At 43.4% G+C, this 71,034-nt stretch overlaps 3 protein-coding genes across 7 annotated transcripts; 2 read left to right on the top strand and 1 right to left on the bottom strand.

The window, feature by feature from the left end:
* Positions 1-14,281: 14,281 nt before the first annotated feature.
* TMEM220 (transmembrane protein 220) lies at positions 14,282-28,706 on the top strand (the record flags this gene model as incomplete). Of its 3 annotated transcripts, none has more annotated exons than XR_014326966.1 (6): positions 14,282-14,406; positions 15,101-15,130; positions 18,611-18,671; positions 20,553-20,676; positions 21,992-24,470; positions 28,571-28,669. XR_014326966.1 is itself a non-coding variant. In XM_082861036.1 (6 exons), exons 1-6 carry the CDS (start codon positions 14,314-14,316, stop codon positions 28,704-28,706), a joined length of 504 nt encoding a protein of 167 aa, XP_082717162.1. In that variant the 5' UTR covers positions 14,282-14,313. The 3 variants fall into 3 exon arrangements, 2 of the variants coding, with proteins under 2 accessions (XP_082717162.1, XP_082717163.1); XM_082861036.1 differs by having other exon boundaries at positions 21,992-22,051; positions 28,571-28,706; XM_082861037.1 differs by lacking the exons at positions 21,992-24,470; positions 28,571-28,669 and adding an exon at positions 21,614-21,963.
* A 3,833-nt stretch (positions 28,707-32,539) lies between these two features.
* Positions 32,540-44,313, bottom strand: ADPRM (ADP-ribose/CDP-alcohol diphosphatase, manganese dependent). Of its 2 annotated transcripts, XM_082861034.1 has the most exons (4): positions 44,252-44,313; positions 36,816-37,433; positions 35,913-36,029; positions 32,540-32,855 (listed from the first exon to the last, which is right to left on the bottom strand). In XM_082861034.1, the coding sequence occupies exons 2-4, from the start codon at positions 37,414-37,416 to the stop codon at positions 32,545-32,547; spliced, it is 1,029 nt and encodes a 342-aa protein (XP_082717160.1). In that variant the 5' UTR covers positions 37,417-37,433; positions 44,252-44,313; the 3' UTR covers positions 32,540-32,544. The 2 variants fall into 2 exon arrangements, with proteins under 2 accessions (XP_082717160.1, XP_082717159.1); XM_082861033.1 differs by lacking the exon at positions 44,252-44,313 and having other exon boundaries at positions 36,816-37,510.
* Positions 44,296-59,791, top strand: SCO1 (synthesis of cytochrome C oxidase 1). Of its 2 annotated transcripts, XR_014326965.1 has the most exons (7): positions 44,296-44,697; positions 45,765-45,855; positions 48,888-49,085; positions 49,854-49,946; positions 53,768-53,883; positions 57,977-58,146; positions 58,906-59,014. XR_014326965.1 is itself a non-coding variant. In XM_082861035.1 (6 exons), the coding sequence occupies exons 1-6, from the start codon at positions 44,413-44,415 to the stop codon at positions 59,038-59,040; spliced, it is 918 nt and encodes a 305-aa protein (XP_082717161.1). In that variant the 5' UTR covers positions 44,302-44,412; the 3' UTR covers positions 59,041-59,791. The 2 variants fall into 2 exon arrangements, 1 of the variants encoding a protein (XP_082717161.1); XM_082861035.1 differs by lacking the exon at positions 57,977-58,146 and having other exon boundaries at positions 44,302-44,697; positions 58,906-59,791.
* Positions 59,792-71,034: the final 11,243 nt, after the last annotated feature.

The following is a 71,034-nucleotide window of genomic DNA, read 5'->3' as shown; positions in this document are numbered from 1 at the left end:
AAAACCTGAGAGTCCTCTTCCGGGTGCTGGGAAACGTCTGTTTCCCTCCCTGAGGAGCAAAATGGGTTGCAAACCCCTGAGGTAAAGTGGCCCCTACTCAGAACAGAGGGAACCCCTCATTCCTCTCACAGGGGTGCCGAACACCGTAGCGCTGAGGACAGGACAGAACACAAAGGAATATCTTTGCAAATGATCCCACCACCAGGAACTTGATAACTATTAGTTCTTTCAATCCTCACAACAAACTATGGTGTGGGCGTTATCATTCCCATTTTAAAGATGAGGAAACTGAGGCTGAAAGCATGGAGGGGACTTGTCACAGGTTAGGTTCCCGGGAAGCAGACTTGGAGACAAGTTCTGTGTGCAGGACAGGAACAGGACTGGGCAGCGGACGAAGCTGAGCTGCTCTGCAGTCACCCCTGTGGGGACTTTAGGACCTGAGCTGGCGCTCTGGCGTCGTCCCAAGTTTCACAGAAGGAGCCAGGCCTTTGCACCCTGCTTTGATCTGTCACTGACCTCAGACTGCCCCTGGAAGGAGCTGTGACCTTGGGCAAGGCTTTTCTGTTCAAGTGAGGCAATCCACCTCTGCAGCACACCCCACGGCTGGAGGGAAGTTTTCCTCATCCCTAAAGAGGGGCTTGGGTGCACGTCAGCGCCCACCCCAGTCACCTTGCCCATGAAGGGCAGATCTGGAACCATGCCCACACCCTTTCCCCTGCCACCAAGTCTACCTTCACTCCCTGATTACATGGGGGCTGAGGCGCCCCAGGAGAAGGACTCATGGAGCCTCCCTGATTGTAGGGCTAGTGCATCCTGGCACGCCCAGGAACTGCAGGGTGAGGGTGGACAGAGGAACCCAGGTGTGGGCAGGGTGCAGGCCCGGGATGGAGGACTCTGTCCTGGTCACAACAGGGGCTCCCCCTTCACACTCTCAGACCCTGAGGCCCCACTGGCCTCACCGAACACCCTCACCCTGCAATCCCTGCAGACCCCCGCAGGCCTCATCTCACCCCTGCAAGGCCCAGAGCCTAGAACTTACAGAATCATGGGATTTCAGCACTGCACAGAACCTCAGCAGCCTCCCATGTGCTCTGCTGAGGCGCTGAGACCCAGAGAGACCCCAGTGCACACAGTGGGTCCCAACGAAGTGTGAGTAACTCACATGGGGACACAAAGGGAGTGGAGGCAGAGGTGGGACTAGAGCCTGGGGGTCTCCCGTCAGGCACCCCGCCCACCACAGGAGCAGCCCTGCACCAGCTGGTGCCACCTCTGCACTTTGCTCCGTGTCCAGCCTCCCGTGCTTCTCGAATGGTACCAATTCTTTCCTCTGCCTGCAAGGCTCTTCCTCCTCTTAGCTCGGTGAGTTCCTGTTCATTCTTCAGATCTCTCTTCCCCAGGAAGCTTTTCTGGACCTCCCACCCCCCCACCAAGCCAGGTCAGCCCACACCTCGCCCCCTTTCATTCTCTCATGGCACCCTGTACTCATGCGTCACACAAATCACTGCTGTAGCTAAATCAGTCGATGTGCAATTGCTGATTCAAGGTCTGTCTCGTTAGAACATAAGCTCCACAACAGCGGAGACCAGAGCTGTCTTGTTCACAGTGAATAAATGAGCAAGGGGTACATTTGATACTGTGCTGCGCTCTTCCCCAGTTCATTCATTTCTTAGCACAGCTGTTTTGAGTCCTTGGACAAATGCCTAACGCCTCAAAGGCACTTAGTGAGGCTTAATAAGCACCATCCCCTCCCCCACCTCGTTCCCATCCCCTCCCCAACCCCTCGGCACCCGGTCCGAAGTCAGGCACAGAGTGGATGAGCAACAGCAGTCTGCTGATTGACGATGCCTGCCTGCCAGGAAAAGGAGTGAAGGATGCTCATGCTTCCGCAGAGACTGAGGGCAGGAGCCGTGACAGCTCTGGACTGGGCCCCCAGGCAGCAAGGAGGGAATTAGCACAAATCACATTAACATGGTTCTCAGGAAGCGCTGCTGAATTCGACGTTATAGTCACAGCAGCTGCCTCTTTTTAAGAGGACGCTAATGCTCATTCTGAGCAATTACTCTATTTGCAATGGTTTCTTAATGTTCAGCTTCTGGAGCCCTGAGAGGAAAGGGCCTTGTGTTTCCAGTAACCAGCCCTACACTGGCAACGCAGAAGGATGAGCTGCGGAAACGCCCTTCCCGGCCTAACCACGGACCTGCTCCAGAGAGCCTAGGGAAAGGGCCGGCAGCTGGCTCCCCTGACCGGGGGCCATGCAGGGGGTGAGCCCGTACAGGCCGCGGCAGGAAGGTCTCCCTGAGCTTCCTCTACTGCTCCCTGCACAGCTTCCCAGCTTCTCAAAGCAGGTCCCTACTAAGCTCTCTAATAGCATCCAGTCCTTCTCCCGGCATAGCACTTACCATGCTTATCGTTTTGACTTTAATAGCATTTCCCCCTTTTGATTATTAGAACAATGAAAGTCCATTGCAAAAACAAAGCAAAACGTAAAAGAAAAAAGCAGACCGCATTGCACAGCGCCCAGAGATCAGAGCATGCTATCATATTTTGTTCTAAGCACAGGCGCATAAAGATCCATAAATATCATTTTTAAAAAACAGGGCCGATCATACCATCCACGCTGCTTTTTAACAATAGGATGAACATGCTTTATTGTTGTCGCTTACGCAATTGTCTGCCTTTCTCAGTAAGTTTTCGCCTCCCTGTGAGCGGCACCCAACTTCACCAGGTTCACTGTGCCTCTGGACAGAGACCCCAGCACATGGCCGTGACCCCATAAACGTCAGCTGGAGAGATGGCATGTCCCTCAGGATACTCTGGGGTTGCAAGTCACCCAATTAAGTACCCAATTAAAACTGGCTAAAGCAAAAAGTCTGTATTAGCTTAAAAAAAATCTGGGATGTTCAGAAATAGTTCTAGCTTCAAATGAGACTTGACCCAGTAACTCAAACCATGGCATCCAGGACCTAATCAATCTCTGCTCCATGCCTCTGTCTCTGCCTCTGTCTCTCTCATCTTGTGTGGTGTTAGTGGCACCCTTAGGCTCCTCCTGGTGGCCCAGATCCTCCAGGTACACTAGACCTCATGTCCTCACACCACATGGTCCAGGAGAAGAGAGCAGATCACTTTCAGTAACTGCAGCGTACATTCCAGGGGGCGGGGGTGGGGTGGGAAGGAGAGGTCACTCTCTCTTTAGCCTAAATTGGGGTACATGCCTTTCTCTGAACCCATCCCCGTGGCCAAGGGGATGCTAGAGCTGGGGTGGGGTCAACCCCAGCCAAGCCCCAAGAGTGAGAATAGAGAATAGATGAATTCACAGAGGAAACTGGGATTGTATTGAAAGGGAGAGGAAAACACAAATGCCCACTAGAAATGAATGACCACAGATGGATGGACACACAGGCAGGTGGAAGAATGAATCAGCTATTGAGGAAGGTAGGCAAATTATCTTCTGCTGAGATAGTTTAGGATCTAATAAAGGAAAATAAAAGGAAGGAAGGAGCAAGCCTCACTTTGCCCCAAGCTCCCAGCTCACCAACAAGGTGCAGAAGCAAAATCCAGTGACACCCACATCAGTCACACATCCCTGGGATTACACTCTTCAAATACGAAGCGTTTCTCCTCTCTCTCTCTCTCCCCCTCCCTCCCTCCCTCCCTCTCTCCTCCCTCCCCTTCTCTCTCTGCATGCAAGTGTGTTTTTCTCCATCTCCTCTCTTTGCCTTGCTGCTTTCTATTAGGTATTTGAACTTTATCAAACGCAGCTACTATATTATCAACCAAGTAGGCACTCAATATTTGTTGCATGATTGTAGAACTTAAAATCTCCTTTCTGATAAATGAATCCTGCTTCTTTCCATAGACTACAATGTCTTAAAACACACTTGGAATGTAATTCAATTTTTAAAAGAGCCATAACGCAGGTCTCCTCACAGAGATCAAAGGCCCCACTTCCTGCAGGTGGTACACGGGGCTGTATCTGTTTGTTGGCAGAGATAAGAAGGGCCAGTATCTAAGCTGAACTAATTTCAGAGCACGCCCAGCAGACTTCTGGTAAGTCTTTTAACAGACTCTGTTAAAATGTGTTATAGCACAGTCTTGCAGCCACCGGAAAGCTCTGTGCTCTGGGTGGTGGTAGGTTAGGGTCATTTCAAAGAAATGCTCCCCAGGCAGAAACAGGGAATCGGGAGCCAAGTGAGGAAGGGGCTTTAGGCAGGAGGACATACTATTGACCAGGAAGCAGGGGCAGTCATTTCTGGGTCATGTGACACTCTAGTTCCAGGTCACCAAAGCAACGTCTGACCCATACCCGTAAGGAACCTGCCCAAGGGATTACGGATTTTTTTTAGCTTCCAACTTTGGGACCAGAATCGGGACCTTCCCCACAAATTGTCCTTTTTCTCCATAAAGGACCATCATTATGGCAACGAAAATCATTCTGTGGGTGAAACAGACTCACAGACTTAGAGAACAAAATTATGGTTACCAGGGGGGAAGGGTGGGGGGGAGGGATAGTTAGGGAGTTTAGGATTGACATGTACACACTGCTATATTTTAAATGGATAACCAACAAGGACCACCTGTATAGCACAGAGAACTCTGCTCAGTGTTATGTGACAGCCTGGATGGGAGGGAAGTCTGGGGGAGAATGGATATGTATGGCCGAGTTGCTTTGCTGTGCACCTGAAACCATCACAACATTGTTAATCGACTATACTCCAATATAAAATAAAAGGTTAAAAATAGAAAGAAAGAAAATCATTCTGTGGGTGCATTTTCCAGGCCAGCACAGAGCTGGGCGTCTCTTCACTTGTTCATTCATCCTACAGTTCTTTATTGGCAAACTACTGTGTGCCAGGCTCTGTTTGAGGCGTTGGGGATACAGTGATGGGTAAAATACATAAAGCCTATGTTCTCACTGGGCTCACATTCAAGTAGGAAGAGACAGGTCATTTTAAAATGAGTAAATAAATACAGAATATCAAGCAATGAGAAGTGCTTAGAAGAAAAAGAAAGCAGAGTAAAGGGATAGAAAGTGAAGAAGGATGCCATTTCTGATAGAGTAGTACAATCTTTAGGATAGGATGCAATTTGAGAGAACCATAAAGGCAGTGAAAGATCAATCCATAGGAGAGGGAAGGACAGTCCAAGTGGAGGAAATAGCATCAAGAAAGGTGACAGCTGATTGATTTGTTGGAGGAACAGCTGGGAAGTCAGTAGGCATGGTGCAGAATGAGCAAAGGGGAAAGGGTAAAACACGAGACCAGGGAGGTCAAGGGCCATGTAGGAAGGATGCAGACATGGGCCTTTATTCTGGTATCATCGAAGAGTTTTGAGATGGGGAGAATCTTGATATTTTTTTAAAGAATGGTTCTAGCTACTGTGGGGAAAATAGAGTTTAGGACAAGAGTGGAAGCTGAGGCATCAGTGAGGCTGCAAATGCAATCATCTGGGTGAGAGACATTAGTGATGACCCCAAGGGTGGAGAGGAGGATGGATTTCAGAAGCGGAAGCAATAGGATTTGTTGCTGAATTAAGTACAGGAGAGAACAATAAGTCGAGGACGACTCCAAGGAGTCTGGCTTGAACAACTGGGAGAGCTGGTGGTGCCACTTCCAAATGGAAGACTCAAGGCAGGAGCCCGTGGGGAGGGATGGAGGATTTGGCTTCACCCGGGTTATCGCACGTCGGGGCTGGGTGCAGAGAGAGCAGAGAGGGCTGAAGACTGAGCCGGGGGTAGTTCGATGTGTGATGGGAAGATGACGATCAGGCAGAGGAGGCTGAGAAAGAGTGGCCAGGAAGGCTGAGAGGGACCTAAGAGAGACAGGTGGCCCCTGCCCGCGGGAAATGAGTATTTCAAGAAGGGCCTGATCAGCCATGTCCAAAGCTGCTGGTAAATGGAGCAACGGAAAACCGGGGATAGACTTTGGAACTGACAAGACAGGCCAGGAGAGGCTGAGTAATGCGCCCAGGGCCACGTAATCAGTGAGTGGTGGGGACAGGATTGGCACGCGGAGGTATCCGTTCTACCATCAAAGTCATCACACCGCAGCCACCCAGGCTCCTCAATCCGCAGCCCCTGAGAAGGCAGCCTTGAATTTACTGCAAATGGGGTAGTGTCAGCGTGCTGTCCTTCTAGAAAGTAGCTTGATCCGGTTCAAAACATGAGCCTGGCATTTCATTTCCATTGTTTTTACTCCTAAAACTTACTAGACTTTCTCTCAGCTTAGCTTTAAGATGACATCTTAAAAATGTCATTGTTCCTAACTGGACCATAGGTGAGCAAGTGTTGAGGGCTAACTCTGCCACCCTGGATGACCAGGGGAGGAGGTGGCTGCTGTCTATACTACAGTCTCAATTCTATAGCCACTCTAGCCTGAGGAGAGTCCCACCCGCAGGCTCCTCTCCCAGGTCCTGCCAAAATTCGGTCCCGCCTGGTCCCAACTTTCCCCGCCCCTTCTCTGTGCCTCCTTGCTTATCATTCCCTTGAAACTGATGCAAAACGACAATGATTAATTTTCTATTCCTGCATCTTTGGATTGTCTTATCGATTCCAGCAAACATTAGCTACTTTTGAAATACATTTTTTCAGCTTATGTTATTTTTTTTGACAGCTCATTATGAAAATTTTCAAACACAGATCAAAGTTGAAAGTATTGTGCAGTGACCACCCATATACCACCACCTACAGTCTACATTTAACATTTTTTCTACTTGCTTTATCCCACATCTATCCATCTATTCATCCCTCTGTCCATTATCAATCGATCTTATTTTCTGACACATTTTGGAGTAAGAGGCAGATGTTAGTACACTCCATCTCTAAACACTTTGGTGTGTATATCATTAACTAGAGTTCAATATTTGCTTGAGTTTTTTTTTTTTTTTAGATAAAGTTTGCAAACAGAGAAGTTAACACATCTTATGCATACATATGCTGAATTTGGACAAATGCATACACACCTGGGTAAGTGAAACCTATACTGAGATACAAACATCATCATCACCCCAGAAAGTTCCCTCACGCCCTTTCCCAGTCGGTTCCCACCCCCACCCCAGAGGCAACCGCTGATCTGATGTTTTTCACCATAGATGACTTTGACTTTTCCAGAATTTCACATAAATAGAATCCTAGAGCGTGTACTCGCCGTGTCTGGCTTGTTTAGCTCAGCATAACGTTTTTGCAATTCGTCAATGCAATAGCGTGTTATTGGTAATCCTCTTCCCTTTCTTGCTACTCGTATTCCATTGTTTATCCATCCTCCTGCTGACTGCAATGATTATTTTAATAAAGGAAATTATCCTTTAATGAATTTCTAGTTAGGATGTTAAGAATCCACTCATCATCTGAAGCAGACTGGGTCTGAGTCATGGCCGTGAAGAGCCTTGTCTGTGAAATCAGAAAGCTCTGGTTTCCAAGTTCACCTCCAGCTGTTCTAACTGGGAGCCCTCAGGTCAGTTACCGAGCCACACTGTGCCCTACTTCTCACATCTGAACACTGGAAATAGAAATATCTAAAGGAAGTGAGATGCTTACTAGGATTAGAGCCGTGTGTTCACTCCTGTGCTCACTCATGTACAGCAGTAGTTAACAAGTGCCTGCTATCGTGACTTCGCTAAACGCGGGGAAAACAACAGGAAACAAAAACAGGCCCAGACCTCATAGTGCTTTCAGTCTGGTGGGCAACACAGACACCAAACAAATAACTGCATAATTAATTGTTTAACTGCATTGTTATCGGTGCTGCAAGGGGAGCTGTGACAGTTGCTGAGGGCACGTGACAGGGTCGCTGAAGGCGCTGAGAGTGATGTAGGAGCCAGAGAGAGGCGGGCAGAGGGGAGCCTTCCAGGCGGGAACTGCCTACTGGAGGAGCCGAGGAAGGCTGTGTGCAGGAGGTGCTGCGCGTGGCAGGGGTGGGGAAGGAGGAGGACAGGGCATGCATAGAGGCGACAGGCTGGGCTTCCTGGACCGTGTTCCAAATGCAGGGCTTTACCCTCAGAGCCATCGGCAGCCAGGGCGGCGGGGCTGTCAGCGTCACACAAGATTGTTTACTGTTCCATCCCTCATGCTCAGAACTGCCTGCATCAATTTGAGGAAGGGACAGGGAGGCGGGTCTGCAAGCAGAAGTTTGAGATGTGTCTTATGCGGAGCCCGAGTGCGAGGAAGCTCAGAGCCTGCTGGGGCTGCTCGGGGGCTGAAGTAGCAGAAACGCATCTTCTCGCAGTCCTGGAGATGGGAGTGCCACCAGGGTTGGTCTCTGGGAGGTCTCTCTTTCTGGCTCGTAGACGGCAGCTTTCCGCCCTGTCCTCACATGGCCACTGTGACCACTGTGCGTGCACAGAGACAGCAAGATCTCTGACATCTCTTCCTCTTCTTAAAGGGACCCAGTCCCATCAGATTAGGGCCCCACCCTTATGACTCTATTTATGACCTCATTTAACCGTAACTATCTCCTTAAAGACACTTTCTCCCAAGGCAGTCATATTGGGGGTTAGAGCTTCAATACATGAAGCGGGGGGGCAATTCAGTCCACAGCAGGGTGGGTGCCGGGAAACCAGTCAGGAGGTTAGGGAGGAAATGCCATCGGCCTGGACTAGCTGTTGGCAATGAAGGTGAAGGGACCCTGGACAGAAGAGTCTACCAGAACCAGTGGTGGACCAAATGAGGAGGGAGGGGAAGGAAGGTGTCAAGGGTAACTCCTAGGTTCCTGTGGGTGCAGTGAGCTGAATGGTGGCCCCCAAAAAGGCCCGTCCACGTTCCACCCCCTGGAGTCTGTGGATGTGACTTTTTAGAAAAAGGGTCCTGCAGATATAACTGAAGATCTCGAGATGAGATGATCCTGCGTTCCCCAGGTGAGCCCAAGTCCAAGGACAAGTCTCCTTATAAGAGACAGAGGGGAGAAGACAGACACCGAGAAGGCAAGGTAAAGGGGCAGAGCCTGGAGTAAAGTGGCCACAAGGGGCCCCCAAAGCTGGAAGAGGCAAGAAATGACACACTCCCTGCTGACACCTCGATTTTGAACTTCTGATCTCCAGAACTGTGAGAGAATAAATGTCTGTGGTGTTAAGCCACCAGTTTGGTGATCATTTGCTAAGGCAGCCGTATGCAAGAAACGCAAAGAGTCACTGAAAAGGGGACAATGCCACTCGTGGAGGGAGGGAAGCCTGAGGGGTGGGCCCTGTGGGATAGAGGAAGAGGACGAGTTTAGGGTCAGAAATGCACAATTTGTGGTGACTGTAAGATGTTGAAAGGGCAGCAGCCGGGCTCACGGTAAATACTCAATAATTGATAGCTATTGTCATTATTATTTACTTTTGGAACGCTCCGATATTAGAAGTGATGGCTCTCTTTAAGCATATCTGATTTTCCTGGAATCCTGGGATGGCAAACAGTTTGAAGCTCTGCCAGGACACCGCAAAGCTCAGCTCCAGGTCAGCAACACCCCTGCTGGGACCCACGTTATTTCCTGGTACAAAGTTCTGTTTGTACCTCTTCACCTCAGGCTGATACCAACATCATACCCACCCAGAAAGGCTACATCACAGCCATGCAGGCGGAGCCGAGGGGAGCACGGCCGGCCCACTGTGCCCTCCTCCCGGCAGAGTTGTTGGAAGCAGAAGCCCGCCACCTTGTGGACACCCACAGTTCTCAGCCCGGTCCAAACTCAGAGAGTCAGGATTGGAGAAGAAGGGGGCTGCAAAAACACTCACCTTTTCCTACCTCCGAATACAGCTTCATCTAATCAGCCTCTAAGAGTCAAGGTTTGGGTGGAAAATCCCTCTGGTCTTGAAAATAGCTAAGAGATAAGCAAGCTGGCATCAAAGCAGGCCCTGAAGGACTGCCCCTCCAGCCTGTGTCTATGGATGACCCCTCAAAGCCTCCCTCTCCCAGCTCTGGTTAGGAGCAACTACTCAGTGAAATGCTTCTCCCTCACGGGTGGGAGAGCTTTGGGGCCTACCTTGCTCGCTGCTTCCATGAACCCATAGAACCCAATTCTGACTGGCAGGTCAGAGAGCTGGGGTCTTTCTCAACCAGTGTATTTAAAAGCTAGTCTATGCCTCAGTTTCTTCATCCATTCAATGGGGGTAATAATAGTATCTACCTAATTGACCTGTTATGGACATGAAATGAGTTAATCTAGACAAAGCGCTTAGACTATTGCCTAACCCAGCAGGCCCAATACCTGTTAACTAGTACACACTCCCCGCTCCCCTCAAACCCAACTTTCAGCAATATTCTTACAATGCCTCAAGGCATCCCCACTCACTGTTGGATACCATTGGTATCCACGTATGCCAGGTACTGTGGGAGGGGAATAAAAGTAGGTAAGTTATAGTCCTTTTCTCCTGCCATTTGTGGGACAGTCCAGGAGTGTGGACAACACACGTAACAATCAGTGCAAGGTAAAAACTAAGAAGTGCTATAAAAGCAACAAAAGCTAAGTGTAAAAAGAAGCAGGAGAGGAGGGCTCTCATCCCCACATGGGGAGATAAACTGCTAACAAGCCCTGACCTTCCAGGGAAACCGCACGGAGCCAGGGAAACAGGGAGGAGGGGTCCCTACATGGGCAGGTGCCAAGGTGAGTCCACCTCCTCCTGCAGCCAGTCCTCAGCCATGAGGCCCAAACTCTTAACTATGTCCCCGCACACAGCCCTGTGGTTCTACGCCATCGAGGTGGCTCATCCGTGCTGCATGGCGTCTTTCCTGGTCTCCTGCAGGGACCTCAGAGCCAAGCCCCCTGCTGCTCTGGGCTCTCCCAACACTAGGGATAAGCCAACCTCCCGAGGCGGCACCTCTCCAGCCTCCTCTGTGTCCACACATGCCCATGCCAGCCCTGGAGAGCTCAGGGCCAGTATCACCGCATTCACCCCTTCATCTTTCAGGCCACGCCCAAAAGTCACCTCCCCAGGCAGTTTCTCGAAGCCCCTGATAGAGGTCCGATTCCCCTCGTTGACACATCTCCCCGAGCGGCCCTGGCTTTTCCTTCACAGCTCGAACTGCTGGGACCACCTGACTGTTTGGGTGATTCCTGTGAGGTCTGTAAGCTCTACAGAGCAAGGCCTGTATCTCTTCTGTTCACGGTCACGTAATCAGTTATCAGCTCAGTGCCTGAACGTAGTTAAGGCCTGTATAAATGTTCAGTGAACAGATGAAATAAATGACTCAATGAGTGCTTCACTCATTGAGGGACACAGTGATGAAGGGAAACACATGGAGGGTGCCTTGAACCAGTACACATTCTCCTACTGGAGGTATAAGGGGACGGCCAGGATTTCGAGGAACGTTGTTTGAGCCAGGTGTCTTTCAGTGTCAATTGATATGAGTAAACTTAGTGCTTTCATGATATGGTCTACGTTTTGCTAACAGGAGAAACCTGAGTCCTTCACGGAGACCAGATGGGTTTGGCAGAAGCAAATCAATCCCTGCCCTGTTGAGGTGCGTGTCTGAGTTCAGAGACCTTAGGAGCAGCCGGTACAGCCCAGGCAGAGTCCCTCTGCTGTCCTATTCCAAACCCCTCCCCACCCCAGCTCCTCCCCAACACAGAACCAGCAGACTATGCGAGGGGGAACCTTGCTGAGCCGGGTGGTGGACAGAGGGAGGTGGACGGGCAACATCGGGCACGGGGCATGACTCTTATTCCAGCATCCCTGCCCCCAAACACATCATCTGGTGGCCATCACCAACACCCACGCTCAAGCAAGCACCTCTAGTTCCAAGTCCTCAGAGGACAGACGTCCGCATGCCACCCAGGCACTGTCGGGTTCTGGTGGGGAAGCGAGTCCCCCTTGCCTGGCGCCAGTGGCTCTGACTGCTCTCATGACGCTGCCACTGACCTGGCAGCCCGGGAGCAGCCTGGCAGGATGAAGGTCCCGCGTGCCGCCCTTTCGGCAGGGGGAGGCCGCGTTGACAGGCCCCGGTCCCTTCCAAACCTCCTCATCCCCGCAGCATGTGACACCGCAGTTAAAAAGGGAAATGGAGTGAGCTCCCAAGCAGAGCTCTCTGGGATACCGGATTCACTTAAACTTATTTCTCACGACTTTTCAGGCTGAGCCTATGTTCGCAAAATCCGGACAAACATGCAGCGGGAGGTTTAGAGGATTTCAAGCAACGGCCTCACTACTGAATCGTGATTTTGCAAGTCATCATTCTATGTCGTGAGTGACAAAAAGCTGACTCACACAGGCGTGTGTGTGAGGAAGGGGCTGAGATGGCTCACAAAGCCGCTGAAGGGTGGTGAGGCCGTGCCCAGCGGTCGGCGGGGCTGGACCCAGAGCCTCGCTCACGCCATGTTACCAGGTTCCTGCCTTCCTTCCCTCTGAGCTCTGCTTCCTCTACCTGAGCTCACCCTCCGAAAAGCCTTCTCCTGGCAGCTCCAGCTTACATGCTACCAGTTCAACACCCTCAGCAAAAAGAAAGCTTCTCTTTAATGGTCCAGCTAGGGTTACCGGATTTAGCAAATCTTTAGGACACACTTATACTAAAAAATTATTCCTTGTTGATCTGAAGTTCAAATGTAACTAGGCTTCCTGTATTTTATCTGGCAACCCTCCCTCCAGCACAGGACTGAATCTGGGCAACCTGCATCACATATCATCCCAGACCCAATCGCTGTGGTCAGGAGGATGGGCTACGCCAACCGGCAGGCCACGGTCACCTGCCCATCTCTGGAAAGGCGCCAGCACGCCAGCCCTCCTGGTATACATGCCCTGACAGTGGGAGCTGGGTCCTTCCCCAGTAACTGGGATGCTGATCCTATAAGAAGGGGAATGAACCCTGCGCCAGCAAAAACAACACATGTCCACACAGTGACCATGAATGCCCCAGACAACACTGAAAAATATAAACTGCAGGGGAGTTGCACAGCACACAAGTTTACAAAGCATTTTCATACCACTCTCTCCTTGCCACCCACACCTCCGTTTGGTTGGCAATGATCACTTCCTGAATTACTTTGCTAGGACTGCCATAGCAAAGTACCACAGACTGGGGGACTGAAGCAACAAACACCTATTTTCTGACCATAATTCTGGAGGATGGGAGGGCAAGATCAGGGCGTCAGCAGGGTTGGTGTCTCCTGAGGCCTCTCTCCTTGGCTTGCAGACGGTGGTCTTCTCGCTGTGTCCTCACGTGGTCTTTCCTCTGTGTACGTCTGTGTGTAAATCTCTTCTCGGACACCAGTCATATTGGATAAGGGCCCACCCATATGACCCCATTTTAACTTAATTATCTCTTTAAAGACCCCATTTCCAAACTATCCCGGAGAGCGTACAGCAAGTCCCTTTCATGGTCCCTGCACCAAGCACGGGGCCAGGCATCCGGCAGACAATGTTCTTGAAATAAGCATTATTTGAAAGGAATGAAACAGAGAAAGAAAAAAAAAATTCCTAAAGAGTTTTAGGAGATTTAGCGAAAAGGAGTGGAGCACAGGAGAACAGGCTCATGATTTGAAATGATAAAGACTCTTTAGAACAGCAAAAATGATGAGGCCTATGGATGTGTAAATGAGCCCCGGGAAGAAGTAATCAGAAGGGTAAATTACAAAACAGAAAAAGACCATAAAACAAGTGAGGAGAGAAAAGTGAATATTTCAAGTGTCTTTGGTTCATAAGAAATTCATGAGCAACGCGTGTGGAGAATTTGTTGGTTTTGGTGGTGGGAAAGAATTGTAAATATGTATAATATGTAAATACCTCTGATAATAAAAGCCCATGAAGATAAACTAGGCTGTCTTAAGAAAAGCTGTGAGCTGTATGAGATGCTAATGTAACTGTCGTCACTCTAAGAGATTACCATAATGCTTACAGGGCTTTGAAAGTTTCTGAGCTTTGGAAAGAAATGCATAAACACTTACCAGAAAGCGCGTACGCATACACACGCATACACACACACACACACACACACACACACACACACACGCCTCTATTTTTCTCTTTCCTTCTTTCCTCCCTCCTTCCCTCCCCTTTAATTTCCTCTAATTTTTTTTAAATGTGAAGAAGGCAGCTTTAGTGAAAACTGGCATTGGAGTTGCACCTTTTTGGGTTCAAATGCGACTTCCTGCCCCCAAGGACGAGCTGTGCGACGCTGAACCAGCCTCCCCGGCGCTCTGTCACTCACTCTCCGAGTCTGAGAAATGGGCAGATACCTACGCCTCTCTACGTTTGACGAGGAGCGAATGCGGGCCCACAGGAAGGCCCGACCGGCGCCCCTCCCACCCGGGCGCGCGCCGGCCAGTGGCCCCGGGACCGGACGACCGAGGGCCTTCCGGGGATCGGGCCGGGCGGAAGGAGGGGCCGCGGCGTGGAGCGCGCCGCCCGACAATGGCGCCTGCGGCCGGGCGTGGGGCGCCGGGTCTGTGGCGCGCCTGCAACTGGCTCATGGGCGCCTTCTTCGCGCTGGCGGCCTTCGTGCAGGTCAGCGCCCCGGGCCGGGCGGCGGGCGGCGGGACCCCGGGCTCCGAGCTCCGCCCCAGGCCCCGTGCGGTGTAGACCGAGCGGCCGGCGGAGTCGCAGGAGCCGGCCCTGTACGGGGAGGGCTGGAGCCAGGGTTGGTGATCCCGGAACCCGCACTCCGGCTCCAGCTGAGACAGGTGTGATCATATGGTCGCATTTGCTCACATGCTGGAAGGAACTGGTTCGGCGCGTGTCCCTTTGCAGGGACCTGAGCAGAAGCGGCCCTGGCACCTTTCTAAAAAGGCAGCCTGGGGGCGAGGCTGAACTCACGGCCTAGGAGAGGAAGCAGAGCAAAAACCCTTTGCAGCTAATTATCCTTCCAAGCCTGCTTTGGGGCCCCTTTGTGATAGCTTTCCTCATTCCTTGAGACTGGAGGGCGCTTAAGACACCCATTCTGGGCTTGGCTCGCCCTTTGTGGACCCCCTGTGCCCTTCTTTACAAATAGGTAGGTGTGGCTGTGTGTTCAAACCAGGTGCTGAGTTCAGCCAGAAGCCCCTTCCCCGTCACCATCGGCTACACGCTATGTCATACTCCTCCTTGTATCCTCGGTCCCTACTGCAGCGTTTAGAAAATGACTGAACTGAATAAAGAGCAGACCAAATGCTGGAATGGAACATGACAGCATGTCGCTAATGCTGACGTTTTGGCATTCCAGGTAAATGATCCAGATGCAGAAGTGTGGATGGTGAGTAGGAGCTGCCTTCCCACACCTGAAAGAATTGTGGGGCTGCGTGAAACACGCAGGTTTATCTATTTCCTCCCTGCTTCGTCTACTTAAAAACTTAGAAATCAAATCCTTAGTAAGTGCTTTTTCCTAAAATATTAGGAGAAGGATCAGATTGAGAAGTCAGAATTTTCCAGATATAGAGGTGCCTTTCAGCAGTATTCCCTTTGAATAAAATGGGCCAACTGAGGACACTTTTCTGAAGACACAGAACAGACCTCTCAAGGTTAAGTGAACCAATCCTCATGAATTTCTATCCAGAAACTCCAACAAACATTTGATGAGAAAATGGCAGGCTTGAGTTATGTGGTTCTGCTAATTCAGTGAGTTACATTCATAAAAAGTAATTAAAGCCCATAAAACCTACAGTATACATTGAACCAATGCTCTGATTGAAACATTTAGAGGAGGGGGAGTTCATTCCACACATTTTTGGAAATATCTAAATTTCGGTTCTTTCAATACAGATATACAATACTGTACAATATCACTGATGAGATGATTTTAGGCTTTGGAATAATGTTGACTGTGTATAGAGTAACAACAAGTGAAAGCATTTGGAATTATATATAATGTAATATATATTATATATATATGGTTATAAATATAACCACATTCTGATATTCTTACTCTCCAGATTCACATGCCCCTGCCTCTTCCTTAGCACTATGATCCATGTCCTTAGTTCCAAATGTTATTTCTCCTGCAGTTCCAAATATCCAGCTTAATGCCGAAGTTCCGAACGACTGCTACATCTGTCCACCTGTACGTTACAGTGGCTCCTCAGATACACACAAGGTCCTACCCAGCATCTTTCCCTCCAATGCCCACTCTTCCTTCTGACTCACCATTTCTGTTATCAGCAGTCATTCTGAGTCATCCTTGCTCAAAACCTCAGCCATCTCTAACATCTCTGTTTCCTACCACTGTCTTTGAGATCCCCTCAGAAAACAAAGAACAAAGCAATTCAACAAAAAACAATGTAGGTCTAATAGCTTATCTGTACGGTATCGGCACATTTTACCCTTCACCTCATGCTTGGATGATGTAATATGAATAATAATAAACACCAGGCCCCCAAAGACATCCTCCCTCACCCCCAGTTTAGCCCTCCATTCCTCCCACATGGACCCTTGTGGGTCCTTCCTAACTCTTCGAGCTGCCTCTAATATCTTCCATTCCTATAATACTCCCCATATATTGCTTCCTGCTTCAAAAACTTTTGTCATTTCCCAAAATGTCTAAGTTGAAACTCCCAACTTGGCATTCCAGGCCCACCACAATACGGCCCTAACCCACCTTTCCAACTTGGTCTGGGAAGCCCAGTCCACTTCTTGCCTTGCCCTGAGAATTCCTGTATGTCAGACTCTACTCAAGCTTCCAGGTCTATCTCAAATGCTGTCTCACCTGCAAAATCTCTCTGCCTCTTTCCCATAAGTTCCAACCATCCTTCCTTTGAACCTTTACTGTACCACTAACTCATTCTGCTTTGCATTAGAGTTGGCTCTGTATATGCCAGCTCCCAGGGGTCAGAGGCCAGTTCCCTCTTCTTGCTGGTCCTTAGGCAACCTAGCATAGAACCTTTCTATGGCAGTTCTTCCCATACTGATTCTTGAGTGAACAAAACAATAAAGGCACAGATGAATCAATTATATGTTACCGGGCATTGGGGGCTGTACTGTACCTGACTGATTTCCATGTTCCCTATCACATCTTGCTTATGGAGGATACTTGTATCAGGATGCATACAGGAGCAAAAAATAGAAAATCTGACTAGCATCAGGTTATAAAAATACAGACCATCTCACAAGAAGTCTAGAGGCAGGTGCTTAATGGTCAACAGTGTCATCAAGGACCTGGGCTTTCTGTCTTGCTTCTCTGCCAGTCCTCAATGGGTAGGTGATAAATCCTCTCATGTTTACAGAATGGCTGCTGCAGCTCCAAACATCTCATGCCCAGACAAGAGCATCCCAAGTAGGAAGAAACAAGGCAGGAGGCAAAATCAGTTTTCCTCCTGTGCTTTTCTCCCTTTCATCAGGGAGGAAATGTTTCCCAAGAAGCCCCTAACATGGCTTATGGTCTGGGATCCATTCTGCTTGGTGAGCACTCATACATAAGTGCTCAGACCCCTTAATCTATTAATCACAGATATCTGATACATTTGAATGCACATTTAAAAATCTCTGCCAAACATTTCTTATGGAGAGCACAATTAAATACTGCATGATGTGTATGTGTTTAACTTCTGTCTGTCTCGATGTCTCTGTTTCTCTCTCCCTCAGTAGCTAAGTCATGTAGTTCTTCACTAGGGGGAAACTAACCCCTTACTGCTCTAAAAGTGGCCCTTGGAACAACAGCCCCAGTATCCCCTGGGTGCTTGTTAGAAAAGCAGAATCTAGGGCCCTACCCCAGACCTCTGGGATCAGATCTGCATTTTAGTAAGATCTTCAGGTAATTCATATGCACACTAAAGTTTGGTCTAACCCTCGGCAGCGTGACTGTCCTTGCAAATGCTGATACTGGCTGATATTCTAGTCATCATTTGGGATGGAGTAGGAAGGATGAACATGGTCTGTAATCCAGATGCTTTCTCTCCCCAGGGTCAAGACAGACATGTTTTCATAGTGACAGCAAATCACTTAAAATGTTCAGCTCTGACAACTTCCTTATAAACTAAAGGTTTCTAACTAAGCATCACAGTTGATGTTAAGCAGCTACATCTCTGGGGAGGCCCCACGCTTCTTATAAACCTCCTACCCCCTACTTGCCCTCTGCCCACACCACACAAGCAATAGGTTTTTCCAGAATCTGCCTGCTTGCTGTGAACGAGGCTTGAAAATAGGGCCTCTTCGGGGCCAGCCTTCCCAACGCCAAACCAACCTACAACAGTTTCCAAAATGAAGGGCCTGATCTTACTGGGCACATCTGATCTGTACACTGTCATAACCTTTATGTGGTCTCACTCGCAGAGATGGAATATGGGGCTGGATGGTCCATGGAGCTAGACCCAGCAGGGCCATGTGGCTAATTATGGCTGCCCCTGCCCTGCCTTTCTAAGAGCATTTTTTGAAAAGTAGGGAAAGGCCATTTAGGCATGGATGTTGCTTGGGAGAGATTAGGAGGTCACTGTGTCTTGAGACCAAAACTCTGCTCAATGCTAGAGCTTGAAGATGGAGAAGTCTTTCCTGGAATAGCCTACAGTCTAGGAGGAAGGCAGATAGAATTACAGCCTGACACGGTAAATGCCATAAGGCAGAGGTCACCACTTCCTCAGCTGCTACTGAAAGCTAGAGGTAAGTCACGGAGTGTGGTGGCCACTGCTGTCATCTTTCTTTACTCCCTACACATCTCTGAACACCTCCTATACTGGGCATCCTTTTTTTTTTTCTCTTTTTGGGCATCCTTCTTAACCCATATAATTTCCTCTTTTTCCGCTAACAGGTTGTGTATACAGTTCCTGCCGGTCTGACCCTGCTTGTTGGACTTAACCCTCTTGTCACAGGTATGAACCTTGGATTCTGAATGGAGATACAGCAAATCTGATTTCCTTTCAATGACGAGAGTCTATCTGCCAACGCCCAGGAGAAAACTGGAGCTCTCCACGTCTCTCTTCTCCCTTCTGATCATAAGAGGAGGCGAATTCCAATCTAGATCGTCCTCACCCATCTTCAGGAAAATTTGATAAGGCCGTGCCATACTAAGACAGTCTTTATCAATTTGGAGCCCAGGATCTCATACTGATGTGGTTATGCCGCTTAGCCCCTGAGAGAGAAGGGCTTCAGTCACCGCGTTGACTTCTTAAGCCACCAAGCTAATGGAAGATGGGCAACAATCAAACTGCTAACCTTGTCTCCATACTTAGTGGTGCATCACTGTCTATTATGCATTTACTCTACACAGTTCTTCTCCCAGTACCACTCCCATTAGTCATTTTCTGATTTTGAATTCATTTAACGCCTATGGATCTGAACTGCTACTTTTGTAGAGAAACTGTCTATAATGTCTATAACTAATCGTTAGATTTTTCACTGATACATGTTGCTCTCTCTAATCTCCTTATGTACCATCACAGTAACTCCAGCAATTTCTTGCACACTTTTATATATGTTTCCTCCATCTAGGCTGTAAGCCCCTTGAAAGGATCATGTCTAACCCATCTTTGCCCAAGTCTAGCTTAAACATGGCCAGGAATATGGCAGGTACCTAATGTTTGTTGAGTCAGTGAATGGCTCTAACACAGAGGCTTTATCATATGTTTGTTTTGTAACCTGCTCCTTGGATTCCTTACATGTATATCCCAGGTGAGTATACACATAAAAAATTCACTTAAAATAGCGGTTTGTATTGCCCACAGGCCACCTACCTCAGTTAGGGGCAAAATGTAGCTGCTTCACCTTTTATGGCCCTAAAAACTCAGTAAACCTTAGTTGGACAGTTTCATTCTATGAAACAGCGTCTTAGAGCAGAAAAAAAAATTTTTTTACATTGTTTACTAACATTCTCTTATTAATGGGGAATGTTAGTCCGGCAGGTTATTTGTCACTTTCTTTAAATCAGCTTCTACTAGTGGGGCTTGAAAATTCTCAGGGCCTTAGAATAAAGACTAATGATTCCCACCTGGGTGGGGAAAACTCCCATCCCCCAGATGCTCGGGCTCCTTGTACAAGGCCCCTAGATCTCTGTTTACATCTTCAAGGTGTATCAGTTAGGACTCCATTAGTTGCAAGCAAGGAAAAAACAACTCAAATGGCCTATAAGATGAAGGGAGATGTACTGGGATCCTTTACTGAAAAGGCTGGGATGGTGCTGGCTTCAGGCACTGGTGGCAGCTCAGAACTTAAATTTGTCTGCAGTCTTAGTTCCACATCTACTGCACTTCAGCCCTGGGCTCCACGTGGTAGCCCTGCCACACAAAGGTCACAGCCTCACCATGCTGGGTCCAACAGAATCTAGAAGCCACTTCCCTGATAGCTCCACAAAAGCTCAGAATGGAGTTGTTGGCCCTGATTCGTTATCTGTTCATCCTGAGACAAAGCACTGTCACTGAGGGGATGGAAAACATTGATTGACCTCACTAAGGTCCAGTTGTCTGGGACACATAGACCAGGAGTGTGGGAAGGGTGGATCCCCAGAAAAAATAAGGGTCGTCATCATAGGAAGGGGAGATGCTGGACAATCAAAATAATAGATGTCCACTTAAGTTTATAAATACTGTTTTAACCTCTGTTTTAACCTTTTGATTTGAGGGCAAATCGAAACAAAAAAACCCCAGCCTTTTCTGAATGCTTTACTTGAAGGCAGATTATGGCAAAACAATACAAAGAGACCATTTTTCTCTGGGATGTGATTCCACGATTAACAGCACCAGGATATCTGTTTTTAGGTAACTTTATTTGGAAGAGTGTCTCTGCAATACACATATTCTTCTGTATCGTGTGGGCTGTTGGCTTGGCGTACAACCTCTTGCTTCATACAAAACAGAACATCTTGCATGAGGAAGAAGGCAGGTGAGCAGTGATTTTTTGCTCTTTGGAAGGGGTGGGGAAGAACTGAGAAATCTGTTCCTTTACGACACCTTATCTGTGCATGATGATGATTTAATTCCCCCAACACCATAAGGAGCAGGGAAGATATTATCTCCTTTATAAGCTGAAGAAACTGAGGAAATGATAGAGCCAGGATTCAAAGCCAGCACTGCCTACCAAACCTGTGATCACTGCTACACGTTGCATTATATTATCGTCGGGCAGTTGGACCCTGACCCCCTTGTAATGAGCAAGGATCGCGTACAGTAACATTCAGTCCAGTCTAATGAGGTGAAAACTCCATCAGCCTTTGGATTCAGTCCTGGTTCAAGCCAGAATCTTATTTACACGTGTGATCAGCCCCATCAGAGGTCAGCCTCTGCCAGCCTTGCCCTTATATATCTCATGTCCTCTCCTCCTTTTGTCACCACCATTGGCTCTTGTTTTATCACCTCCTCCTTTGCTTCCTCCCACCCTTGACTCCCTGGTCTCATGAATAGCCCCCCTCCTTTCCTTTCTATCCCACTGGTAACATCTGCCAACACCAAAATTGAGAGACCTGCAGCTTAAGTCCCACTGGTGAGGTGCTGCTACATTATAGGCCCTAATCTTTGGAAAACTACATCAGGTTGGGTCAGTTGATGGGAATGTGGACCAAATGGTTTCAATCACCTCCACCAACCTGAAGCCCATGAGGCACAGTGAAATCCAAGTGGGGGCTTCTGGTGGTATTTGGCCAAATACTATTATTTTCTACGCTATGTAAAAGATACAACCTTTTAACACATATTTCTAGAAGCATATACCCACCCCAAAATCATTAGACTCACACTACAAGTCATTCCACTCCACTAAGACGTGACCCAGTCTCCTGCAATCTGTGCTTAAATTACTGATTTGAGCTCAACCTGCCTAACAGTGACCCCTCTAACACAATGTGAAAAGAGTGCCTGATCAAATCTGGGAGTGTCTTCTTGGTTGTGGTATTCCTCCCCGTGACATGAAGTAAGTGATTTATATATGTTTTTGTTTGTTTTTTGTTGTTGTTTCTCTGTTCACCTATAAAGTGGGGAACAGTCATGAAGTTCTTATCTGCCTCATAAGATGAAATTTATTTTCATATAGGGCTTTAAAAGGTGTGAAAAAAGTAATTTATGAGTCATGGTTAGACGTGAAAATATTTTGTAGATGCTATATATCTTGGAGGAAGTCATCAGACAGTCAGCAGAATCAAGTGTCAGGGAGAAAACGACACTTCGCAGCCACTTCAAAATATGAAATCTATGCTATTTTATAGGGAGCTCTTTGGTCTGGTGATTATCACAGCATGGCTGAGCCTGTGCCACAGCTCATCAAAGTAAGTTTTCAACTCAACTGTTAAAATCAGATGTGTTTAAGGTTGGTCAGATCAAGTAGGTAAGTGAGAATATTGACACAACTGGAAACAGGAATCTTTTGAGAGAAATCTTTCCTTTTCGCAAGGGAAGCTAACAAGAGTCGGTTCAGTGTTTCATGATCATTCATACTTTTATGAATACCACAGTTTCCTGTGTCATCACAGGTAGTTGCCAGTCTATTCTCCAGAGAGAAGGAAAGTGATCTCAAAAGGATGCTTGGATATTTAGGGAAAAGTGAATAACAAACAAAATATAAAACTGTGGGTACATGTAAGTGAATATTAACTTTATAAAACAATAATAGAAAAATAAAAAATACATGACAACCGTAGCATATAAGCTGGAAGGGTATAAATGGGGCTAAAGTGTTCTAAGGTCCTTGAATTATCTGGGAAGGGTAAAAGTATCAATTTATATTAGATTTTGATAAGTCAAGGATTCATGTGGTAATCCTTAGGGTAACCACTGAAAGAAAAGGAGTACAGAAGGCAGGAAAGGAGAAGAGAAAAAGAACAGATGGGGAAAATAAGAAGCAGATGTTAAGACAGAGAATTAAACTCAAATATATGAGAAACTACATTAAATGTAATTGTTCCAAATATTCCAATAAAGATTCTCAAAATGGATAAAAGATTAAAAACTAAACACTGCTTACAAAAGAGAACACAAATATACAGAAACAGAAACACTGAAAGTCAAAAGATAGAAAAAACATACTACACAAGCACCAATAAAACAGAAGCCAGTATAGATAGTTTAATTTTAAAAAGTAGATTTTAAGGTCAGCATTAGAAAAAAGGAGGACTTTTTGGCAATTAAAAAAATTCTGCTTTAATTTTTTATTTTGAAATAGTCAAACATTCAAAAGCAGAGAGACTAATATAATGAATCAGATGTATTCATCACCCAGCTCCAACAACTATCATTATATATCCAATCTTGTATCATCTATCACTGTCCTGATTATTCTGAAATAAATCTCAAACAACATGTTGTTTTATGTTTTATATATTTCAGTATGTATCTCTAAAAGATAAGCACTTAAAAAATAACCACTCTACCATCATCACACACAAAAAGTAAAACAGTAATTCCTCAGTATTATGAGTTTTCCAGCCAATGTTTATATTTTCACAATTGTATTATAAATGCTTGTTCCTCTGTGCTTCATGTTTCCTATAAATTGGTGGTAAGATCTAGAAACTTGGCCAGATTCTGGTCGTCTTCTTCTTCTCCTCCTTCTCCTTCTTACCATCAACATCACTAAGCAAGACCACTTCATGGGTGGTGGTATGTACTTCCATCATAATGTGCATAACACCTAGCTGTTTCTCTTTAATGTTAATATAAAATCTTTGATGATCACTGCCTAAATCCACTAATTCATTTGAGTTGCAAAATGGTCATAATCTAAGTATACCATTCCTTGATTATTATCTGGAAAACTTCCACTTATCAATTCTTGGACTACTCAGACACAGATCATAAGAGGAAAAGGAGTTGACTCTCTTAATTCACCAGTTTTCAGAATAATGAGTTTTTCTTGCCTGGGCACCTTCCAAAAGTGACCAATAGTTTTGTTTATTTAATAATACCATTATAAAGTCATGGATTTCAAGATATTTGATGTTTCTCAGTCCATGGCAGTTGCTGAAACTGTCTCATCTTTGACCAGGGGCACTTATGCAGGTTGGCACCAGAACTCTGTTTGACACGACCCTAGTAAACGTTGATTGCTTCCTTGCTTTCTGGTATGACAAAATGTTCCAAGCTAAGATTATACATTTTATGCCCCAGACCTGGAATCAACCATTTTTCCAAAAAGCCCTCATTACTTTCAGTAGGTAATAATGGTATTTAGAGGTCACATTCTGGGCACAAATGGTGCTCACTGCTACTGGGTTGAGTTGGGTTCTTTTAGTGGGCAGAACTAGGAAAATTCACGTTATGTGTGCATAGGTATGTATATATATGTATGTGTGTCATAAATATATATATATATACACATATGTATATGTGTGTATTACATATATAAAGATATATATATATTTTTTTTACGTATATAGTTAAAGATAAAATCCCTTATGAGTTCATATCGATCCTAGAATTCAAATTCAGGAACACAAGTTTTCATCTGACCTTATCAGCAATCTTAAATCTGTTTTTACTTTTAATCATGTCAAAAAATCTCTAGTCTCAGTGACCTCAACATAACTCATCTGACTCATCCCACAATACAAACACAATCTCAGAATAACAATATAATTACTGAAAATAGGTATTTTGTGTTGCTGTTTCTAAGGAACATCTCTCTAAGGGATGTACATTCAAATTACTTGGAATAGTAACTGTGTGCTAATCCCACCAAGTGAATAGACAGTTAAGTTCATTTATTTCATTTTACTTTCAATTTCTAGGGATACTTTATTAAAAATATATTAATTTTGTTTTATAATTATATAAAACATCTACGTGGTTCCAAAGTCAAATCTACAAGACAGAGTACCTTCAAAGAACTCTAACTTCTCTATCTCCCAACCCTATGTCCTCCCTTTCTCTATAGGTGAAACTTTTTTCAACTTTATGGTTCATCCTTCCATGGTTTCTATTTTTTTTTTGCGGTACACGGGCCTCTCACTGTTGTGGCCTCTCCCGTTGCGGAGCACAGGCTCCAGACGCACAGGCTCAGAGGCTATGGCTCACGGGCCCAGCCGCTCCGCGGCATGCAGGATCCTCCCGGACCGGGGCACGAACCCGCGTCCCCTGCATCGGCAGGCGGACTCTCAACCACTGCACCACCAGGGAAGCCCCCTTCCATGGTTTCTTAATGGAGCAAATACGTACATTCATTGGCATTCCTGCTTGTCTTAGCTAAGTGGTAGCATATTATACACAACTGTATTCTTGATTTCCCCTTACTACATCCTGGAGATCACCCTGTGGTATATGAAGACTTTCCTTATTCTGCTGATAGGTCCACAGTATATTCATCCAGTCCTCTACTCTTCAGGTTGTATCCAATCTTTTGTGATTCAAAATAGTGCCAACAAAGTGTATTGTCAAATTTTTGAATTTTTACTAATTGGATAGTTGAGAAATGGGTAGTTTTCATTTGTATTTCTCTTATTAGGAGCAAAGGTAAGCATATTTTCATATGATTAAGAGCCATTTGCATTTTTTTCCTATAAATATTGGTTCATCTCTGAGAGTATAGGTTTAACCAATTTCTAAGGTTGTTGGTCTTCTCTACTTTTAGAAGCTCTTTACATACTAGGGCTATTAACCCTCTGTCTGTGATATAATCTGAAAAATTTATTTTGCAGTTCCTTATTGTCCTTTTACTTTGCTTATGCAAAGTACACTTTGCCATGAAAAGAAAAATTTTTTTTAATGTGACCAAATTTATCGGTCCATTCCCTTATTGCTTCTGGATCTGGAGTCATAGTTAGGTAAACTTTCCTTCCTCTCAGGTTGTAAGTAACTTACCTAAGTTTTCTTCTAATACATGTATGGTTTCATTTTTACATTTAAATCTTTGACCGATTTAGAGTTTATCCTAGTGTAACAGCAAAAAGAACGGATCCAATATTATCTTTTTCCTTTTTGGCTCTCTGGTGATCTCAACACCACTTATTAAAAAGCATACATAACTAATAACATAGCCTCAAAATAGATAAAATAAAAATGGACAAAAAGAAAAACTAAAAAATTGACAGTCATTTTGGGAGACTTTAATACACTTCTTTCAGTTACTAACAGAACAAGAAGATTTAAAAAATCAATAAAGATATAGAAAATTTGAGCTACACAATAAGAAACTTGACCTAAAGGACATATATAGAATACCAGCACCAAGAATGGCAGAATTCACTTTTTTTTTCAAGTAAACGTTGAATATTTGCAAAAAGACTTTATGTTGAGCCATGAAATAAGTTCCAACAAATTTCAAAGAACTGAAATCTTATGGAGTACGTTCTTTGACCACAGTGCAACTAAGCTAGAAATCATTAACAAAAATAATAATCAGACAACCACTGTATGTTTGGAAATTAGGAAATATATTTCCAAATAACATTTGGAACACATCACAATGAAAATTAGAAAATATTTTGAACTGAATGATAAGGAGACGACTACATATTAAAATTTGTGGGATGTGGGTAAAACGCATGCTTAGCATTTATACATATATTAAATATGTATATTTAATATACATATTTAATATACATATACATATATTATAGCATTAAATACATATATTAAAACAAACCAAAACAAAAACTAGGCAGGCTGAAAGTCAATGAGGTAAGCTTCGAAGAAGTTAGGAACTCTCCAGTTCAAGAAGTTAGTAAAAGAACAGTAAATTAAGCCCAAAGAAACAAGAAAATAAATATAAAAGCAGAAACCAATGAAAGCAAAAAAATCAGCATTAAAAAATAAAGGAGTAAGAGGGACAAATATTCATTCTCTGAAATGATTAATAACACTGATGAACCCTGGCAAGGCTAAAAAGGGAAAAATAATTAGAGTGAGAGCAAGGAAAGGAAGGCACAAAAATAACTAATCTCGGATGAAAAAGACAAAGATATTTACCCATGTAACAGACACTGCAAAAATCATAAGAGGATATTACGAACAACTTTTTCCCAATAAATTTGAAACTGTAGATGAAATGGACAAATTCCTTGAAAGATACAATTTACCAGAACTGACACAAGAAGAAATACTCAGAACGGTCTCATAACTATTAAAGAAATTGAGGGTATAATATAAACTTTTCTTAAAAGAAAACTCTAGACCAAATGGCATAACTGCAGAATTCTACCTAACATTTAAGGAAGGAATAATGCCAACCTTCAACAGACTCTTCCAGAGAACAGAAAAAGAAGAAACATTTTCCAGTTTATTTTATGAGGGCAGAAAAATCTGGACACCAAAAGTTGACAAGAACATTACCCACCACTCCCACCAAAAAAAAAAAAAAAAAAAACGAAAGAAAAAGGAAGTTACACAGCAATCTCACTCATGACCACAGATGGAAAAACCCTAAACAAAATATTAGCAAAAAATAAAAAACATTAGCAAATCAAGTCCTGCAATTCATGACCCAGCCACCAAGTTGTGTTTATTCTAGGAATACAGTTAGTTCAACATTTGGAAACCAACCAGTGTTTTTCACTACATTAACAGAATGAAAGAAGAAAATAAACTATCTTCTCAGCCTATACAAAAAGAGCATTTGATAAAATTCAACATCCATTCATGATAAAAGCTCATCAAAATTGATTTAAAAAGGAACTTACCCTGTTAAAGGGTATCTATACCACAGCATGATACTTAATGGTGAGCAGCTGAAAACTTTTCCTCTGAGATCAGGAATGAGAAGTAGCCACTGTTGCCACTAGTTCTACTCAACACTGTTCTATCTCTTGTCCTAGCCAGTACAGTAAGGCGAGAAAAAGAAATAAAAGCCCCCAAGGATTGGAAAGGCAAAATTAAATTTTCCTTATTCACAGATGACAAAATCACATATGTAGAAAATTTCTAAACATCTAAAAAGTTATTCAAATAAGTGAGTTTAGCATGATGGCTGTATACTAGGTCAATATACTAAAATCAACTATTTTTATCAGCAAGTAACAGAAAATGATAAAAACAAAAAGTTATCATTTATAGCATCAAAAAATCAACTCCCCAGGAATAAATCTAGCAGAGATGTGCAAAATCTCTGCATACAAAACTATAAAACATTATGGGAGAAATTAAAGACCTCAATATTAAAATAAAGAACACCTAAATAATTATCCTATGGCAGTATAAGATAAACCCATACTGGAAAAATAAATGAATGAAACAATAGAATCTAGAAACAGATCCATATATATATATATATATATATATATATATATATATATATATATATATGTATGTATGTATGTATGTATGTATGTATGTATGTATGTATGTATATGGCCTTTATTTAGGACAATGGTGGCACTCCAGGGTAGCAAAGGAAGGCAATCTTTTCAATAAATAGTGCTGGAGCAATTGAATATCCATATGGAAAAAAGTGAAACAACCCCTACACCTTAAAACTTTCATAAAAATCAATTCTAGGTGGATTATAGTTCTAATGTGAAAAGCAAAACAATAAAACTTTTAGAGAAGATAATCTAGTATCCTTAAGACCTTGGGGAAGAAAAGTTTTCTTAAACAGGACACAAAAATCATTATGTAAAGATCCATTTTAACATTGCTTTATCAATGACCTTCAACTGAGGTCACTGAAATGCAGAATTATATTTCTTATATAATTCTTATATGAAATATAAGAATTATATTTCAATTTAAAAAATTAAAAAGACCGTACAAAAATGTAATGATGTGTTTTAGTAAAATCAATCTTCATATTCGTTACCAAAGCAATTCATAATTTTTATTGGATTGTTATTTATAATAATTTTTGTGTGTCTTTATAGGAATCCAGTTGGTGGAAGAATTCAGTTGGCTATTGCTATCATAGTTGCTCTTTTCCCATTTATCTCATGGGTCTATATATATATAAACAAGGAGATGCGGTCCTCCTGGCCAACTCACTGCAAGACAGTAATTTAAATGAAGAATCCTGTTCTTAAAATGAGAGTTTACAATTTTTTGTAAACATGATTGTAACATGCCAGTTTCCTAGGAATTTATTTCAGGTAATTTGAGTTAATACTAGAGATGATTTTTTTAAAAAATCCTAAGTTAGGCTGCCTACAACACAGGACTGGAAGGGACTAGTAAGAGAAGGAGTCTGACATTCTGTTGTGTCACAGTGTAGTGGAAAAGGCAAAACACAAAAGTTCAGAAATATGAATTCTAACTCAGCTACGTCACTATCCATGTGACTTGGGCAAATGTGTAAACCTCCCATGGATAATTCTTTATCTATAAAATAGGGTTACTACCAGACCTCCTACTCATTTATATAGTTGCAAGGTTTATAACCGAGATAATATGAGAGCATTCAAAATATAAAGAGCTGACAAAGGGCTGCACCTGATAACATAGAGGGAAGCAGGGTTTGGATAATGATAGAAAGAGTTCAGGAGAGGGCTGTACCCCTGAACTAACCTCAGTATACTGAACTGGTACAGTGCCGTGAATTAAATGAGGACTCCAGATGAACCAAGTGAACAAGCATGTCTTGGAAAGAAAGTTAGCTAGAATAAAGGAAGGTGGGACCAAAAAGAAGGAGAGAGAGAATATTAATTACATTTTAAATGAAAAATAAGACCAAAATCTACACACATATTTTTAATGTCAAAAGTAGCCCTGTAGAGAAGACCATTTCAGAGCTGTACAGTCTGGTGGCCACTAGCTGCATGTTGTATTGAGTGCTTGAAATGTACACTGAAGAAGTTTGAATTTTTTCATTTTTATTTAAAAACATCAATTCAGTTATGAGAAAACTTATAAGTGTGTTTGGAACACTTGTTTTAAGTATGTTTGGAACAACTTGGATATGTGAATCTACTTCTTCAGCTGCAAATTTTATATCTAAATACGGACCAAGTATTTCCAATGAAAATTTAGTGTCCAAATGGATGGATTATAAGTATAAAATATACACTCGATTTTACAGACTTAGTATAAAAAAGAATGTAAAATATTTTTATATTGATTACATGTTAAAATAATATGTTAGATGTATTGGGGTAAATAAAATACATAATTAAAATTAATTTTATCTATTTCTATTTACTTTTTAAAATGTGACTGCTAAAATATTTCAAATTACTTATGTGGCTCACATTATATTTCTGTTGGTCAGTGCTGTCTTAGAGCATCTGGACGGCAACTCTTTTACATATGCTAGCATCAAACTCCATAGTGGAGACAGTTTCATGAGATTTAGGAAATATTTGACTCAAAAAGTATTAGTAGAGTGAAAATGAGTCTGCTAGTTTGCCTATTTTTATAGCCTTTAATACGATATTAAGTATTTTATAAATATTTGTTAAAGGAGATAGGCATGTTTTTTGTTTTACATAATGGCCACTGGATAGTCAGAAATTCTCTATCAAGATTTAGAGGGTAAAGGAAAAAAAATCTAGTTGATATTAAAGCAATTAAAGTAAAATTTATTTTAAGGGTCAGTGAAATACAAATAAAGGTTTTCAGTTTTCTGGTATATTTATGGTTTTTATACCTCCGTTAGTATAACTATTAGTCAGACATGAAGAAACAGATTTATTTCCAAATTCTATATAGGACCTACCCATCCTCCAAGTAACGCCTGATTCTGTGCTTAAAAGACTGTAATGTTTCAATTTTTTTTAAAGTAATGTCCAAAATACACTTTCATCATATTTGCATCTCCCATATAACACTGAATTTTGTGAATATACACAGTTCCTTTCGTATCTCCAGAAGCATGTAAAAGGCAGTAACTTGGTAAAGTACTGCCTTTTGAACAGTATTACTGAAATTGCTTTTCAACTCTATTTTTCAATTGAATTTAAGTATTATTAGTAAGTTTAATAGTTCTGTTGTCAAAATCTCTGTCCTCCCACCCTCACAATCTTTTTTCTCCCCATTGTCATTCTCCTATATCAGCCTCTCATTATCCACTGCCTGGAATTGACACAAATTTCCTCACACATTCCCCAGCTCAGACACCGGAGGGTTCCTCACTGCCTGACAAGTTTAGTTCTAACTCTGGCTCGTCACTCAGGACAAGCCCTAGCTTGTTCTTTCCCACTTTACCGCCTGCCATCCCCCAGCGCTGTTTGGTGAATCCTCATAGCATTACTTGCAGTTCCTGAACTCAGCATATCCTATGACGCTACGCTGTTCTGTCTACATGAAATGCACCTGCACATCTATTTAAACCATTTTTCTTCCTTCTTCAAGTCATCCCTATTCCCTTCAAACAAAATTAAATCCCTCCTCCATGTTGCCACTGTCCTTTCTTCATACATTTGTATGCAGGGTTGTTTCTCTCTCTCACTTGTGGAAAGTCAGTGAAGGCAGGGAGCGCATTATAGTCACGTCAGTGGCTGAATAATGACCCTCAAAGGTATCCAGGTCCTAATCCCCAGAACCTTTGAATGTTACCTTACATCACAAAATAGACTTCCCAGATGTGATTAAGGATCTTGAGATGGGAAGATTATCCTGGATTATCTGGGTGGGCCCTCAATGTAATTACAATATAAGAGGGAGGCACAGGGATATTTGACTACAGACGGAAGGGGAGAAAGGCATTGTGACAACAAAGCAGCAAGAGACTGGAAAAAGCTGCATTGCTAGCTTTGCAGATGGAGGAAGGGGCCATAAGCCAAGACATGCAAGAGATGCAGCTCTAGAAGCTGGAAAAGGCAAGGAAACCGATTCTGCCTCCGAGAGAGCATGGCCCTGATAACACCTTGATCTCAGCCCAGTGAAGACAATTTCAGACTTATGACCTCCAGAATTGTAAGAGAACAAATATATGTTGTTTAAGCCACCAAGTTTGTGGTAATTTGTTACAGCAGCCAGCGGAAACTGATACGCCTCTGCAGCCCCACAATGCTTCGGTACTCAGCAGACACACTTACGCTGACTAGTACTGGTTTTTTGTCTTCCTGTTTTTCAGGCCCTGAATCAAACTTTTTCTACATTTGAACAGTCCCCATTTGCCACTGAGTAAGTGTTTCTGCAAATAAGTCTTAGAATATATGACAGCTCAGTTAAACATGCCCCGTTTGTCTATAAAGGGAGTCAAGGGTAAATTCATCTACCTACGATAGTCTCCTATAGCACCAGCTGGGGGCCCAAACAGACATGCTGGCAGGCACACAGCTGCACTGGCACTCGGTCCTGATTTGGCTGAACTCACAAGAGGTTCACAAGGGAGACCACACCATTCACCTGTGTGAATGGGGGTGCTATTCGTTCACCTGTGAAGTAACTAGTGATGCTTTTGGCTTACAAAACAGGAGTATAAACCTATAAAAGTACAAATATGATGGGTACTCTGAGCATAAAATGTCTAAAGCTCATTCACACAACTGGGTAAATGGAAAAAGTTTACCTGAGCTTATTTTATTTCTTTTTTATTATGAATTTTAACTTACATAGCTAATACAGTGAATGAATACATTCTCCTTGTAAAAAGTAAAAAAACCTCAGGTAAGGCTAAATAGAATCTGTTTGGAGGACTGTATCCCCCCCACCTCAGTCTCCTCCCTGGTTTATTCATGCTACTTTCATTCATTTCCTTTCCAGTTTTCAACACGGGATATATTATCCAAAAATGACATTTCAGAATATCTTACGAGCTAACACACACTGAAGTCAGTTATGGCCGTTTGTTATGCAAACAGAATACTAAACAATGAGACTCAGGATGTGGGGAGAGGAAGGCGAAACAAACCCACAAAGCCAAGTCAGTCTCTTTCTATAAAAGTAAACAAATAAAATCACACTAAAAATGGAAAGCTTTTTCCTTCTTGTAATTCATAATTCTGTCTGGAACTCTGCCCCTCCCTTTCAGCACCATTTTGTCAGGATAGACATGAACTGTGCCAAAGGCCTGGCTGTCTGGAGCCGTTTCAATAACCCCTTCTATGTTGACGTGGTGCACACCAAAAGGATCCTCAGAGTAGCCACCATCGTGAGTGTGACCGGCGAAGAAACACACCACACACTTGTGAGACCAAATGACTGCCAGGGCGTCTCTGTAATTCCAGGCCAGGCACACACTGTCAGAGGCCTCGGGATAAATGGGAAGATGGCCTGTTAGTTAAAGAGAAGAAGAGTTATGAGCCAATTAAGAAATACCTCTTTCACCAAAAAAAGGCTAAAAACTAGTACTCAGGATAAAGAAAATGTGTATTGCTACTCATATGGACCGAGACCAGAGAGAATCCACATACATGAAAAACTAGATAATCTAGAGCCACGTTTCTGGAGCATAAAGAAGGGCGAGACAGTTCGCATCCAAGGGGAGAGAGGCTGCTGTATACGCAGAAAGCCTGAGATCTATGGCCTCCAAAGTCTCAAGATGCACAAACACCACCACGGGAGACTGAGGGCATCCCGGGCAGGGCGGTCCGTAAAGGCAGCCAGAGATCAGGCAGATGCTGCACTGGAATCCAGTCTCACTGACTTCCCTAAGAGTATGAGTGTTACACACACAGAAAGAGCTACTCCCAAGTAAAAGAACAGTTTAGGGATGGGCCAATGGATTTTATATATATATGTCATTTATATAAACACTCAATGTTTTATAAAGAACTGACTTATGCTACTTGAAATACCTCCATGAGATCAAGGTGGCCATAGCCATTTTACAGATGAGAAAACTAAGTTAAAGAAGGGAACATTCATACTAGCTTCCACCGGAGATACAGCCAAGAGAATTTCAAATTCTTGATCTCAAGGCACCTACGAGGCCACATCAACATCAGGCCACGGTTTCGCTCCAACGTACAGGTACAACAGCTCATTGGTCTTTGATTCTTCCCATTAAATCATTTTCCTTTTTTCTCTATTACTGTTTATTTTTATTCTGAAATTTTATTCTGAAAATTTTATTCTGCTTAATATCTACTAGTTTATTATAAAAGTAAAAAAAGGGGAGGTAACAGAGCGCGTGTGCGCACACACACACACACATACACACACACACACACACACACACACACTCTTCAAGCTGTGATAAGGGCTGAGAGTCCCAAGAGGCTGTGTGACTGTAGACCCAGATGCCATGCTGGACTCATCGGACACAATTAGTCGCTCCCTCCTCTTTGAAATGCTTGGCTTCCAGAACACCGCTGTCCCCCTAGTTTTCTCCCCACCTCAACGGCTTCTGATCCTCACTCTGCTGCTTTCTCACTTCCCTAGTGTCCTGTCAGGAGTGCCCGAAGGCTTGGTCCTCAGGCTTCACTACTGCATCTATACCTAATGGCTTGGTGATCTCTTAGTAATTTACAGTTTTAAATACTATCTGTATTCTTTCAACTTCCACGTTTATATATCTGACCCAAACTTCTATTCTGAATTTCCGACTCATATGTCCCTACTGCTTACTCACCATCTCTCCTGATGTCTAATAGGCATCTGCAACTTCATATTTTCAAACCTGAACTCCTGAACTCTTCACTCAAAACCCCTCCTACTGCAGTGTTCCGTATCTCAGCTAATAGCAATTCTATCCTTCCAACTGCATGGCCAAAACTTGAGTAGGCCAAATACTTCCGAGAAGCCAAAATCCAAGTGAAGAAGCAAAGAGAAACAAAAGAAAATGTCTATTAGCCATTTTAAACTTTGCTAAAGAAAACCCGAGGCACTCAGTTGTTCATCCAGTGTCTGAGCTTAGAGCAAAATGGAAGAAACGTACGAGATGCTAACGCAGACAGGTGCACTGACAGAAGTGCAAAGAAACGGGAAGAATACGGTACGGAGGGAGACGACGATGAAAGGGGTCTCCAGTCTCAGGAGCTCTATGACTTGACCTACGTAGTTTAATCTCTTTGGGTTCAGTTTCCTTATCTTTAAAATTAAAAGGTTTGACTATATGATCTCGAGGTCCCTTTTAGCTCCAGTATTCTCTACAATAACAGGTACATTATGGCAGTGAAAACTAAAAAGCAGAGACAAGAAGTATCCCATTTTGGAAACCACTTATTACAGAGCCAAACAGTGTCACATCATGCCTATAACCCCTGAGGGCACCTTATAATTTTCTAAGCCTTGAATGACATTTGATATTCTAGAAATACCCCTACTCCATCTCATATCTTTACCACATCAGTGAAAGATAAATAAGTAAAAACTGATTAGTAGAAATATAATGGTTTTCTTTTGGCCACACCGAGTGGCTTGACGGATCTTACTTCTCCCACCAGGGATCGAACCCGGGTCTCGGCAGTGAAAGCGCCAAGTCCTAATCACTGGACGGCCAAGGAATTCCCTGAAATATAATTTTATATTACCAACTATCTGAAGAGCCTGTCATTTTCAAAAGGATTTCATGTTCATAAGTCCATTTGATACCATCCTGAGAACCTGCAGTTTGCACATTCAACATCTGTCCAGAGTCACACAGGTCACAGAAACAAGAGCCAGAATGGCATGCCGTCCCTGTGACCCTCAGTACTATCTTCTCATCCATCAGGCCACATCGATTTTAACCAAGAGAACTAATCCCAGCCCCCAAACCAAGTACACCAGGCATACTGCAAATCCAGATTCAGTTCTTCGTGTGTGTGTTCGTGCACGCATGCACACACGCTCACATACACACACGTCTATTTTAAGCACCTCCAGGTTCCTATAACCTCTAATGGCAGTATGTCTGTGGAAAACAATTCTAAACGAAAACAACACATTTTATTTCCTTGCAATCATATGGTGGACACAGTTACAGACCTGCCAGATGAGCCTCTCACACTCGTCCCAAGACACCAGCTTTGCTTTCACCTCATCAGCAGAGGTCACTGCACTCACAGGTAGGTCTCCTGAGGCTGGGATTTGGTCTGGGGCCTGGATGGAGTTTTTCACTTATATGTATTACTACACCAATTGAACCCATTTGGGGAAATACTATTTTTAAACTTAAAGGGCCAACTCACAGGCTCTAATATATGGCAAGATGTTTTATTTTACAATTCTTTCCTGACTCAAGCTTAAATGTTAATTTTACATTCAGATTGTTTCTCAATAAAAGATTTTAAACTAAGCTTTCATTTTATAAAAATATCACAATATTAAATATTGTTAGTATGTTTTAAAACCTAACTAGACCCATTCTCTAAAATGCCAGTGTAATCAAATCATTTAAATACTTACTCACAATCACCACCTTTTCTTGGTTTCTGTCAGAGAATGTAAGAACTTCATTCAGCCAGTTCAGCTGTTCTTGGCTGAATCCTCCATTAAACTGGACAAACTGGGGCTCAGCAAGTCCTGAAACAAATTTAGTAATTTAGACCCATCAAATGCCGATTTTCCCTCATTTGGGCATTCAAACTTAGCTAACAATTTAGAGCAGCGTAAATCACACTGTATCTTACTCCTAATCTCAATTCTCCTCTGCTTACTTCCCCAGCTTCCCGTTACACTGAATATACAACAGACTGTTTTCTGTGTCCACTGAGCCACTGTAAAATCACCTTGCACCCCATGGGCCCTTCTGTGCTCTTCAGTAACAGTGCCTTACACTGCTTTGCGCCTACGCACTGCTTTTTGTCTTGAGTGCTCTGCCCCACCCGCTCTTCCCAAGGCTGACTCCTTCACATCACTTAGCTGAAATGCTTTTCTCCTTAGAGAGGCTATTTCTGGCCACCTGACTAAAATGGTACCCCTAGTCGTTTTCTATAATATTGTACTTTATTTTCTTGGTGGCACTGATCACTTATTTCTGTTGCATTTATTATCTGTCCCGTCCACTTTCCTCTTGTTTCCTCTACTCCATCCCTAAAAAAGTGGGACTGTCAGTATTGCCTACGCCTCTGAATAGCTGCCCTAGAAAAAGTACCCGGCCAGAACATCAGGCACTCAGTTATGTGTTAAATAAATGAATCTTGAACCAAATGCCACCAATCCATGTGCCATGAGGCGTGTGAGAAATCCTGACCCTGAACAACAGGACAATATACTTTTACCTTAATCGTCCATCTTCCTGCTGAATAAAAGGTAGCTGAAGAATTTAAAGACAATGTATTAGATTCTCAGCTCAAAGGAATAATTCACCTTGAGGACTATTCAATTCCGCATTTGGGTTGTGCTCCCTCAGTATCTTCAGACACTGCTGGTATTTTGGAGAAGACGGATCCACGCCCAAGACACTCATGTCATAAGCATCGAGTAAAATGAACCGGAATTTAGGGAACGGTACAAAGTGATAAGCATAATAATTCTCTGAAGGCACAGTCTCAGGATGATGGGCAATCTGGTCCTCCAGAAACTTTGTGTTAAGTTTGGAGTTTGTTAAATAGTCTCTGCTGAAGTTATAGAATTCATGATTTCCCCACGTGTGATGAACTGGGACTTTCAGCCTTTGGAATGTGTTCATGATGAGTTCTAGTGACTTTTCTGATGCTTGATACTGTGCATTATATCCATCGATGATGTCTCCAAGCTGAAGTACACAACTGGGTGGGCTGCTTTCTTTATTCCAGTGTTCGATAGCACCCTGTAAGTGAAGAAGACTGTGTCTGTAGTATCTCCGTCTGCTTCCTTGGAAATTATAGCCATCTTCCAAATCAGCATACTGAATATCTGCTATAACTCCAAAGGAGAAAAGAAGTTCTGAACTCTCACTGAGGGGTCCAGGTTCGGGCTTAGCATCCATAATCTCCAAATAGTTTTCTAAATTAAGCAAGGAAAGTGAGAAAGATAAAGTTATAAACATCTAATTTTCTAACTGGACTGAAGAAAATGGTAAAATGAATATTAAACTTAATAGTCAATCCACTAGGTAGCTTGGTACAGAGAAAAGTGCATGGGCTTTAGAGTCTGATGGTCTTAGGTCCAAATTACCAAGTCCTCAAAATGCTTCAGTTTTCTCATCTGTAAAATAGATGATAACCTCTATTCTGCAGAAGAACAGCAAGTTACAAAAGGGTATTATCCTATTCGTGAACAGGCATTCTAGTTCTAGTAAAGTCAAATTCAAATCTGGTATAATTTGTAATTTTTAATAAATATACACTAGTTTTAAACAAACACACACACACACACCCCTTCTTCCACAAACACCAAAATAATTCTATCAAAAGCTCAAGATTTTTTTTCGGTGGGGGGAGTTGTATATTACACTCATTCATTGTACTTTATACATTAGTTCCCACTAAGAGTATATTACGTTAGGCTAGATCTTTTCTCTTTGTTGATGGGTAGGTCACCTCAAATAATTTTCTCATATTTTATATATGCAATAACAGAGAAAGGAAAAAAAGATGAGAGGATTAATTTAAACAAAAAAATCCGGCACAAAAACTATGATATTGATATGACTGTTTTCACTTCTGTGAGTAGTGATGCCTGGTTCTTCAAAAGTTGGATTCAAATTTGTACCAGCTTTTTAAAACCTGAATAACACATTCCCCTTCTCTCTAAACAAAACAGGAAATATGTATTCTTTTTTTCTCATACATGATCTCTTCCTCAGTGGACCACAAGTGCTAGGGATTTAGACTTTAAAAAGCTATGACTTTATTAGATTGTTTACAATCTAAATTTATAATCATTTGTAATCTCTTAAAAGTGCCAAGAACACTAAGGATTAAAATAAAAGGCTAGGACCCTAAATTATCAGCTATTCTTGTTATAAAAACTACAGTAATAAATTGTGTTGTGGTGTCTAGGTTATTAAAACCTAGTTGTTTCTAAAAATTCACTTGTAGTTTCTAAAATTACTTTCAGACTCCTGGTCTCCAGTCATTTGCTGAATATTCCTACTGAGTTCTTTTTAACACTCTACAGACATGTGAAATCCTGTCAGAGTGCTCCTATGAGGTGGAGGTGACAACTCCACAATCAGCAACAAGGGCCAGATTTCTATTTGACACTTTTGAGAATTAAGGGTCTCTTTTTGGTCTAAACTGTTTGTCAACAATGACACACTTTCTATGTGATCTACCCAATTATGAGCTAAATTCCTTCCTTAATCTGGTTGGGTAGAATGAGCCCCAAAACAGGTAAAACAGAACCAGAAAAAGTGATGGAAACCCTGAAAAATTCCTTGGTGTTCTTATATTTTTTTGTTGTTGTTGTTCATTTCTTCCTGCAGTCCCATCTGAAAACCCCACTAAATACCAACTCAGTTAATATGTACGAGGGATAGTATAGATGAGATAATCTGATTTGAAAGGTGAGATACAATTAAAATAAATACAAAACTCATTTAAGCTGAAAACCCCTAGTCTTTTAAGGCTTCAAATATTTGGGATTCCAAGTATAGATTAATAAGAGAATCAAACCAGAAGATAATTTAGCAAGTGTTATCATTGGAACGTTATCACCAGAGTTTAAGAGAAAATGGTTTCTGGGAATGCTTTTATCCCCTGCTAAACAAGCTTGTTTGTTTTTACCTTTAAACTCAGCGCCTTTAGGGTAACAATATGTACTGTACATCTCCTAGAGGGTATTTTGTCCCAATTAATTTGATCTTGTCCAGTAGACACCTGTCACTGCCGACCCAGCATTCATTTCCTGTTCTGGTCACAGCATCCCAATGTCTGTTTAGGCACCTACCCACTCTCACTCTCAGTCTGTGTGGTTTAACCTCAACCTCCCGGCTGGAGAGGGGCAGACCCAGGACCCAGGCCTGGCCTCTAAAAGCCCAGTTTCCCTCTGGTCAGTGGGGTCAATAAGCATCAGCCCTGGGACTTTCACTGGAACTACTAGCAAAACTACTGGAACCACTTCTGCTAAAACTGATAACTAAGACTGGAGCTGCTAGGGAAAAGTTAACTGAGAAGAAACCCAACCTAGAAGGAAGCAATGTGACCGATGGAAGGAAGTCAAGTCCTGGAAACACTAGTTGAACGCTTGGATCCACCTGTCCCTGCTATAACTACTCTTGGTCATTTAGTTCTATCAGCCAACAAAATCTCCTCTGAGTAAAGCCAAAGTGAACTGGCTTTAAGGTTTCTGTCATGCGATACCAAAAGCCCTATCAGATGCACCTTCCACTGGAACACAGTTTAGTTTAGGGAAACTTCAGGGTATCTGAAGATTTGCCAACTTTTTAAAGAAAGTTAAGTAATGTGAAGAGAACCAGCAAGGGCCACATACTTCAAAGCAGTAATGTGTTCTAGGGTAGAAAAGAGATTCAAAATGCTCATTACATATAGCTTTCAAAGATAAGGCTAAGGATAGAAAAAAATATGCATTTTATTAAACACAGAAATTATTTTGTAAAACAGAAACTTAAATTTATACCGTGATCTGTTAAAAGATAAGCGATAAGGGAGGACAAGACCCCATTCACGGAAAGACAACTGGAATCAACAGTGAGTGAGTCAGGGCAAAAAAGAACCAAGTGGGCCGGGAATTGACTCTTCCGGCTCATTTAGAGTCTTTTGTTTTATGGTTCAGGGAGATGCCAGGGAGCTCAGAAAGACTGATCCTGGTGGACAGAGAGATCAACAACTCAAAGACACCTCCAGTGGGGAGACTTAGAATTAACAAGCAGTCCAGTGCCATAGAACTTTTTCAAAATACTCCCCATCCTTCACCAAATACACACAAACAAGTAGATGAGTAGAGAATAATTGTTAAAGCTAAAATGGGTACATGAGGTTTATTCTCTCTACTTTTATGCATGTTTTTAAATGTCTATAATATAAAGTTTTTAAAAGCATTCTAAAGTTTAGGGAAAAATGAAGTCTGGAAGAATTAGAAGATCTAAGAAAATAATTTGCTTTTGAAAAGACAGCAAAATAGCAAGTTTCTAGTGAACTTGGTTCTGGAAGTTTTGCCTGCACCATTTACATACGCTAAGTTATCTAAGTTTTAGTTAAGGGGTATTATGATGAACTGCTGGAAGCTGTGAAGCTGAAAACCTAGAACTGATTGCAGTTCCAGTTTCTTAGAGCAAAATAACCCTCATCACTTGTGAGATTCAACTGAGTTCTAATGCACAGTGGTCTACTTTGTAAATCATAAAGCACTCTATACATGTTAAGAAAATTATTATTATTATTTTTTTTTTTTTTTGCGGTACGTGGGCCTCTCACTGTTGTGGCCTCTCCCGTTGCGGAGCACAGGCTCCGGACGCGCAGGCTCAGCGGCCATGGCTCACGGGCCCAGCCGCTCCGCGGCATGTGGGATCCTCCCGGACCGGGGCACAAACCCGCGTCCCCTGCATCGGCAGGTGGACTCCCAACCACTGCGCCACCAGGGAAGCCCAAGAAAATTATTTTTTAATTATATATCTGCCTAGTGAACCTCAAGATAAATGAAACTACCCCAACTTTTTATAGACCAGAATAATGCAGAAAACTTAACAAGATTTCCTCAAAAAAGGTCCTACAAAAATTCATGGTGCAGGATAAGCAGTCAGCATTCTGCGAAAACCACCTTAGGCACCAATGATTTTCAAGAATAGAAGGAAATGCCCAGGGATGCTTACTTGCTGAAAACTTGCTACAAGATGATATAAAAAACTTCTATGATAATTAAGACTGGCAGAAGGCTGAAGGTCCTTGTAGAAAGCCCTCAAGAATCTATGGTGAGGATGTGAAGAAAGACAGCCCTTCAAACTACTGTCAAAGGAAAAAAATGTGACAAGCCTAGACTTTACTAAGGAGAGACACTTAAGGGGAACTACTGCCATAAAGAGATGCTCAAAGCCTAAGCCAGAAGCATCTCAGGGAAGGGATGCGTTAGCCAAGTTTTTTTTTTTTTTTTTTTTTGCGGTACACAGACCTGTCACTGCTGTGGCCTCTCCTGTTGCAGAGCACAGGCTCCGGACATGCAGGCTCAGCGGTCATGGCTCACGGGCCCAGCCGCTCCGCAGCATGTGGGATCTTCCCGGACCAGGGCACGAACCCACGTCCCCTGCATCAGCAGACGGACCCTCAACCACTGCGCCACCAGGGAAGCCCGTGAGCCAAGTTTTTATACATAGACCCACGTGGGCTAGGTAGCTGTGGAAAAAGAAGTGGGGGGGGGATAGCCTTGAAACTCACTGTGCTAGATACAGCAATAACAGGCAAGGTGAGGCAGGAAATGTTTGTGGCTAGACACGCAGGGCGGAGATCTGCACCTGAGATGAAGCAAGTGAACTACAGGGCCGGGAAGTTAGGCCTAGCTGTCCTAGTCAAACAGCCTAAGGTTATGTCAAGCACAAAATTTGATCAGCCTTGTCACTGTTGATAGAACAAATACCAGATGATAATATCTACATCCTGTCTCGTTCAAGGAAAGTATCTAAATTGCGGAAAAAAAGAAAAAATACTCATTTGTGATCTTGGTGGTTTAAGAGGAGTAATAAAAGTGTGTCAAACAAAACACAATGCAGGAGGCTACAAGTAAGAAATGAATTTATTTGGGGTCTTAAGAACTGCAATTTGGGAGACACAGATTCAGGCAAAACTGAGAGTGTTCTGGGGAAGAGAAAGAGTCAGGGGCTCATAAATACGAAAAGCCACAGAGTTAGCTGCCTGTTGAGAACTGTGATTGACTCTGACACAAGTCAAGAAATATTTGTCTTTAAGGAATCACGAATTATTCCAGGCTAGGGGTCCGCTAGGTATCATGAGTTTCCAGCACATGTTCTGGATGACTTCATTAGGACAATAAACGGTCAAAGGTCAGATTCCATCCAGGCTGAGACATGCCTAAGTCACACATCCTCAAGGGCCTCCCGACTCCATTTCAGTGAGCTCTCTTAGCAATACCAACACCATTCGGATTTTCCTCTCGCAAGTGACAGGTTTACACTAGACAGTGTTTTAGGTATCTTTTAACACTAAAGTTTTACAGGTGCATGAAGTCAGGCTCAGAGGTGTTAGCAATTCATCCAATGTACAGCTATAAAACACCTACTTTCAGCCAGGAACTGTTTTAGAAGCTAGTATTTTATTTAACATTATAAATTTAATATGAAGAAGTTGTATAAAAATGCTTTGGTAAACAAATAAAGGGTCCAGCTATTAAAAGAATCACTCTGGAAAATAAAAATTAACAGACCAGCTGGAAAAAAATCTTGAGTTCAACTTTAATGTATCTGACGGCTGTCTGATCAATTAACCTACAACTGAGCAAAGAGGTGAACAATAATTTTACACACTCACTGCCTGAATAAGCAGGGTACTTTTGTGTCTTTTTGTCAATTTGAGGACTACCTTCTCCCTGGAGAAACAAACACAGAGAAATAAGGTGGGGGCGGGGGAGAAGATCTGAAGCATGGGCAAGTTCAAGACAGAAAAATCAGTTTGATTAAAAATGATTTGAAGTGCTGAACATTTACTTTGAGCCGATATTCCAGAGAAGTCCAGCTCAATTCAGGAATCAAGAAACACAGGTAATTACAGACTACTACAAACCTCCTGGTGGGCGAGCAGAGGAGAACACTGGCTGATGATGCCAGTTCATAAAAAATTACCCCGCCCCGGGGCCACCATCACCAGGCACCGGATGCTTCTGCTCAGCGGACGCCCTGAAAAAGGCCCCGCGGGAGTGGGATCCAAAGTTAAGAACCTTAGAAGGCTTTTTTTTTCCTCCTTTTTTTGTATTTTGCACATCTGCACAGAGGCGGGGAGGAGAGAGATTAAGACTGCAGATGCTGAGACAAAAACAAAGGCAAGACAGAATGAACGCGAGTTGAACTTTCGCAAGGAATGAAGTCAACCTACGAACGCTCTCCGCCTCGTTAACAGGGGGCTTATGTAAATACAGGCTTGTAGAAATCCTAGGGCCCAGGGAGCCCAAGTCATGGGCTGGGACATGACGCAGGAGAGACACCACTCCGTACAGTGCCGGTATTTCTATTCAGGTTCCTTATACCCTGCGAATATAAATCCCAGGCAGTTCAGTCATACTTGACTAGTCCTTGTCACCCTAACCGCTCAAATATCCTAATCAGCAAATATGTTTAAAAAGTCGCACAGGGCTTCCCGGTGGCGCAGTGGTTGAGAGTCCGCCTGCCGATGCAGGGGACACGGGTTCGTGCCCTGGTCGGGGAAGATCCCACATGCCGCGGAACGGCTGGGCCCGTGAGCCATGGCCGCTGAGCCTGCGCGTCCGGAGCCTGTGCTCCGCAACGGGAGAGGCCACAACAGTTAGAGGCCCGCGTACCGCAAAAAAAAAAAAAAAAAAATGTCGCACATTATTTCAAGCGCAATGGGTCCGCTTCTACGTTAGGGGTGTAAAGCGGTCAAGGACCGGCCTCCAGGCTGAGGATGGGGGCTGCCCGGTCCCGGCCGTCTCCGGACGCCGTTTTCTCTTTTCCGAGGCTGGGGGCACCCGGTGGGGGAGGAGAGGCTGCGGTCGCCGAAGCCCCGGGCCCCTGAGCTCCACTCAGGCCTCCCGGCCCAGCTCCCGCCGCGCAGACCGATCCCCGCTGCGGCCCGCTCCTCCAGGCCCTGCCAGCTCCCGAGGGCCCTGCCGCCCGCCCGCGTAGGCCTAACCCAGCCCGGCCCACCCCGCCCCGCCTCCAGCCGCGAGGAACCACCTACCGCGCGCCGACTCCGCCGCGAAGGGCTCCCAGACTACCGGCTAGCCGACCGCGTCACCATCGAGCGCAGAGGAAAGAGCGGCTCTCCCTCACTTTCGGAGGAAGCGGAAACGGTGCCGGAAGTCGAGGGGCGGGGTAAAGGAGGCGCGGTCTCTCGAGCTCATGGCGGGCTTGTTGCGCGCGCCCGGCCGGATAATGCGGCTTCCGAGTAGCAAACTTTGGTTTCTCTTGCCTCGCGGCCTCGGGGTTTGGGGCCTCGGGGAGGGGACCGCGAAGGTCATGCTGGGGCGGCTCCGCGCGCCGCCAGAGGAGGCGTGGCGGGCCTCGGGGCTCGTTGGCAGCTGCCTGCGGTGCCGGCTCCTCAGCACGGCGAGGCAGCCCCCGCCCGGGTCGTCAGGACCGGAGCCGAAGGGCGGCGGAGACCCCACGCGCCCCTCGCAGCCCCGGGTGAGTGCACACCTGGAGCCCTGCCTTTGCTCGCCAGTCAACCCTGCGCGCCCTTCCTATCCCACTTGGTCATAACCTCAGTAACCACTCGGCCTCAAGTTGTCCTCCACTCCGCCGGTTGACCTCCCTGGGTCACAGAATCTCATCCCGCATTTTCCTCCGGTTTGCACGGACCCTCAGCGGTAAAGAGAACCTCAGAACCGACACCCTCTCCACGTGGTTAGATACCCGAGCTTGGATTTTAGTTAGCTTTTGCGCCAAGAAAATAAGTTTCAGGGGTTCTAAGCGTGGGGGCTGGGTCTCAACCTTAAGTTTCCCATGATTGAAGCGCATCAGAGCATTTTTATTATTTATCACTTGGCTCTCCCTTCGGAGGTCTGGTGTGTATATGCTGAAATTGAGCACATGTGGGTCGTAGTGGCGTGCTGGATATGCCTTTTTTCTTTGGTTTCTCCCGGGTTCTAGTTCTGACCCCAAAAGAACTTAAGAGCCATTAGGCTCTAGTGATAGGCAAGAGAAGTGGTCTTCGGAGCTGGGGGAAGGTTAATGAGTTATTTTATCTTGGGACTTGGAAAAAGTACAAAGAAATAATGATGCAGTTTGCAAGACGTTCCACTTTTAGCTGTCTTCTACTTTGGCTTTGTTACTTTTGGAAGCCAGAGTTAGGTTAACCTCCTAAATTTATTTGGTTTATTTCTATGTATTCTCAATATCAGCACAAGCAGGTGATTAACTGGTTTTTAAATCAGCAGTTGGGATCTGGGTCACACGTGGTAACAATCATGGTGCTTGAGCCTTGGGTCTCTTTTTCCACATGAAAAGAAATCGACTTAGGGAACCTTCCCTTGGAAAGAAGTGCCTTTGTAATTGTGTTAGGAGCCCAGATGCAACTGCATCCCCAGAAACTTTCAGTATTTTCTCATCCCAAAGTAACGTGAAACATGCTGTCCGTTTAACAAGATCGAGGCCTGTGTGTAGGTAGCTTCAAAAATACTGTAATAAATTTAGTGTGATTAAATGTTTTCATCTTTTTAGTATTTTTATTTTTGAAATCTCTGTCCCAGTAGCCTGTTTCCTGGAAGTCCTTAGCCATCACATTTGCTATTGGAGGAGTTTTACTGGCTGGGATGAAGTACTTCAAGAAAGAAAAGACAGAGAGTAAGTAGATATCATCTGGTCAGCGCTGAATAAAATCCTTCCTGGCTGTGAACTGTCATCTTTTTGTCATTGTTGTTTTTAAGCTTTTTATCTAGAAATAATTTTAGGTTTACAGAAGAGTTGTAAAAATGACAGTTTCCATGTATCTTTCACCTTTCTTCCCCTAATGTTAATATCTTGTATAACTGTGGCTAATTTATCAAAAAAAGTGAGAAATTAAAGTTCATACAGTACTGTTCCCTAACCTACAAACTTTATTTGGATTTCACCTGTTTTTCCACTGTCTTATGTGTTCAGGGCACCACTGTCTAACCATGTGAAAAGACTTATTGTGGACAGATGTGGATGTAGATATTAAGAAGTCCAGAGGGTACAAAGATGACTAAGGTGCAGTCCAGCCACTGAGGCGCCCATGACAGTGAAACAGACACAGAAGTGAAGGATTCACTAGATGAGGTTCTGCCAGGCCAGAGGGAATTTCACGGCAAGGAACGGCTCTGGACTAACACTCAGAGTGTTTAGAAACTGTTTACAAGAACTTTATATTTTAGTGAATATTTCAGGACTTTTAAGATTTGTTTTTAGAAGTTTCCAGTAAACCTTTAAAGTATCACTTACTCTGTTTTGATTCTTTAGAGAGTCTCTTTTGATGACATTATACAAAGGATAATGTTTACAGCCGGGAGTGAAAATTCATAGGCTTTAGAACTTTAGGAATATAAGATCCATATTGATATACAGGTATATTTCTTTTGTGTAGCAAGCAGTGTTTTATTGATATGATTTTCATATTTTAATAAACAGTTAAGTTCCTTCAATTTCAAAATGAAACAGACCTGACAAACTAGGAAAGTAATGGTAGAGACGATTGTAGAAAAAGCCAAGCTTCTTATGACTTTAGTTTGGAATTTGACCTTCAGTTAATAATTTTGTTTTATAAAAACTTGTATTATGAAACAGTATTAAAAGTGTGCCTTGGGGCTTCCCTGGTGGCTCAGTGGTTGAGAATCTGCCTGCTAATGCAGGGGACACGGGTTCGAGCCCTGGTCTGGGAAGATCTAACATGTCGCGGCACAACTAGGCCCATGAGCCACAACTACTGAGCCTGTGCATCTGGAGCCTGTGCTCCGCAACAAGAGAGGCCACCATAGTGAGAGGCCCGCGCACCACGATGAAGAGTGGCGCCCGCTTGCTACAACTAGAGAAAGCCCTCGCGCAGAAACGAAGACCCAGCACAGCCAAATAATTAATTAATTAATTAATAAACTCCTACCCCCAACATCTTCTTTGAAAAAAAAAAAAAGTGTGCCTAAGTTGTTTGAGAGTATTTGCTGACATGATGCTTCACCATCTCCCAATACTTTATTGTGTATTTTCTACAAACAAGGACATTCTCCAACATAACCACAATGCAGCCATCAAAATCAGAAAATTAACATCAATATGTTAACACCGTTCAATCTTCAGACCTCATTCAAGCTGTGCAACTGATGCCCTCCTTTATTTTACTTATTTTTAATTTTTTTGGCTGTGCCTTGTGGCATGCGGGATCTTAGTTCCCAACCAGGGATTGAACCCATGCCCCCCACAGTACAAGCACAGAGTCTTAACCACTGGGCTGCCAGGGAAGTCCCAACTGATGCCCTCCTTTTATAGCAGAAAGATCCAGTTCAGAGCCACACCTCATACCTAGTTTTTTCTTTGGTCTCCTTCAGTTTGTAACAGTTTTTCAACCTTTACCAGACTCTCATGACCTTGACAGCTTGGAAGATTACAGGCCAGTTATTTTGTAGACTGTCCCTTCGTTTGGGTTTGTCTGATGTTTTCTCATGGTTAGATTCAGGACGCTGTGTTCTCATTGCATTTAGTCAGGTGTCATATGATTTCAGTTTGTCCCATTACTGATTTAAGTTCAGTTTGATCACTTGTTTAAGGTGGTGTCTGTCAGGCTTCTCTACTGGAAATGTAATTAATGTGTATTTTGTGATGTACATTTACACATGTAAATATTATATATTTATACATGTAAATATTCTGTTCCCCATCAAACTCTCAATTCATTTATTTATATCAGTGTGATTCATGATTTCCTAGCAAGCCAGTGAGTTGTAATCCATCATTCTCTTTGGTTTGACGCTCACATCGTCCCAGATTGGTCAGTGGGAGCCCCTTCGACACAGGCTTCTGTTTCCTTTTGACATGCCTCCTGTGTGCTTTGGGTTCTTCCTTAATTCTGACACAAAAGGATGTTCTAGGTTCGTGTACTTTCTCTGCCCCAGTCCTGGTATCAGCCATTTCTCTAAAAAGCCTCATTTCCTTTTAGTAGAGGATATTAGAAGTCAGGATATGAGCTCATTGCTATTGGGGTGTATCCGCCCCCCGGGTCCTTTCAGTGGACAGAGCTAGGAGAGAGATGTGCTAATTTACATCTATACTTATTTCTGTATCTATATATATTGAAACTGTAAGTTTGTATTGTACCTCCCATTTCTTTCCAATACTTCAGCGTTCATTCTAGTTTTCTCTCCTTCCATCGATCTAACTCCTTTTTCGTCCATAGCTCTTTAATGTATTTACTTATTTGGTCAAGCCCCTGTGTGTCACTGAGCTTCCATCGCTGCTGTCCTCTCCTCACACAGCTGCCCTCCTCAGCACATTCAGGCTCAGACACCCACTGCCAGGCCACCCACCTCGCCCACTTGGGCTCAGACATTCTGCTCTGCCCTGCCCTCACCCCCATCGTGGCCACACCGATGGCTAAGGACTGAATTGTTCTGGAGGAGGAAGAAAATAGTTTTACCACTTTCTTTTCTTATAGTCCTTACTATATACAATAGCATTTTATTTGATTTTATTGTTTTATGCTTATTTCTCTTAAAAGATTTTTTAAGCTTCTTGAAAACTGAGGCTATTTCTTCCATATTTTGTGCCCTCAGTCAGTAGTATAGAATGAACCATAGATCAGGCATTTGAGTACCTGTGGTTAGATTGACTTTTTTTTCCCCTTCGGTGTGTGTTCGTGTGTGTTTAAGAGCTGGAGAAGGAGCGGCAGCGAAGCATCGGAAAGCCTTTACTTGGGGGCCCATTTTCCCTCACAACTCATACTGGCGAGCCTAAAACTGATAAGGACTACCTCGGTCAATGGGTATTGATTTATTTTGGTTTCACTCATTGCCCTGATATCTGTCCAGAAGAACTAGAAAAAATGATTCAAGTTGTGGATGAAATAGGTAAGAAAGCCATCTCTTGCTATAAAAAAGTATGTGTTTACTTGATGTCCCTAATGTTACTATGCTTTTCACATTCTTTTTTTTTTTTTTTTTTCACATTCTTGTATTACTGTTAGGTGGAGGGTTGTAATTATTCAGTTTGTGAGAACATAAAATCTCAGTGTTAGGCTTGTTACTGGCTGTGATTCCCATGACCTTATTCTTTACCAAAGGAAGCTTGTTTTGATGCTAAATGTTAGGTTGCTTAAAAATGTTGGTGTGGTCTGGGTCTCCCTTAACTCTGCTTTGTGTCCCTTTCTTTTTGTAGCCTTTCATCACTGACACTGCCATTGCTTTTTCCCTGGTGACTGATGGTTAGACTAGGAAATCTGTGGTATGGTCTGTGATGTATATCCTTCTTAAAATGAATTGTTCCAGGATATTCAGTCCTTATCAATCGTTTCTTTGCCCTTGAGAAATGGTGGGTGGGGCGGGGGAATCCTACAAACATTGCATTGGATTAGGAGACAGGATATCCACGTGATGTGATTCTGAGTAACAGCATGTGTGCAGGGGTGCAGATATTTGATAGGCTATCTATCTGATTGCACCACAGATATATATATATCTGCCTTTCCTGGAGGCTGTCCCATCCCCTTCCCCATCCGTGTTAGATGTCCCTCTGTGTTGCCTTAACACCTTGCTGTAGCACTTCCTACACGCTGCTGTAATTGCTGTTTTTCTTTTCCCTTAAAATGTGAATACTGATTAATGAGAACTTTCTTTCAGATAGTATTCCAACTCTGCCAGATTTAACTCCACTTTTCATCACTATTGACCCGGAGAGGGACACAAAAGAAGCCATCGCAAATTATGTAAAAGGTGTGTTTATTCACAATGGTTTACATATGTTTAGCTCTTACAGTTTTTGAAAGATCAGCTTATTTGGACCTTGGAATGCTTTGTAAGATACGGGGGATATATGGTACTGTCACCAGTTTTACAGGTGGATGAAAAGAGTCTCAGAATTGTGACTGAGGCCGGTAAGTAAATAAATAAGGAAGAGGCCTCTCATTTCCTGGTGCAGGGCTCTTTATTTTGTCACAGAGGAAAGGTTGAACTTGGCCTTCTTATATCAACAAAGTAGAGACCCTTGAATTGAGGGAACACATTGCTTCTGATTACCTTACTCTTCCCTTTGTAAAATTAGGACAGACAGACATTCTGGGAATATGTTCATTGGGAGATTAAAGAAAAATTATGAAATATAAGCACATTTTGAATTCATAGTGTATATTTTATAAATCTAAAATATTAATGATAAACACATTTATAACCATTTTAAGGAAGAATTTCAATTCAGACATCTCAACATGCACTTAAAAACTATCAGAAGGTACTTTTTTTTTAAGGAATTTTGCCTTTTTTCTTTTTTTTCAAATTTTATTTATTTGTTTATTTATTTATTTATTTATGGCTGTGTTGGCTCCTCGTTTCTGTGCGAGGGCTTTCTCTAGTTGTGGCAAGCGGGGGTCACTCTTCATCGCGGTGCGCGGGCCTCACTGTCGTGGCCTCTCTTGTTGCGGAGCACAGGCTCCAGACGCGCAGGCTCAGTAATTGTGGCTCACGGGCCTAGTTGCTCCGCGGCATGTGGGATCCTCCCAGACCAGGGCTCAAACCCATGTCCCCTGCATTAGCAGGCAGATTCTCAACCACTGTGCCACCAGGAAAGCCCTAGAAGGTACTTTTAAAGACTATAAATTATGCTAGAATTAAGGATGAATGTTTAGGTTCTTGTGAGCTTGGGTAATTTCTCTGAATTCAAGTTTCTTAAGCTGAAAAAAGTGATGAGAATAAAAATCTGATCAGACAGATTTTGTTGTACTAGTGTGTGGAACATGCGTGCTTAAAAATCAGGAATTTCCATTTTAATTATGGTGGAATTGATTTAAGCTACTGGTCAGAAGGACTAATGAATAGTTTTCTATTTATTTTTATTGTATGATGCCTTCTAATGCATATCCACTAAAACTTTGAGTTATTTTAAAATGTGTCTTATGTAAGACCTGTATATTTTATTACTTAACTCATGTATTGAGAGATAGTTGCCATATAAAAAGAGTACATACTTAAGGTGCACAGTGTGTTACCTTTTGACACGTGTGCACCTGGGAGACCATCACCACAGTCAGAGTGAACATATCCATCACCCCCAGCAGCTTCCATGTCCCTTGCTAATTCCTCCTTCATGTCCCTCCTCTGCATCCACCTCGTGTCTCCAGGCAACCACTGATCTGCTTTCCATCAATATCGATTAGTTTGCATTTTTAGAAGTTTATGTAAATGGAATTATACAGTATATGCTCTTTCTTTTTAATGACTTCCTTCAGTGTTATTATGTTGAGATTCATCCATGTTGTAGCGTGTGTCAACAGTTCATTTTTATTGCTGAGTAGTATCCCATTGATGGACATTCCAGTCTTTGGCTATTACAGATAAAGCTGCTGAGCACTCATGTACACGTACGTCTTTGTGTGGACACACGCTTTCATTTCTCTTGAGTAAATACCTGCGAGTGGAGTGGCTGGGTCATATGATAGGTGAATGTTTAACTTTTTAAGAAACTGCCACTTTTTTCGGAAGTGGTGGTACGTTTTTACACTCGCACTGGCAGTGTGAGAGCTCCAGCTCCTCCACATCCTCGCACACTTAGTAGGGCCAGTCTTTTTAATTTTAGCCACTTCAGTAGGTGCTTAGTGATATCTCATTGTGGTTTTATTAATGCGTTTCCCTTAGTAACTTTTAACATTAAGCATCTTTTCATGCCGTTATTTGCCATCTGTATGTCTTCTTTGGTAAAGCGTCTCCACATCTTTTACTCATTTTTATGGGGCTGTTTATTTTTACTTATTTAGTTATCATTTATAGTCCTGATACAAGTCTTTTAGCAGGTGTATGATTTGCAAATATTTTCTCCCGCTCTATGGCTTGTCATGTCAGCCATGGCTTTTGAAGAGCAGTTTCCATTTTGATGAAGTTCAGTTTATTAGCTTGTTCTTTTATAGATAATTTTTTTGGTTTCATATGTGAGAGATCTTTGCCTAACCCAAGGTTACAAAGGTTTGTTTTCTCGTTGAAGTTTTAGAGTTTTTATTATATATAAGCAGAATTTATGTCCACAATTTACAGGTATGTCAGAAACTTGAGCAATAGCATCGTTATTTTCTAAAGCAGGTATAACTCATTGGGTGATAAATGATCTCCAATTTAAATGTGTGTCATATTGGCAATTGTTTATTATCACATATTAACCAAACCTTAGATAATCCCCAAATGAGTAGACATTTGAGTTGCCGTACTTAATGGAAATACCAAAACCTTACAGTAATATTCTTCATCAGCAGGTACATACAGTGATTGATGATGTGATCATTTCTAGTTGCATTTGGGGGGGATTTTTAAATATTTAAGTTGGTATTTAGAAAATTAACTGCAATTTCAACAATTTTTTGAAAAGGTTTGGATGTGCAACTAATTCAGGCTTCACTCACCTTCTCTTCATTTAGTCAGAGTGTAGGGAAGAAGAACAAGCCACCTTGCTTTTTCAGCACCTGAGCAGTTTTCCAATTTAGAATGAGTTAGTCCAAAGAATAAAAATAGGCTACCTCTACCTTTGGAAGAAGGTACTGCTGTTAAATGTTGGACTCGGCTCAGTAGTCTGATGAATCCAGGTCTTTTAAGTGACTTCCCCAGCTTACTTACATGAATTCCAAAAACTTAATAGCAAGTGCGTGCTGTGAGGTTTTATGTTAGAAAATGAGATACAGGTATTTTGATCTGGTATGAACTAATTGTCAAGCAAACTTTTTTCTCATATGATAACAATGGAAAACTGTCGTGCTTAATTCATAATAGTATCTTTAAACTTCAGCATATCTCAGAACTACACCTAAATGTTTAAGAACCACTAAATTAACAAAAATTGTGATTTAAATAATTAGAATAGATTCCCTCCAGCTCTTTACTAGTCATGAAAGGATTTGACTTATATATTACCAAAACCAACTTTTGGTTTCATTGCTCTTCTCTATTAATAGCCTGTTTTAAGTTTCATTGATTTCTGCTCTAATTCTCTTCTTCTGCATACTCTGGATTTAATTTGCTCTTTTTCTAGATCCTAAGGTGGATCTTATATTATTGATTTTAGATCTTATATTATTATATATTATATTATTGATTTTAGATCTTATATTATTATTATTTTATATTATTGATTTTAGATCTTCTTATATTACTGATTTTAGATCTTCTTTTCTACTATATGGATTCAATAAGTTGTGTTTCCATTTTTATTTTATTCAAGATTTTTTTAAATTTCTCTTGAGATTTCTTCTTTGGCTCATGTGTTATTTAGAAGTGTGTTTAATTTCCATGCGTTTGGGGATTTTCCAGATATCTTTCTGCCATTGATTTCTAGTTTAATTCCTGTGTGATCTGTCTTGGTGAATGTAACATATATTACAGAGGAGAATTTTCATTTGTTCTATGCGAATTTGTTTTTCTTTGAAACATGAAGAAATGTTTAGGGACTCACAGGAAGAAAGTGGCAGTAGGGCTGCTGTATAACGGATACTGTTTTTTGAAGTTTAGGGATGGTTGTTTCGCTTGCTTCTTTTTCACTGTCTTTCTCATTTTTTATTTAGAATTTTCTCCCAAACTGATTGGCTTAACTGGCACAAAAGAAGAGATCGATCAAGTGGCCAGAGCATTCAGAGTGTATTACAGCCCTGGCCCCAAGGATGAAGATGAGGACTACATAGTAAGCAAATGCACAGCTTTCAACACCTGGACAGGCTCCCAGGTCCCAGACATTCACATAGCTTTCCGTGATGACTGGCTTTAAAAATGAAATTAAAACGAAAGATAATCTGAGATCATAGCAAATTCCTTAATAATTAGGGATGTTTGAAAGGATAGAAGAAGTATATCTATTTTTTGAAGGATGATTGTTTAATTTATATTCATTGTTCTTAGAGTTTAATTGCCTGCTTTTCTAGTGGCACATAAAATTATAGAGCAATATAAAATCAGGGATATCTTAGATTCAATATAATATAATCGTTTGGGGCAAAGCTCATTTTAGTTGATAAACATCGTATTGGTTCTCTCTGCCCTCAATGAAGAGGTATAAGAAATATACTCCTTTTGAGAAGTAGTGTTAGGCCGTAGGGAACTGCGTTTTTGGGTTGAGTGAGTAAGAATTCTGAAAAGCAAGAGAAAAGAAAGCCATAGGCAACTAGACTTCCCATAAGATTTCTTTTCATACCAACTATGCGTTTGCATAATTTTCTGTTTAGTTGCATTTGCAGCTATTATGCTCTACATAATTAGGATTAATTAATTAATTAATTTTTTTAATTAATTAAAAACTTAATGAAGTTTTTTTAATGATGAAGAGCAAATTCTATCAGGTTGTTCTTCTATAGCTCTTACATTAAAGAGCCGTCTTCACGTTCATCAGCACTGCCCAGGAGTCCTGGGTCACCTTGTTCCTGTTCTAGTCAGTGGTTTCACGGTGAAGCATAAGCGCCACCCCTACGCACCCAGTTTCCTTCTCAGTGTGGACGTTTTTCCCTATCACATGAAGAGTTGACATTGTATTTTAGTATCATTTCAGGTTTTTTCCTCAGTTGTCATGCTCTAGTTTCTCTATAGTATTGGTTAGACAAAGTGATTAATCATAAGAGTCTTTCCAGCCGCAGAGCTGGTTTTGTAGGAAGAAAGATGGTCAGGATCCTGAGTCATTGCTCTTCCCGCAACGCCATGGCCAGCTCCCAAGAGTGACATGCAGAGGGGACATCCCACTGTGGTGCTTTGTCTCTATGGCCCACTGTGATTTCCTCACAACTTTTGAACCTGGAGCACATGTGCCCCTGTAGCTTTTTTTTTTTTTTTAATATTTTATTTATTTATTTATTTGGTTGTGCTGGGTCTTAGTTGCAGCAGGCGGGCTTCTTAGTTGTGGCATGCGAACTTTTAGTTGCGGCACGCATGTGGGATCTAGTTCCCTGACCAGGGATCGAACCCAGGCCCCATGCACTGGGAGCACAGAGTCCCAACCACTGCGCCCCCAGGGAAGTCCCAGCACTGTAGCCTTTGGCCTAAATTAAAAGCACGTTTCTGGTCCCTTTGCCTTAAGCCCACACATTTTCTAGTTGTGGTGCCTCATAGACTTAGGGAAACTTGGGTTCATGGGAGAAAAAGACAAGAAAAATTAGCATTTTCTTCTTACACCCTAAGTTTAAGGAAAGTAGAGGGACCCTACTGTGGTTTCCTCTTGTCACACCAGCAGCATGAGAAGAATGAGAGGAGAGCAGAAAGGAAGCTGTGGAGAAACAAGAGCTTTTCAGAATTTGGTACTCTTCCTATGAAAGAGTTGTATTGACTGGTTTTGAGGTTTAACTTATGATGATAGTGGGAGCAGTTGAGCTAGTCAGTCTGACTTCCAGTGCTGAATAGTTTTATTAAATTGTTTACATATGTACAGTTGTAAACTAGGTAACACCCTTTAGTCTTGTTGCTTATAGCTCATAATTCTAGAGTTAAAATTAATTTTACAAATTAGAGGAAACAACTTATAAACAAGTAAAACATGGGCTTCCCTGGTGGCGCAGTGGTTGAAGGTCCCCTGCCGATGCAGGGGACACGGGTTCGTGCCGCGGTCCGGGAAGATCCCACATACCGCGGCGCGGCTGGGCCCGTGAGCCATGGCCACTGAGCCTGCGCGTCCGGAGCCTGTGCTCCGCAATGGGAGAGGCCGCAACAGTGAGAGGCCCGGGTACCGCCAAAAAAAAAAAAAAAAAAAAAAAAACAAGTAAAACATTCAGTTAATGTAGTAAGAGATACTTGGCTGAAACCGAAGCGCTGCTCACCACAGGAATGTGATTTGAGACACCCACCTCTATAGTCAGCCGCCCCTCGTGGTTTTTTATTTAAATTACTTTGAAACCTTTCATTGTGTAGCCTACCTGGACTGGTTGGTCTTGACTTAGTAAGAATGCATCTTTTTCTTGTCTGACTGTAACCAGCAGTATACGGCGAGGTGCCAGTGAACTCATAAACATAAATCACATAAGGTTTGGGCACTGAGATCTGCACTCTAAGGTAGCCATGCAGATAATCCAGAATATGGATATTAAGTTTTTTAGTCTTAAAAATCAAGATGTAAATATGTACGTCTTACGGAGATTCTTGGATCCTCTAGAACCCATCCCAGACCCCATTTTGACAAGTAAATACTGGTCTACTGCCATAAGAATGTGACGTTTGATAAGAATCAGTGAGTTCACTGCTGTACATTTGCCAAATCAACCAGTAGGGGGAGACACTCTCCAGTTTCTTGGGTTTTTCATTAGTATGACTTCTGTCCTTTGAGGTTACAGATTTTAATCCGCAACATGGTATGGGAAACTTCTCTTAAGATTTAAGGACATGAAGGGAATGAGGGAGTACCTTAAAGGTTGAGATATAAAGGAATGAAATTTTCTTAATCTCGATAGCAACAGAGGTGAGCTTCTGGCTTTGAATACGAGTGGCATCCCCTGACCCATAGTATATGTAACGCAGGTTACAAGCGTTTAGAATTCCACTGAAAGCTAAATGCGCACATCATTGCGTTATATGTATAGTATTACATTATTTTCTAAATATTAATTAGGAAATACTCTTGCAAAAGAATACAAATAGCTTTCACACCTAAGAAAAGATGTTCTGTTTTATTCACAATAAAAGAAATGTGAACTGTATAATGTGATGCCATTTTTCACCTGTTAGATCAGAAAGGCCAAAGATACTGTCAAAATCTAATTTAGGAAAAGAGAAAATGCTGCAGTGTTGGAGTGAAATTGGACCAGCTGGCACTTCCATGCATTGTTGATGGGAATTAAACTGATAACGCCCTCATAAGAAGGCTGTTTGTCAGTATCATCAGCATTTAAAGTGGAATACTTTTTAGGTTAGAGACCCCATTTTTTGGAATTTGTCCTACAGAGATAACCTATAGCATTGTTTGTAAAAAAGACTGGAAACCAAGCAACCATTCTTTAAAAGGCAACTATATATGTACTGATACAGAACAACGTCCAGTATATTGCTAAGTGAGAAAACAAGTATAGTGTGTTGTTAATTCTGTCTAAAAAGAAATAGGTGGTTATCGACACACTAATAGACACAGAGGGTTTCTCTCGAAGAGTAACAGCAGGAACTGGTGGTAGTGGTGCCCTCTGAGGAGAACTGAGGGACTCTGGGAGTCTGGAAGGAGTGGAAGACTTCATTGTATGCATTTACTGTGTATTCTTCCATTCTTATTTACATACGATTTGCTCTGCCCACAACCCAAGTGAACACTGAGACGTGACCACTGACAAGTTTGACAGTTTGAGTAGAACAATTTTTTTATTATGTATTAGAAAGTAATTTATGTGAAGAACACTCATAAAAGAAGCCCAACACATGCTGAAATTCTGGTCTTTTAAGGGGGAGAGAGAGTAGAAAGAATAGGAAAGAGGAAGAAATGGGGAGAAAGAGAGGTGTAAGCTGTGGAGTAGGGCTTTAAGAGACACCTGGAGACCTAGTTTTGACTGTCAAGACAATTGGAGAAACACGGGGTCCCTGTCCTCCCGCAGTGAATTACTCCCAGCCCCCTCAAGATCACCAGCTGTCTGAGCCCTCTGGGTCTACATTCTTTCCTTATGTGAATAAGCAAGTGGCTCTTTCCATGTACCCTCTATGAATGTGTGTGTATAAAAGCACGGTAATCTAACAGACACATCGTGTGTCTGGGTATATTTGGCGTGTCTCCAGCTTGGTATGTATGATCGCATTCCTGTCTTTCTTTTTGTTTTGCCAAACAGCAATCAAGCCTGGAATAAATTCCAAGGATTCTAAGTGCCATGTCTTCAACTCATTTAAAATTGGATTTGTGGAAGCATATAAGTAAAAAAAATTGATGGCTAGTCTAAACTTTAGGTGGAGCTAGGAACACTTTAAGAACTTTGCCATGAAAGTGGATAATGGATTTAAGGTAACTCCTTGGGGGTGTAGCACTTACGGCTCCTGAGGAACTTCTGGGTGATGTGCTTCAGGTAGGATTGTTCAGCGTAGTAGGATTGTTCTTAGGGGAGGACAACACTCGTTGTCATGTTTCCATTTGAATCACTAATATGAGGACTAAATACTGTATTAGAATTTATATATTATATATTTAGTGGTTACTTTTCTGTTTTTGTTTGTAATATAACATGGTAAGCAGAATTTAGCCTGTTGAATGATCACCAGTTCTTCCTAAAACATAAAAGAATATACCCTAGAACTTAATAAAGAAAGTATTTTTCACCAACGCTTTTAATCCCGTGCGGTATCTCTTTCTAATATGGTTAAGGGATCAGATGAAATATTTTACTCATAAATGTAGGCTCTTCCCAAGCTTTGCTGTTCCCCAAGCATTGGGTGTTTAATGAAGGCTGGCAGTGGCCATTTCTTAGAAGTGCATTCTTTTCTCAGAAATTGTGTGGATGAGTGTGTTAAGGATTGAACCAAAAGAATTCCAAGTTCTAGCTGATGTGTCAGGCAATAGTCGGCAAATTTCTGGAAAGATTTTAGATAATTCGTTGCTGTGTATTTAGTATAATAGACTTAGGCCTGTTCCATAAATAATAGATGCTACAAAGGTTGCTTAACTAGTAATGTGAAGTCTCTTATCCTGTAGCATTTATTCAGTAAAATAAGCAGCTTATTTTGGTGAACTTTTTGTCATCCTCTCCTTCCCCCCTTTTCTCTGCAGGTGGATCATACAATCATAATGTACTTGATTGGACCAGATGGTGAGTTTCTAGATTATTTTGGCCAGAACAAGAAGAGTGCAGAAATAGCTGGTTTGATTGCTGCGCACATGAGGGAACACAGGAAAAAGAGCTAGCCAAAGCAGTGTGGCCGTGCGCTCTTCTGCTAAAGATGAAGGAAGCTTTGTCTCCCGTAGGGGCTGATACTTATATGTATATACATGCAACCTACAGAATGGCCTTCATACCAGGAGAACACCTAAATTTTGGGCAGGGCATGCTACTCTTGGGTTCAGCAAGGATGGATTCTTAACCAGAAGTCTCCCAAATGGTCGCCTTGAGACCAGAGGACCAAGCTGCCGTGAAGCCAGCGGAATGGACCTCAGGGAAGGACACAGCTGGAGAAGACGCAGCCGTGGGGTCTCCACGTGAGCAGAGCCCTCTGATCAGCATGGCTGTCCCTCCAGTGTCTTGGACTCTTGCTCTGGCAGGTTGTAGTGAATTTCCAGGAAGAGCGTAACTTCCATAGTGACCTTGCTTTCCTCTTTGAGTTCTTGGTGGCTGATAACAATCAAATTAGGCTCTCTGGCATTCACAGTTAACCTTTATGCTTGAAAGCGTTAGTGTAGTCTTGCTTGTTAATGAAGATCACTGTCAGGTTTGCATTGTGTTCCCCTGTCAGCAGGTGCTGGTTTTACTAACGTAGAGAAAAGCTATTGTTTGGGGCAAACCATTAGATCAGATTCCCTAGGGACCTTTCATGTGATTTTTAGCTGAACGATGTGCCAGGCTTTCAGGGACCTGCCAAATGGGTGTAAGAGGATACAGACCATGAGTGTGTACAGAGTACCCTCCTGCCTGTACCGGATTGCACTTGTCTGAAATAAAGGTGTGCTTTTGCAGCTTGGACAACCGTGGCCTTTCTTGTGGGTGCAGAGATGGCAGCTTATAGCTCTCTGGGCTGAGACCCCCAGACTCGAGGGGGCAGGTAGGTGGGTGCTTGTTAGAGTGCAGGTTCCCAGGCCCAGGGCTGGGTTCACTGAGCTGAGGAAGGATGCAAAGACCTGCATTCACACCTGCCACCCCAGGTGCCTCTGATGCGGTGGCTGGGGGACTGGGGCCTCGAGAGACTGTTTTGAGGGTGGAGGGGGGCAGGTTGCATCTGGGTGAGTTAGGTGCGTCATCTTCTGGTGTATCCATCCGCAAAGTGCTAGGCAGACAGCCATTCAGGAAGATGCTGGCTTTTGTTTCTGAAACAAAAACTACTCAAAACTTCCCTGCTGTCTGGACTTGACCGTTTATCACCATTCTCCACCTGAAACTGCTGCAAAGCCTCTGAAAGTCTCAACAGACCGTAACAGGTATGGCGCCTCATCAGACATGGGCTTTCCTTGCACATCAGTTCTGTGCTCTGTGCATGTGACATGGCGCTTTTGGTTTTTAAATTCTCAATACTTAATGTTAAAACCTACTATAGATATTTATGTCAAGGCATGTGAAAAAGAAAAGTCATAAACTCTGTAGTGGTTATGGGCTGAACTTTCCCCCAGATTCATGTGTTCGTTGAAGTCCTAACCCAATGGAGGCAGTCTCTAAAAGGGTGATGAAGTTAAAATGAGGCCTTTAGGGAAGGCCCTCATCCAACATGCCTGGTGTTCTTATGAGAAGATATTGGGACACAGGCAGAGAGGAGACCACGTGAAGACACAGAGAGGCCTCCAGAAAAAAGCCCTGCCGACCCATTGATCTGGGACTTCTAGCCACCAGAACTGCTGAGACAATAAACATCTGTGGTTCAAGCCCCGGTGCTGTGGTACTTTGTGAAAGCGCCCTAGTGAACTCATACAGTGCCATTCTCCTTTTAGGTTCCCTTACTAAAAAAATACCAAAATTTAGTTTATATAAACTTCAACTCAGGAGTAGTTGGTTTGGAATGACTTTCCCAGGAACCTTGTCAAGAACGTGAGGAACTTAATAAAAGACTACTCTCATGTAACAAAGATCTTAAGTATCTAAAATGCCAGACGTTTGAAAAGATGGTCTGTTTTAAGCCACAGAACATTTGTGTGGATCACTTGGCAGCAGCTTGTGCCGGAGAAAATTCAGTCTTCATTCTCAGCTGTTGCAGGTTAGAGCTTGTGTCATGATCCAGAAAAGGAACAGAAGCTTTTGAAGAAACTTTTATTTGCTCTTCATTCCAGTGTCAAGTTTAGAGGCTTAGAAGCAGGGAAAGGCACCTCAGAGATGACAATCCAAATCTCTCTCTACTCATGAGTGGACAATCCCAGAGATTAAGGTGCTGGCTTCACTCCTGAATCTAGATTAGAACTTGGGTCCCAATTTCTAGTCAGGTCCCTGCCTATCCCAGTGCTGTGGGGCACTCATGGGGACCTTGTGAACCCAGACAAAACGGGGGCTCTGTGCACCCATGGGGCAGCCTTTCCATTGTGAATCTCGGGAAATTAAAATCAAGGCTGCCTCTCAGCAAAGTGGCACTTGCAGACCTTGACCTGGATGGGCTATGGTGTTTTTGCTGGACTGTTCAGCGGAATTAATATTCTAAGAAATGGCATTTATTCGAGAATTATAAGAATGCTGTCCATGCAGCAGACCCGGAAGTACTTTCTGCATCTGGCTGTCCGTGAGATAGCTAATACCTCAGGTGTAAGAGCCGAGACTCACTGAATACCGGTAGAAAGCCCGTGTGGGGTGGACAGCTAATGTGAACCCAGTAAATGATTTGAAATTGTGAATGCATCTGCATGAGAGACTGTAAAATATCTCATTGTTTTTAAATACAAGATTAAAAAATTAAAATTTTCAAGTCAATAGTGCTCTAAAGAAGTGTTTTATTTTACATATAGCACAATTTAAATTGTGTGTGTGTGAGAGAGCTACCCTTTCAAAGAGCAGTCACACAAGCATTTTTCATCCATTTAGCTGACACATTTTACTCTTAGTTCTGAGTTACATTACTCTGTAAAGATACGGGTGGTTATTCCTATTTATTAATGAGGTACAATTAATAACCTCTAGCCACGTGTTCCTTCATACCGTCTTTAGAACTTAGGTATTTTCTATTCATTTAAGAATGTACTTTAAAGTTTGTCTTTCCATGATTGTAACATAAAAATTTGGAATATACAGAAAAGTTGAAGAAATTTTTAAACCACCATTGTTCCACCACCAGGAAACTATTTGGATGCATTTCCTTTGGATCTTCAACATTAATCTTTTATTGTGGAAATCCACCGGTGTGTTCCTTTAAAAAATTAGACATGCCAGGTCAAGCTCCAGTCTCTGTAACCAGCACTGCCCCACCTTCCTCATAGGCAACTGCTGTTTAGTGTTGGATGGGTATCATTCCAGAGTATTAAGGACCCACACAGGCTGTGTTCTCAGGCTCCAGTTATGAACACTTGTTAAACTAGCTCAGTGCTGCTCAGTTTTTATGTAGCTGTTATTTTTGTTATATTTTGTATAATTATATTATTGAACTTGAAGGTAGCCCGAAATAGCCCCCTCTTGCCAAGGTTAGGTAGTGGATTCACTAGAGGAAAAAAACAGCTTTCAGGGCAAACTTCAGTTGTCCCCTCACCATTGTTGATTGATGGCATCATTTCAGGTGTGTTGGTGGAGAGACTTCGTTCTCTGGGAATGGTGACGTGGAATTGGGGACCACACGGCCAGTAACCCTCAGAGCTGGCCGGACTCGGGCTCCTCCCCTGTAGGGGTGGCCGGTGTGCAGCGCCTGCACGCAGCCTGTCCGTTCATCGTGCGTTGCTCTTCAGGAGTTCATTGCCCTGAAACCAGCCTGGTTTCCATCCTGACGATGCTAAGGTAACCTCTCGCAGCCTTACTTTTCTTACCTGTCACCTGGGGATATAATAGCACTGGTGTGGTAAGGTCGCTGTGAGGGTTAGAGAAGCCGTGTGGAACACCAGCACATGCTCAGGAGGTGATGCCTGGTGTTATTTTTGGTCCTGATGAGGGCAGTGATTTGAGGCATGCTTAACAGGTGGTGTCAGCAAGTGGGTTTGATGATAAGTGTTTTCTACCCTGCCTCCACCCCCCTGCTCCCCACACTGGAGTCTGCCTTGCAGTATCCTAATTCCTGGAACTCCCCCATCTCCTGCCCCCCCACCCCCACCCCATACATACCTGAACCTGGAGCTGTTTGGTCACATTACCTTAATGAACTCTTCACACCTGTTTTCTTAAATGGTATTCAAATATAGAAAAAAAAGTTTCTGGGAAAAACCATCAGGTTGAAACCAGAAGTTTCGGGGCATTTGGTCCTGACAAGAACAGCAGGGCATGAGTACACGGTCAGAGCAGCTTCTTCCTCAGGAGTGGGGTGGGCGCAGGGGCCTGTTAGTCTTCAAGCAGCTCTGAGTCTTCCAAGGAGGAAGGCAGTCCTCCACGTTCTAGAATGTGATGCTCAGGACAGCGGGTTGTTGGAGGGCTGCTGGCTGCAGCGAGGGCTTCGACCACAGGTGTAGCTGCTCCGTCAGATGGTGACTGTTCCTATCGAGGATTTCTGGCTTTAACAATGGAGTGTCACTCCCACTTTGACCTAAGGGGCCAGCTGCTGTGTCTGGCTGCTCAGATTTTCCTGGGGCCTAGTTTCTGCCAGTCTGGGCCAAGTTGGTTTAATTCTGTGCCATCTCTGCCTGTGCTCGGCTCACAGGGTGGTGCTTACTTGCCTTCGAGGGTCCAACAACAGGTCATGAGCGAGCATTTCTCCTCCTCTGGCCCCAGGACACCCAGCTGTGCTCAGCAGCCTGTTCGTCTGTTCCTTCAGTATTTATCGCGCATCTGCCACGTGCCAGGACTGTTCTCTGTGCTGGGAGACAGGAGGGAACCCTCCTAGCTGGGGGAGCTCGTCTTTAATATGGCAGACAGACCATCAACAGATAAATGCATAAAGTGGGGTCAGATAATCGTATAGTGGGGAAGAAAAATAAAAGAAGGTAAGGGCTTGGAGAGTAACGAGGATGGGTATTAGTGTGACTGGTCGTGGAAGGACTCTTTCAGGAGGTGACCATTTGGAAACTGGGAGTGAGCCATGTGAGTATCTGGGGGGAAGCCCCTGACCCCAGAGTGAGCATGGGACGCTCAAGAAGAGCAAGGAGCCCAGCGTGACAGTGGCTCGTGAAGCAGGGAGGGCAGGAGGCTGGAGAAGGGGCCGGAAGCCACATTCATTGGGCGCTGGAGTCCATGGCAGGGACTCTGGCTCTATTTTGAGTGTCGGGGAGGCCCTGGAAGGGCCGAGGACAGAGCTTCATCTGATCCATCCACCAGGCGCCCACCGTGACCGTTGCTTTGATTCACGTTAGGAGTCTGAGGGCGCTAATGTTGCCCCTCCTAGGGGGTCTTAAAAGTCACTCACTTTGTGTCATACTTCAGGAGAACATCTCTGTGGATATTTAATTGAAGGAAAACTTGACTTTCCTTTTTATTGTGGGAAATTTTAAACATACTCAAAGAGTGGCCTAGTTTAGTGAACTTGATACGCCCGTCACCAAGCTTCAGTAACTCTCAACGCGGCTGACCTTTTTCTTCTACATCTCCACCCATTCCCACCCCACCCAGTCCCACATGTGTGCACATCTATAGAAGATACCAACTCAATCTTTTAAAAATAACCACAATCAGGCTTGTGCCACAAGCCTGGTGGCACAGTGGTTGAGAGTCCGCCTGCTGATGCAGGGGACACGGGTTCATGCCCCGGTCTGGGAGGATCCCACATGCCGCGGAGCGGCTGGGCCCGTGAGCCATGGCCGCTGGGCCTGCGCGTCCGGAGCCTGTGCTCCGCAATGGGAGAGGCCACAACAGTGATAGGCCCGCATACTGCAAAAAAAAAAAAAAAAAAAAATCTCATTATCACACCAAAAAATATCTGTTTTTGCTTAATATCACTGAATATGCAGTCAGTGAAAAGTCAAGTTTATAAATTGGGTCCTTTGCTTTCAGGGAGCTGCAACACCTCATCATGGAGGGGTGTCCTGTCCGGGTTGCATATGTGACTGTGTTTGTACCCAGTCAAGGAGGACACAGGGGTTACCACTCGCACTCATGGGGGAGGCAGTACTCAGGTCGGCCTCTTACCCAACCAAACTTGGGTCCACTAGCCCACGCGCAGTAAAGCCAATGCACTGACACAGGGTGTGGGTGAAGTGCAGCATTTATCACAGGGCACCGAGCAAGGCGTCCAGGTAGCTAGTGCTGGAAAGGCCCAAACTCCCCCGACAGCTTTCAGGGAAAGGTTTTTAAAGACAGGGTGAGGGAGGGGTGTTGCAGGGGTGCGTGATCAGCTCGTGGACACTCTTCTGATTGGTCAGTGGCGAGGTAATCGAGAGTCAACACTGTCAACCTGGTTCCAGCTGGTCTGAAGTCTACCTGCTTGTGATCAGCATGCGGTCAACTTCTTCCACCTGGTGGGAGTTTCAGTATCTGCAAAGCAGCTCAAAAGAAATGGCTCAGAATATTATCTACAGCCCTTGAGGAGGAACTAAAGGTCCCTGACTTTAATAGCTAAACTCTTCTTATTTTGTCTTACATGACTCTTTTCCTTTCGTCTGTATTTTCTTCTCTGATTAATTTTTCTCTTTGGAACTCAGGGAGAGCCTAGGAGGCTAAAACTCTCCTGCGGGCGAGAGGCTGGTGGAGGATCTGGGCGTGGGGGAGGGGTCTGTTCTGGGAAGGCCCCACAGGGTCCTGCTCGGGTACAGGACCAGGTTAGAAAGACCAACTCACTTGTCTTGGATTTTTTATTTGTAGAACAGGGATAACTGAAGATAAGATGAGATGCTGTGAGAACAGGGAATACTAATCTACAGTGGTGATGAGAACAGTGCTCACCTGCGGCAGGAGGTGGGCAGTTACTATGAGAAGCACAGGCGTCCTTCCGGAGCCGTGGAGACGCTCTGTGGCTGGATCTGGGTGATGACTTGCGTAGCTCAGGAGGTGTTAAGTATAAACTTCGGGTGTTTGCATTTGATTGTCTGTAATCTATAACTCAAAAAAAAAAAAGAAAACAACTGAGGAGGTGAAGGAGAGTTCCCACGAAGGGCACTTGAAAGAAAACAGTGCGATTTGGAGAAGGTATCGGCCATCGCGCAACGATTCACTGCAGCTCGGACTCGGGGAGGCGAGGTACCAACTCCTCCAGGTTGCAGGTGAGAGCCGGCTGAAGGAGCCTCTCGGAGAGCTCTGACGGAGCAGAGGCGGGATGGGGCCGGGGGTCATGCAGGCGGCCAGATGAGGGAGGGTTCCTCAGCCCCACTCAGCAGCTCTGGTGACTCGAGCTGGAGGGTGGGGCCAACACGGGCCGGCTCAGAGAGGCAGAGCAGTTTGCTCAGTGGCCATGGGGGCGCTTTCTGGGGCCCAGGACGCCGAGCGGGGAACGAACCGCAGGGGAGAGCAGGCAGTTTCCCCTCGGGCTGCAGGTAGCAGCACTGTGTCAGTTTCAGCTGCGGGGCTGGTGACTCGTGTGCCCGCCGAGTCCCTTTCTGTGGACCAAGCCTAGGCGCTGCCCTTACACATGAGCCGTGTGAAGTACTGCTTGAGGGGGTGGTCCTCAGCTGGGGGCCCCCTATCCAGTCTCCACTGGGATGATGCAGAGGTACGGGGCCAAGCTGAACTGTGTAGGTGGTACGAGAGCCTCCCAGTCTCGAGAGCCTTGGACTCTGCATCTGCTGGGTGCTGAGGTCTCTCGGATGACCTTGAGGTTGTTGTGTCATCATGGTATCGGACGTGGCAGACACCATCCCGTACGTCCTCGCTGTGTAGGAGAGGAAGGGCCCAGGGGGACCTGTCTGCAAGTCTGCAGCAAAGCTAACCCTAGACCTCCCTCTACAGCCTTGATGCCCAGAAGTGGTCCCTGGACCAGCAGGATCACCTGAGAGCTGACTAGAAACGCAGAATCAGGCTCCATCCAGGTGTCCTGAGTCAGAATCTGTAGTTTAACAAGATCCCCACGTGATTTTTATGCACATTAAGGTTTGAGGACCACTGCTCTGCAGCACATTGGCTCCCTGCCCCCTGCCCCCAATACCACGGAGCCTACTAATTTTCTCCCAATAGAGAAGAGAAAAAGTTAAGAATAATGAAGTAATTCATCTTCCCCTGACCAGGAAGCTCTTTAATTAATTTTGCTTTCTTGAAACACATAATTTGAAAGCATCTCTCAAGTAAACAAATTCCATTTTCTGGTAATTATTTGATCACTCCATTTAAAATTTTTAATCAAAGACATATATCATTCCCTATCAGAACTTCTGTTCAGCATAGGATACCAAGGGTTTCTCCACTGAGTTGCTATAATTCCAGCAAAAAGGAGAAATAGGCTGTTTGGTTAGCCTATTTATCAAGGCTAAATGCAGTATTTCCATTTGAGCATTTTCAAATACTGAATTGAATTCAAATACTGAATTGAAACCAGATTGAGGACCATTTGATTTCCATCCTGCCCTTGTGCAGTCAGGCTGATGAGAACAGCCGATGTAATTAAATGAAGCTGAGGGAGGCTAAATCTGCCCGTCTCCTGGTCAGCTCAGACGCCAGAAAGGCTCTCAGTTACAGAAGAGAGTGGGGCTATGGAGCTCTGAGAGAATCAACTTCCACCCTTAACAGGGACAGGCATGAAGGGTATAATTTAGTTTATACATACACACCTCAATAAACTTTAAAAATTTGCAGGGGTATTTTTTGGGAGCTCAACAAAAAAGATTCTGAAATTAATCTGGAAAAATAAATGAGCAAAGTAGTTCAAGGAAAGATACGGGAAAGTAAGGGAAAACAGTAAAAATAATAGCAAGGAGAAAAGACTTGTCTTACTGTTACTAAAATATATTACAAAGCCATAATGATTTGTTAAAGTGTAGTGCTTACCTAGCGTTCAACAGGTGGATCAAGTCACAAATGAAAGTATGGAAACAGATACATGGCTTACAAAACTTGACTGCGTAACAAAGGTAGTATATTGTACTGGTGGTGATTACTAAAAATTAATACTGGAACTTAATGAACTTAACGAAATGAAGACAGAGATTCTAATGCTACATCCTCCTTTAAAATGAACACACCGGAGGGCAGCAGCCCACTCACGCGGGTCTCTGGTGGGCAGTGCAGTCTACTGCACCACACGGTCAAACCCACCGCAGCCTGGAGCCTGCCAGTTCACAGTTGGGCCGGTCCCAGCCAGCTCTGGAGCACGGACAGAAGAAGGCTCTGCCGATGAGCAACAGGAGCTGAATGAAGCAAGAAGGTCATGACGAGGAGGGGCCAGAGCCAGGCCAGCGCAGCCACCATGAGCTGGGTGCAAACCATTCAGAAGAGGAGGTCTGTGGGTAGAGCAAGAAGCTGGCGGGCAGAGACAAGTGGGGCCTCAGAGTCAACAACTTGACACGCCTTCTCCAGTGCACGCATATTTACTTACTTGCACATCTACATGTACTACTGCACAAACATTTGGCAAGTGGTTGTCAGGGGTAGCATGTGGGGAAAAAAGCAGACATCTGAAAGGATGAGATAACAAATTAATGGTATTATTAGCCCAGGTGATGGATACCTGGGTATTTGTTTTATTATTCTATAAACTGAACACGTATTTTTGTACATCTTATGTACGTTTGTTCCAGTTTCCTATAAAAACTATAAACGTATATGTACTCAAGTAGGAGGGCTGATGTTTTCTTCCCACACTGCAATGTGGCGTGTGCTCCTGAGTCTGGAGACCAGTGCTTTAGGCTTCCTGGGCTTCCCGGATTTTCATGTCACCTACATCCACTCTAACAATTCCCCCCCTCCCCATCCCACCTCCTTTCTGTGGAGGTTCTGCATGAGCTTCTGTCTTTTGCAACCATAAAATGCAGGCTAAAATAGTAGAGAAAGCTTTTGTAAACATGATACTAAAGACAAAAAGCATAGAGTAAGTCATTGCTAGGCCTGATCAAGATCGTAGAGTTACTATCACTAACATATAAGGAATGTTTACAAATCCATAAGGAAATAGAAGATGAACATCCCAAGATAGAGTGGGGCAAAGGACATAAAGAGTTTGGAAAAGAATATCAAATAGTTAACTGCCATACATACAAAAAAAGAAAAATTACTAGTGATCAGATAATACAAATTAAAACGGTGGAATTTTTGTCTCACATAGAACTGGTGGGCTATACAGTGTGGCAGCCTTTCTGGACGGCAGTTTGTCAATGTAGAGCCAAGCCCACTGTTCCATCTTTATGCATTTTATCCACAAAAAGAGCAGTAGGTTTGCACAAAGGTTTGTTCATTGCAACATTTTTGTGATAGTAAATAATGGGAATAGTAGATAATGGAAAGCAACCTATTTGCCCAACTATGGGGATAAATAAACCATGGTACATTTATGAGTGGAGTGCCGTGGAACCTTGAAAATGGAGGAGTTGATTTATGTTTAATGATATGGAAAGTTGTCCAATATATGCTTTAAGTGAATAAGCTGCAAAAGTTTGATCTCATTTTTTGTATAAACACAAAAAAATACACACCAAAATGTTATTACTAATGATGGTATATTTATGAATGATTTTTTTAATATACACTCTTTTTACTAAAACATTGAAAAACTTCATACACACTAAAATTCACTGGTTTTAATGAACGTCCTGTAAGGTTTGACAAATGCAAAGCACTGTGTAACCACGACCACAATTAAAAGACGAAACAGTTCCATCAGTACCACCCCGCCCCCAGTCAAATTCTCTCAGACTCCCTTTGTTGTCACCCCCCACCCCGCATTCAGCACAGGCAACCACTGCTCTCTCCTCTGACGCTATAGTTCTGCCTTCTCCAGAACTGATGTGATGCAAATGGAATCATACCGAATGGAGGCCTTTGGCCTGGCTTCCTTCACTTGGCACGCACAGTGGAGGTCACCCATGTAGCTGCGAGCCCGGGGAGCTTGTTCTGTTGGTTTGCTGACTAGGTTTCCATTATCTGGAGGAAGCAGTTTGAGACTCCATTCCCACTCGAGGGTCACGTTGGTTCTTTACAGTTTGGGGCAATTACCAAAACTAAAAGCATTTGCAAAAGTGTTTTTGTTTTTGTGAACACTGGTTTTCTTTTTTCTTTTAATTTAATTTTATTTTTTTATACAGTAGGTTCTTATTAGTTATCCTTTTATACATATTAACGTATACATGTCAATCGCAATCTCCCAATTCATCAGAGCACCACCCTCCTCCACCGCGTTCGCCCCTTGGTGTCCATACGTTTGTTCTCTACATCTGTGTCTCAATTTCTGCCCTGCAAACCAATTCATTTGTACCACTTTCCTAGATTCCACATATATGCGTTAATATACAATATTTATTTTTCTCTTTCTGACTTACTTCACTCTGAATGACAGTTTCTAAATCCATCCATGTCTCTACAAATGACCCAATTTCATTCCTTTTTATGGCTGAATAATATTCCATTATATGTATGTACCACATCTTCTTTATCCATTCGTCTGTCAGTGGGCATTTAGGTTGCTTCCATGACCTGGCTATTGTAAATAGTGCTACAATGAACATCAGGGTGCATGTGTCTTTTTGTGTGTGTGTGTGTGTGGTACGCGGGCCTCTCACTGTTGTGGCCTCTCCTGTTGCGCAGCAGAGGCTCTGGACGCGCAGGCTCAGCGGCCATGGTTTACGGGCCGAGCCGCTCCGCGGCATATGGGATCCTCCCGGACTGGGGCACGAACACGCGTCCGCTGCATCGGCAGGCGGACTCTCAACCACTGCGCCACCAGTGAAGCCCCTTTTGGAAGATTTTTAATCACAGTTTCGATTTCATTACTTGTGATTGGTCTGTTCATATTTTCTATTTATTCCTGGTTCAGTCTTGGAAGGTTATACCTTTCTAAGAATTTGTCCATTTCTTCCAGGTTGTCCGTTTTATTGGCATAGAGTTGCTTGTAGTAGTCTCTTAGGATGCTTTGTATTTCTGTGGTGTCTGTTGTAACTTCTTTTTCATTTCTAATTTTATTTATTTTTTTCTACATCACGTCTATTTTATCTATTTTTTCTTTTACATCTTTATTGGAGTATAATTGCTTTACAATGGTGTGTTAGTTTCTGCTTTATAACAAAGTGAATCAG

The sequence above is a fragment of the Leucopleurus acutus genome (assembly GCF_964270905.1).
Source record: "Leucopleurus acutus genome assembly, chromosome: 19".
Taxonomy (NCBI): Eukaryota; Metazoa; Chordata; class Mammalia; order Artiodactyla; family Delphinidae; genus Leucopleurus; species Leucopleurus acutus.
Note: the sequence above shows the minus strand (reverse complement) of the source record. Positions and strands in the feature narration are given on the sequence as shown.

What these genes read in the sequence shown, in the direction of transcription:
- SCO1 (XM_082861035.1), top strand. Translation starts at nt 44,413, where the DNA reads ATGGCGGGCTTGTTGCGCGCGCCCGGCCGGATAATGCGGCTTCCGAGT. An exon ending in CAAGAAAGAAAAGACAGAGA is followed by an intron (nt 45,856 to 48,887) that starts GTAAGTAGATAT and finishes TGTGTGTTTAAG; the next exon opens with AGCTGGAGAAGGAGCGGCAG. An exon ending in TCAAGTTGTGGATGAAATAG is followed by an intron (nt 49,086 to 49,853) that starts GTAAGAAAGCCA and finishes ACTTTCTTTCAG; the next exon opens with ATAGTATTCCAACTCTGCCA.
- ADPRM (XM_082861033.1), bottom strand. Translation starts at nt 37,476, where the DNA reads ATGTTTATAACTTTATCTTTCTCACTTTCCTTGCTTAATTTAGAAAAC. An exon ending in GGAATTGAATAGTCCTCAAG is followed by an intron (nt 36,030 to 36,815) that starts GTGAATTATTCC and finishes AATTTGTTTCAG; the next exon opens with GACTTGCTGAGCCCCAGTTT. An exon ending in AGAAAAGGTGGTGATTGTGA is followed by an intron (nt 32,856 to 35,912) that starts GTAAGTATTTAA and finishes TTTAACTAACAG; the next exon opens with GCCATCTTCCCATTTATCCC.